Below are 72,089 nucleotides of genomic sequence, written 5' to 3'. Positions count from 1 at the left end.
TTGTGGAAAAATGAGGAATTTGGGGGATCTGAGTGATGGGAAGTGTTTAATAAGGTACATTAAGGATAGGGGAAGGTGTATGAACATCAGGATATAAGTTTTGCCGATGATTTGACCATCTAAGAGAAATTGCCTTCAAAACCCTAGGAGAAGGAAATGAACCTTACCTAGGCGCAACTGAAGCATGAACAAGGTGTAAAATGACCCAGTGGAACTTGACATGATAATGAAAACCATCTGAATGATGGCACACTCATCTGAATGGTGACATGGACTGACATTTGGACAAATTTGGAAGGAGTAAAAGCAAACCCTAGACCTAATACCTAGTGACCAAATTTTACTTGAAGACTCGCTGAAATGACAAAATTTGACCTTGAAACATTAAAATCACTTTGTAAGAGCATGTTTGATCAATGGAGGAACGCTGAAAAGACTGACACTAACACTCATAATGTGCTATCATTTCCTCCGTGAAAATTGACAACGTAACAAGTTGTTTATGAGAACAAAGCCCTTTATACCATAAAAATTGATCTGGTTCTAAATATGAAGATGCAATACATACCTTTTGTAATAGTGGTACACCATGTAGATCAAAATATTGCTCCATCTATAGTATCCAATTTACTGGATCTTTTCCATCAAACTTCCTCATATCTCCTTTTCTTGATTTGAGGAGCTCGATCTCTAAATGACTGTAACTCTGTACTTTTAGATCTCAAAGTTCTGAAATTGTCTCCTACAGTATCTCTTTGAGTCATCTTTCTAACCCCGCAAGTCTGATCAGAATTTGATTCTCCAAGAAACAATTATGGCCAATCTCCTAAGATGACCTGATTATATAATGTTTCAGTAGATCGAACTTGTACGACATGCCACGTGTCACTGTTTTGACCTTCAGATCTAAAAACTATGCACAGAAAACTATAGTCTATCCTATTTCTGTAAATTCTTACAAAATTTCAAGTTGTTGCTCAAAGAGAAAGTTATGACAATTTTCCCAAGGTCACCTGTTTAGGATGTAATTCGGGAGTCTGCAAAAACCCTAACTTCCTCAGAACATATATCCGAAAATATAACAAGACAAGATCTGAAATTTGGATCCGAGATTCAGAAAGATTTATTCTCAAATGAGTTTTTTCTTTAGCTTTTGAAACTTCGTAGAGAAAAGGTTATAGCGAAAATACCATGATGACCTGTTTTAGATGAAATTCTGGAGCTTGCAAAAACCCTAACTTTCACATATCATATCTTCGAACATATAGCGAGACAAGATTTGAAATTTGGACACACAGTTCAGTAAGATTTCATCTCAAATGGGTTTTTTTTAAGCTTCTGAAATGTTGCAGAAAAAATGGTATAGCGAAAATACCACGATGACCTATTTGGAGCAGCAAAACCCTAGAATCCAAAGCTCTAATACCAAATGTTATGAGACCAGCTCACAAAAAGATAGAAAAGAAAGATAAAAACCTTAGAAATAAGCCTCTTCGAGGGGAAAACCTCCTTTACATTACACAAATGAACAATAGATGATACAAATGAAAAGACCTCCTTTCTATATAGGAGTCTAAGGGGTCATAATATAATCAGAGCCGACATAACAATAATAATGTAAGGGCACAACAATAACAATAGTGGGCTTCTATGGGGCACAATGATAACAATATGGGGACTACATGGGCACAACAAAATAATAAGGGGGTTGTACTAATAACAATAAGAGGTTACACTAGTAGTATAGGGACCTAACATTCCAAGACCATATACCCAAAATCTATGGAGGCAAGAGTCTACTATCAAGAAGACACCATCATAGCATAGTACCAAGCTTGGCATCAGATGTGACCAAGAATCATCATGTAGAGGTTGCTGAGTTGGTCTTTCCCCAAACTTTAGAGTCATAGTGTTGTGTCTTGTTAGGCTGTCTCTAACCTATTTTGTCTCTCATGGGTACATGTGGAAAATATATATTATTTGTAAATATGTTGTAAGTGAAATTGCAAGTGTCATTAGTGGAATGTGAGCAGTCACTATGTAAAGTAAAGAGCTATTTGTAAAGAAGTTGAAGAGTCATGAGGGTAGTTGAAGAGTCACAAAGGGGAATGTCAAGGGTCACCCCACCCTTTGTTATAAATAGAACCTCATAACTCATAGAAGGGTCTTTTGGGAGCTAGGATTTTGGCTAGGAACTTCTTAGAGAAGGCTCGGAGAGTATTGTGACGAGCCTTGGCTTCTCGACAGTGTAGATCAAGTACATATATTTGGAGGAGTAGGCGTTATTGACTATAATGTTCCGCTATTGGGGATAGTGGTTGTCAATGGTGTATGTATGGATGGAACTTTTGCTTAATAATATAAACTGAGACGACACATTTTCATGCATATGTCATTATTGTAGTAGGAATATTCTGGTTTCTTTAGCAATGTATGTTATTTAACTTACGCATTTGTGTATGAACTATTTTGTACGCAATTGTATGAATATTTTTGAAGACATGTTGTTGTATTAACCCATCACTTTGGTTTGTGGAGTATTCTACTTTCTAGCTTGTGATGTCATTCCTCTTGTGTCTTCCTTTTAGGTTTTGTACTACTACAACCTTCTAAGGGGCACACTTCCTTTTCCCCTTTATGTGTTAGAACCCCCATGCATCTAACTTGACTCCCTGCAAGGTCACATACTTTCTTCTGACAAAGTTATCATACTTACCTCTGCACACTACCGCAATCAAGGCACTACTTTACCACCCACTACTGGGACAACTACTCCAAACGATCTGGGGTTTAGTTGGGACTTCTTACCGGGGAGATCACTTGACATGTTAGCTGGTCCAACACCATCAACACTAGTTTAACCAGCTGGAACCACTATTTCAACGGAAAAGGAGCTTCTCCAAGTTCCCGATCAGGTGGTGTCCCTTATAAATTTGTAGGCCAATAGTTTCGAGCCTTCAACATAAGGTCTAGAGATTCTCAATAATGGAAAATTTCATCAATAATTCTTAAACATCCATGCACTCAAGCATTGTCACATATTGGATAACAACCAATCCTAACACACAATGAAATAAAAATGGCTCCCTCTCTTATAAAGATCCTCTCTAAATGAAGTAAGAGCAATATGAATGAGAATGAGTGAATGAAGAATTCTCCCTAATGTTAGAAATAATGTTTAATATATGAATCCTCTTAATATTCTTCTGGAATACAAACAAAAATATTATGTAACTCCTTTTCTCCAAAAAATTCAAATATGGGTATAATAAAATATGATAAAACTTTGGTCTAGTCCCTCTAGCTACCCCACTCACTTGTGGAATCATATCCCACTATAACTCTTTCCCTTTTCCCTCTATAGTTGGTAATGAATTTTTATTAATAATATTCACAAATGATTACATTTCTAGTATATATGGCCTTTCATCATGTATAAACATGCATTATTGATTTTTGGATCAAAACTAGGGTATTACATTCCCCTCCCCCTTCATCTAACGTTTCCCTTAGTGCACATCACCATGTAGGTATATAAATATAAATTTTTATCAAAAAGTAAAACTAATCATGTGTACACCTCCCACATTACATCTTCGAACTTTCATCTCACTTCTCTAGGGTTGTAGCTAATCAATTGGATCATTACCCACATGGTGGATTTATTCTAGATAACCACGACCTTCCTATCTAGTATACATGTGAGTTGTACCCAAATGTTTCCTTCTAGCTCCACCAAAATCAAGGTCCATCCAATGACATGGTTAGGATCACACACATACTTTTTTAAAAACAACAAATGAAACACATTGTGCATGTTCATAGAAGCAGGAAATGCAAGCATGTATGCAACTAGTCTTATGTTATCCAATATTTGAAATGGACAAAAAAATTCTAGCTACCATCTTAGTACAACTACCTAGCTTCAAGGAAATTTTCTTTGGCTTTAAAATACATTCTTTTCGTCTTTCAATTCCATATCCATCCTATTGTTATCTATATAACCTTTTCTACCTATCTTGTGTATATTTTAAATTATTCTTAATTAACCATTTGTTCTTTTATCTCCTTGAGAAATTATGGCCCAAGTACTACCATTCCCATTGGATTATACCAAATCACTAGAGTATTTCGTTTTGTTTCTATATAAAGCTTCAAATGGATTCATATTCAATAATGCTGATAACCATTATTGTAGGAAAACTCAACCAGATGGAAATAATCTTCCTCAATCACTTAGTTGAATCTCTTTATTTTCTCATCTGTCTATGGATGATATATTGTGCTAAAATTTAGATTTATACTGATCCTTTAAACAATCCTCTTCAAAATTTTGAAGTGAAAAATTGATCTCTATCTAAAACAATTGCCTTTTGGTAACTCAAATGTAGTATAGCAATTTATTTCATGCACAGTTTTTGCAATATTAGTTGCTTTATGACTTAGTTTCATTGGAGAAAATGGGAAGCTTGGTCTATTTATCCACCACCACAAATTCTAGCTACCATCTTAATAAAACTACCTAGCTTCAACGAAATTTTATTTGGTTTTAAAATACATGTCTTTCCACTTTCAATTCGATAACCATCCTACTTTTATCTACGTAAACTTTTCTACCTGTCTTGTGTATCTTTTAAATTATTCTTAATTAACCATTTTTTCTTTCATCTCCTTGAGCAATTATGGCCCAACTACTACCATTCTCATTGCATTATACCAAATCACTAGATTATTTCATTTTTTTCCATATAAATATTCAATCACTTGGTTGAATCTCTTTATTTTCTCATCTGTCTATGGGTGATATATTGTGCTAAAATTTAGATTTATACTAATCCTTTAAACAATCCTCTTCAAAATGTTAAAGTAAGCAGTTGATCTCTATCTAAAACAATTGCCTTTGGTAACTCAAATGTAGTATAGAAATTTATTTCATGCATAGCTTTTGCAATATTAGTTGGTTTATGACTTAGTTTCATTGGAGAAAAATGGGAAATCTTGGTCTATTTATCCACCACCACAATTATTGAATCATGTTTCCTTATTTTCTAAGGAGACATAATAATAAAATCAAGGGTTACCACTTTCCACTTCCACCCTGGAATTGGCAATGGTCGTAGAAAACTAGTTGGATGTCTATGCTTTTCCTTCACTCTTTGACATCCCATGCACCTAGAAATATATATATATAGATACATCCTTTTTCATCCATGTCCAATAGTATTGTATTCTTATTTACATAATTGTTTCTTGGTAACTAGGATGTCCTACATATGGAACAGTATGCATTTATTTTAGCTTCCTCAATTATTTGGAATTAGGAACAAACACTCTATTTTTATGCATAAGTATTCCATATTCCTTCATTCAACACTCTTTAAATTTTGGTTTTACATCCTCCTAACTTAAGCTTTATTTTACTTGTAGATAATGTTGGTCTCTAACAATAACCTCTAAAATTCCGCCCTTTGAATCCAATGTATGCATGCTAATGATTGTAACATGCATGGCATGTACCCCTCTATTAAGTTCATTAACAAATTTATTCTCTTTCCCTTTGGTACATTTTTTGTGAAAGACGTATTCATTTAAAAATTCTAACCATCTTGTATATTTGGTATATAAATTTGGTTGCTCAAATAAATATGTTAGGCCACTAAGGTATATCCTCAATTAAAAAATCTTCGCCGTCAAGTATTTCATCCATATCTTCAATGCATGTACTATGGAAACAAGCTCCAAATCATAGGTGGAATAATTTATCTCATTTTCTTTAATTTTCAAACTCATATATAATAATACACCCATTCTGAGTGACCACTCCATTGATTCCTTCTTTACATCCATCTATAGATACCACAAAGTATTTATTTGGATCAACAATATTTAAAATAAGTGCATTGGTAACTAACTCTTTCAATAACTAAAAACATTTTTCACACTATCTTGTCCATTCAAACTTTGTTCCCTTCTTTTGTAAATAAGTGATCGAATGACAAAATCCTTGAAAATACTTTAATGAATTTCTTGTAGAATCTATCTAATCCCATAAAATATCTAACTTCTGAAGCATTCTTTGGTGTTTGCCATCCTTTAATGGCTTCGATCTTCTCTAGATCCACTACTATTCCTTCCTATGAAATTATGTGTCCCAAATAATGAATCTACTTTTGATAAAAATAATAGTTTCTTAGCCTTGGGATACAACTAATTCCCTCCTAGCACTTGCAACACCAATCTCAAGTGATGTTCATGTTATTCGTTTGAATTTGTGTGTGTGTGTGTATATATAAACCAAATGGCACCACTACAAATTCATAATTCCCACATTTTATTCTAATAATTTCTTTACTAATGTCTTCTTCCTTGATTCTCACCTATTGGTATTTGGATCTTAGGTTTCCCTTGAAAAATAACTTTGCCTCTTAGTTGATCAAATAGGTCTTCAATTTTCAGTAGAGAGTATTTATTCTTCGTGATGGATTTCTTTAAATATCTAAATTCAATACATAGATTCATTGTTCCATCCTTCTTTTTCATAAAGAGAATTGGTGCTTCACAAGGCGAGACACTTGGGCACATGTACCCTTTCTTCAACAACTCTTCTAGTTGAATTTGTAACTCTTTTAATTCTAGGGTGCTTGTTCTATAAGGCATATTTGATATGGGGGCAATACGAGGCACAAAGCCAACAAAAAAATATATATCCTTCTTTAGTGGAAATATTGGTGTTTCTTCAAATATATCCTCAAATTCCTACAACACTGAAAAATCTTCAAGTCTTGGCCCTTCAGTATTGTTTAATTCTTCCATGTGGGTTACATATAATTGACATCCTGTTTTGAAACATTTGTTCAACTATAATGTTATAATCTTCCTTATAGAAATGGGTCTTGGAATTCCTTACTTATTGTTATATTTCCTTTTTCATCAATATATAAAAAGGTATTTTTATGGAAACATAGCATAACATGATGCTTTCCAACCATTCTATTCAAATTATGATATCGTAGGATCCCAATGGTATGACATGCAAGTTAGAATTTGTATTTACTCCATTTAAATCTATTAGGCAACCTTTCACAATCTCATCAACCCTTCTTTTAGTTCTAGTGGCTAGCTGAACCAACCATGATCTTTCAAGCTTACTTTTCATCAAATGAAATCTATCCACTGATATAAGATCAATATAACAATGGTTTTTTCTTGAATCAATAAAAATATCAATAGGATGATTTGTAATCTTACCTTCTACCTCAATCATATAGGATTGATGTTTTACTTGTCGATATTCTAGGACTATGTATACCCTTGGAATATTTATGTGTATTCCATTCTGGTAATATTTTGAATGTTGTGAAAAGTCTTAATATTTTCATCTTTGTGAGAACAATTTTTGTGCATGTCATTTCCCTTACATCCACAACATTGGAGAGGTAGTCTTCCCCTTTTTCCCAAGGACAATATCATTTTGGAATCATCATGAGCAGACTAATTTTGTTGATGTCTTTCAATAATATTTCTCTTGAAAGGGGTTTTAAATCCCTTCTTTCTCTTATATAATTTCTCCTTCTTCTTATATTTCTAATATATTTGAAAATTCTCTCTAACCTTGCTTTGTTAATATAGGTACTTGACCTTTCTAATCGTTTCTTTTAGAATTTTGGGTTCATCAAACTAATTTTTGAATTTATAAAAAAATGGAAGCCAACTTAATAGCCTACAGATTTCCATCTTCTCCCCCTTGATAAAGTCCACGTAACTCAACATATCCAAAAAATCCCTTTCATAGTATTCTATGGTCATATTTTCTAACTTGAGCATAAACAACTCTTGCATCTTCTTGCCATAGTAGTGCTCTGAATGACATTATTGCTGAAATATTTCTTGATATTCTTCTAAGAAATATTTTTCTCCTCAATGTGCTTGACTTGATTCAGTTGGTCCCAACACATTGATATTTTCTCTTGGATATGGCATATGACAATATGGGCTTCCAGATTAGATGAGTAAACTAAGAATATTTTTTAATTCCAAGCAACCAAGTTTTAAAATCATATTCTCTTTTGTTTTCAATATCAAAGGTTGGTGGTTTAATCTTATTAATCTCTCCTTACAAACTATCTATTTCATGCCATTTTCTTTGATTCCTAACAACAAATACTATTGGGATGTTCCTTGACTCTTAATTTCCATAAAACTTTCTAGATAAGTGCATAGATGAGTAGTGATGTCTTTGAGCTCTAATGAAATTATGGTTATATTCTTTGTAGTTATACCCCTTGTGTGAGGTTTTTTTCTTCCTCATATCTTGAAAATCATCCATTATTCATTTTTATTTGCAATTAATTTAGGCTTTGCAAGCAATAAGTAGTTATTTGATTTTTTCCCCTTATGTGTTCTTATAATTATTTCATTATCATCTTTGCAACTCTGCTCATCCATCTTTACACTCCTCTATTAGGGGAATTTTGAGTTTAAAAATGGCACTCAAACAAAAAATATTTACCAACAAAATCAACTTTAAAAGAACCAATAAGATTCAAGATGATGATGTCATCATTTGGGGTAAATATTTTAGGAAGGAAAAGAAGAAAACTATTTTTTTATTGCATTTCTATCTTATCTTCTTATAGGTTTACTCAAATTTCAAGTGTACACACTCGTTGGATGCATAATTAAATTTCACATCCCATGAGTAATCACTTTGCATACTTTTGAGTATACCCACACACAAAAAAATTAAGCCTATTAAAAATCGTGTTTCTTTTTCATCAATGAGTACCCAATATGTTTTTTTTAGTAGACCTTCACTAATGTGGGTCTCTTCAAAAGTATGCAGAGTGGGTAATTTTTGGATGTGGAATTTAATTTTTCATCCAGTGGGTGTTTACACTTGGCATTTGAGTAAACCTATAAGGAGATAAGCCAAAAATGTAATTAAAAAACAATAGTTTTCTTTATTTTCCTTTAAAAATTCATAACATGACTATCTTTTAATTATTTTTCTTAGGAGGCCCATTTTATAACTCAAAATTCCCTTAATTATAGTCTCCACCAACTATGTTAGTTCCTCGCTACTTCTATGCCCATTAGACTTTGTTTCTTTATTACCTAAATTGATCTATAGGCCTTTAGCTTCTCTTCCATGAATGTAGGAATTTTGTGCATCTTCTACATTTCTAGTCTACAATTCCTAATCTTAGCTCTTTCTATTACACCCATAATTCTACAAATTGTGTAAGCAATCATTATTGTTAGAAGTTTCACATATTATAAAAATTTCATTAATTAGGATATAGGACCTTCTTCATCTCGGATAATGAAGATTATGACTGCAATAAACTATATTATGATATTTTGGATACATTCTCCTTTGAATAAACTTCCCAATGACTATACTCATGCTCAATTATGCTCTCTAAATTGAAATTTACATCCTTCAAAAGTTTTTGTTTCCTCTTAATTTTTCTTGTTTTCTGCAATGTAATTTTTGTTAGAGGATAAATTTTGGCACATGTAGAAAAAATATACTAGGAACAAAAAATATTATATCAGGTGTAGATAGTATTATATTGTCAGTCTACATCAACTTTTTGATTTCAAATCTAATACTCTAGTCAAATTCTATAGCAATTTGGAATTGTAAACTTTGATCATTTTTACATTTTTTCCAAACTTGAAATTTTTTGAAAAAATAGCTATTTCTCAAACTAAGTATTCTGAAAAAATATCAATAAGGAAAAGTTACCTAGATTAATGGGTAGGCAAAATACTAAGTAAACAAAATTTTCCAATTTTATGATTTAGGGTCAATTTTCGTCCTCTGGATATCTCAAAAATCTCTAAAAAAGTGTCCCAGAATAGTAGCTTTGGATAAATTTTGATGTCTCTATTCAAAATTATTTGGATTTTTACCAGCTAAATATCCTCATGTCTACCTTTTTGAATCTACAAAAAAATTCATCAGTAATGGAACGTATCCCAAAAGGTTGGGCCATGCTATTTGAAAACCACTAAATTGCATTTTATAGACAATTTATGAAAAATTTGCTAGTGGCCCTCATTGGCACTTTTGTATCCCTTTCACTATGGACATAACCCTAAAATTTCACCTAATTTGGAGTTAATTTGATCTTATTCTGGCCAAAATATGTTTTTGGATCCAAATTGTTTTCAACATCATCATCTTTCTAATATGGAAACTAGCTAACGTGGAATGGTACATGGTCGTTGATGTGGCATTGGTATCCACCTATTAGTCCCCTAATTCATATATATCACCAAATCCATAAAAATTAATAAGAATACTCTTCTCAGTGATGGTTCAATTCCTTCACCAATGTTTTGTGTAATCCTTCATTAGTTATTAGCCAATTTCTTCCATTGACACACTCAAGATTATTCCTTTTTAACCAATTCCCAAAAATATCTTCAATGATATCTTCGAATAAGGAATCATTTTATTCCCTTTTAGCCCCCTAATTCATCCATGTCATCAAATCCATCAACAAACTAAGAAAACTCTTCTCAGTGATGATTCAATTCCCTCATTGGTGGTTTGCATAATCCTTCATTGATTATTAGCCAATTTCTTCCATTGAAAAACTTAAGATTTATTCCTTTTTATTTGATTCTCAAAAATATCTTCAATGATTTCTTCAAAACACCTTTCATCAAGAGTTGATGAAAGATATCTCCATAAGTGATTGACCAAAAGGTGTCCATCCATTTTTTTGTCGATGGTATTCATTGTTGATTTTGTCGAAGGTCTTCATCAACAATTTCATCGAAGGTATTCCATCAACAATTAATGAAATTATCCATTAGTGATCTAATGAAAGTATCCATTGGTGATTATATTGAAAGCCTTCCATCAACATCCATGAAATTTTCCGTAGAAAATCCATTGAAATTATCCATCAGTGATTATGTCCAAAGTCTTCCATTGACAATCAGAAAAACTCTCCATTTACCATTTTGAGAAAATTCTCGATAATTCTTTGGTTGATTCACCCAAAATTGTACTATCTTCACTTTGATAGTCTACAAAATATTCATATTTTTGGTGGTCTTAGAAAATATTCATAATTTCCATTGGTTTCAATAAACTTATAAATTATCTTAACCATTTCCATAATGAATCTAAACTATTATTTTCAAAATACACTCTGATCCCAACCATTGATGGGCTATACATCAATTTTCTTTGAAAAATTACACAAGGCCACCATGAAATCTCTATATAAGCTCCACATGACTGATTCCAACCTAATACTCATCCATTCAACATTCCATGGTCCATCCACATGGGATTTCATCTAGAAATTGAGGATTTCTCATCAATTTAAATAATCTTGACACACAGAGTCTACTCTGCAACAATGAACTCAAACAAATTCACACTAATCTCTACCCATACTTTTCCAGTGTTGCAATTGTTGGCATTATGGAACAGGTTTGGAGCTATGGCACAGGTGTTGTCCTTAATAGCAACTCACTTTGGTAACAGATCTCAGTTCAGGCTTTCAGAATGAAGGAAAAGATATATACGCAGATTCACCTAGACGAAGACGCGTATACACATGGGTTATACATTACAAAAGCGCATATGCATATACACGCTCTTTCACACAAGGAAAAGCGCGTACATGTTGGAGAACTTACTTTTGGTCCGTGGTACTTAGTCCTTGGTAATTGAACCTATGGTTTTGGGCCATAGTATCTCGTCAGAAGTGTTGATCCCAAGAATTGGGTCCATGGTATTGTTTTGTTATGGTTTTGGACCGTGGTATTGTGAAAGGCCTAAGACTATAAAAGAGGAAGGAGATCATTTGGCAAAGGACCATCTGAATTAATTGAATATCTGATAAAGTGCTAGATCTGGAATATTGGTAATTGGGTTATGGTGCAGATCTAGATCTGAATGAAGAAGGAACCTAAGCGCAAAGAGAAGGATAAGTTCTATTGATGGGTCATAATCTTAAGGCTTGAATAATAGTATCTTTGTATGATTTTGATCAGTTATATGTGGCGCATGTTTGATCTATAAATCTGGTAATCTGGGTTAATTGATGTCTGAATATTTGAAAGAGTGAATTATCCTTTATAGATCTATACGCAGGTTCAATGAAGCGAAGGCGCATATACACGCTGGTTCTGTGAGTAAAAACAACATATACGCAGGTTGGTCCAAACACAGAAGCATATGCACGCATGTTTCTGGTTATTGAAGTAGTGTATATCTCTTGAGTTATGTTCTAGAAGCTTTTGTTTATTGTTTTTGTGTTCTGGGTTTAGAATTTGGTGTGTGGTACTGTTACTGTGTTTTGGGTACAGCTGTCAGAGAAGTGTCTACTTGATTCAGTTCTAATTGGTGAAAAGGAGATTGTTTGATGCAGAAATTCTTGATGATTGATTGATGTTCATGGATCCAGTCTGAAAATTTATGAAATGTGTTCCCTGGAAGAAAGAGAAGGTTGTAGCCTTCTGTAGGTCAGCACCTACATACTAGTATCTTGGCTAGTGCAAGAGCTAAGGGGGTTGTAGCTCCCTTCCAGGAGAAGCTGGAGAACAAGAGAGGGGTGTAGCTCTCAACAGGTTACAACCTGCGTACTGGCAAAGGACTGCACTAGTACATAATCATTGTAAAAAGAAGTTTCTAATTAAAAAGAAGATAGAGACGAATTGCAGCAAGTGGTTTTCACCCACATTGGGTTTCCACCTTATATCTTGTGTTCTTGTGTGTGATTGTCTTCTGCTCTGTTTCACTATTTCTGGTTACTGTTTATTTGATTCTGATACACAGATTAATAATCAACATCTGTAAGATAAATTAAATTATAAGATTTGCATGGTATACGTGGGTTTCCTTATACGTAATTGTGTATATACACGGTTTTCACTAACTGAAGTAGCGTATATGATCTGGATTTGAAAAAGGAAATAATTGACTTGATAATACTGATTCAACCCCCTCTCAGTATTATTTCCAACAATTGGAATCATAGCAGGTCCTTCTGAAGAAGCTTGATCGCTTGAAGGAAGATCCATCATCATGAGCAACTACGAGAGAGAAGCATCTATCAGGCCACCAATTTTTGATGGGACCAACTTCGTCTATTGGAAGGTAAGAGTCACAGCCTATCTTCAATCTCTTGGTACAGAAGTCTGGGATATCATAGATACAGGGTATACTTTTCCATCCACAACTCCTACAGATTCAGCTGGTAAGAAGCAATATGAAACAAATGCAAAGGCTGTCAATACTCTTTTAGGATGTCTATCTCAATCAAAATTTGTCAAGGTTATGCAGTATAAATCCGCAAAAGAAATATGGGACAATATTGTTCTGAGCTATGAAGGAGATGAACAGGTAAAACGAGCACAACTTCAAACCCTCAGAATTCAGTATGAAAATCTCAGAATGCACAATGATGAAAGTGTGGCTAACTATTTCCTTCGTGTAGATGAGATTGTTAATTGAATGAAAAACTTGGGTGAAGAAATAAAAGAGGTTGTTGTGGTCGAAAAATTTCTAAGATCTTTGTCCCCTAAATTTGAATCAAAAGTTTCTGCAATAGAAGAAAAGGAGAATCTACGGAACCTTACCATGTCACAGCTGCACGGAATTCTAACTGCTTATGAAATGAGGAAAGGAGGACCATCAAACAGGAGAGAAGTTGCATTCAAGGCTTCAGGCAAAGGAGATTACTATGAGTCAGGACATATGTCAGAAGAAGAGGAAGAATCAAATTTTTTCAAGAATCTTTAATGGGGTGCTGGAAGACTCAGAGGTGAGTTACCTTTCAAATGCTTTGCTTGTGGAAGATTCGGTCACTATGCTACCAAGTGTCCTCATAAAGATAAGCTTGACAAAGGTAAGGAACCTGTTAGATGGAACAAGAAACAAAATGTAAATAACAAAAGCTATTACACTCATGAAGATAGTGATGGACTTTCAAATAGTGATGAAGATGAACAAGGTTATAATTATAAACTTTTAATGTATTTTGAAGATGATGATTTTATGGATGCTATAGATGAAGAAGGTCTTTATGAATAGATTTCTAGACTCAAAATTTGTTTAGAAGAAAAGAATGTGATCATAGATACTCTACAATTCCAACTTGCTGAAAAGGAAAAACATCATGAAAAGTTAGAATGTGAAATTGTGGGACTTAGAAAAGAGATTGAGAAAACAAAAGCTCTTAATCTAAGATTTGTTAAAGGATCTGACACTTTAGATGAGATTATCAAAGTGCAGCGTTCTCCACTAATCAAGACAGGTCTGGGATATAATGAAGACACAACTCAAGCGCAGGAACCATCTACCTCCAAAAGTTATCTTGATGTTGCAAGGAAAAGTGAAAAAAGGCCAAATGGAAATCACCAGGTAAATCAGGGAAAATTCACCTCAAGAATGAACAAAGACTATCAGGGGCAATCTACTTTTAGAATGAATAGAAGATACAACCATCCACAGGTAAAACCTTCTCAATCTGCCTCAAGAATGGATGTCAATAGGAACTACAATCTTTTGGCTGGTAGATTTGATAATCACAGGAGTTTCTTCAATGGCCAATGTTTTTCTTGTCATAACTTTGGTCACAAAGCAGCTCAATGTGTTGCCTATAAGACAATCATGACTAGAGAAGCTCATAAACATAGGAGTATGACTGGAATCGTGAAAAGGACCTACAATAACTTCTCGGCTCTTGAAAATGAAATAGAATGTTCTATTTGTAACAATTTCGGTCATGAAGATTCTGAATGCAGGAGCAGGTTTCGGCAGACAACTCAGAAGGAGCAAGCCTCAAGTGCCAAATCATGGAGAATACAAGAACCACAACCAGAAAGATGTGGTATAGCCTTATATGCGGAAGGGCAAGAAAATCAATGGTACATCGATAGTGGATGTTCGAAACATATGACAGGTGATAAAGAAAAACTTTAGTCATATAGTGCCTTAGAGAAGGAGAAGAAGGTCTCTTTTGGAAATGACACCCCTGCTCTCATAAAAGGTAAAGGTTCTGTTCAATTGAAAGAAAGGGTCAAATCTAGAAATGTCATGTATGTTGATGGCTTAAATCATAATCTATTAAGTGTCAGTCAGATGTGTGATCAAGGAACTGAGGTAATATTTCAATCAAATGGAAAAACTGTGATCAAAGGCGTAAGAACTCCAAATAATTTATACATATTCAAATAAGGACAACATCAATGCTAACTAAGAAAGAATGATGAACACTGGCTATGGCACAGAAGATTGGGGCATCTTAGCTTCTCACAGATAAGGAAAGCATGCAAATACCAGGCAGTTCGTGGTCTTCCAGACATTAGAATTCCAGACAATACAATATGCAAATCATGTCAGTTTGGTAAGCAAACCAGAACTAACTTCCCTGAGAAGGAAGGATCAGCCAGCAGGCTGCTTGAACTTGTCCATACTGATGTATGTGGTCCATCTAGGAAAAGGTCACCTCGAGGAGAAGAATACTTTATATTATTCATTGATGACTTTTCCAGGATGTGTTGGATAGGACTTATGAAGCACAAAGACGAAGCCTTTGAAAAGTTCAAATCATTCAAAGCCTTGGTGGAGAACGAATCAGATCACAGAATCAAATGCCTCAGGTCTGATCGAGGAGGAGAATTTACCTCAAATGAATTTTTCGATTTTTGTGAAGAACATGGAATAAGAAGGGAATTTTCTACAGCTAGGACTCCTCAGCAAAATGGAGTAGTGGAAAGGATGAACAGAACAGTTCAACAAATGGCTCGTGCTATGCTTGATGAATCTGGAACTCCCGCAACCTTCTGGGGTGAAGCCGCATTTGCTGCAGTTGTTATTCTCAACAAAACAAATGTCCGGGTGAACAGCACTCAAACTCCTCATGAGCTCTGGTATGGTGAGACTCCTTCGGTAAAATATTTCAAAATTTTTGGAAGCAAATACTATATCAAAAACACTAATGAAAATCTTGGCAAGTTTGAACCTAGAGCAGATGAAGGCATTCTCCTTGGTTACTCTTCCCACAGAAAAGCTTACAAGTGTTACAATAAAAGGCTTGGAAAAATTGTTGAAAGTATTGATGTAGTAGTTGATGAAGAAGAAAACACTCCTAGGCAGGTAAGATCTGAAGATTTCAAAGATGATGAGGACTATCCTTCAACACCAAATCAAACTTATGATGAAGAAGAAGCTCAAGAGGCACCAGAAGAACAGATAAGGATAGAAGATAAGACTCCATCCAGATACGTTCAGAAAAATCATCCAGAATCTCAAATTTTGGGGTAGAAAGAGGCAGGTATACAAACAAGAACAATTGCAGAAGCCTCAAGCTATTTGGCATTGCTCTCCTCCACTGAACCACAAAATGTAAAAGAGGCATACCAAGATGAATGTTGGATCAAGGCAACGGATGAAGAACTTGAGCAGATCGAAAAGAATAACACTTGGGAGTTAGTTCCTAGACCAAAAGATAAGAATGTCATAGGGAAAAAATGGATCTTCAAAAACAAAGTGAATGAAAATGGGGAAGTAATTAGAAACAAGGCCAAACTTGTTTGTAAAGGGTATGCTCAACAAGAAGGAATAGACTTTGAAGAAACTTTTGCTCCCGTTGCTAGACTTGAGGCCATCATAATGTTCCTTGCTCTCTCTAGCTTTCAGAAGTTCAAAGTATTTCAAATGGATGTGAAATCAACCTTTCTGAATGGAGACTTAGAAGAAGAAGTGTACATTGAGCAACTAGATGGTTTCATCCTTGGGAATGATCCAAATATTGTATGCAAACTAAAAAAGGCCCTCTATGGTCTTAAACAGGCTCCAAGGGCTTGGTACTATCGCTTGGACAAATACCTTCATCAACAAGTATTTTCAAAAGGATCAGCAGATAGCAATCTTTATATAAAAATTGAAAATGACAAATTACTAATACTTGTTGTGTATGTAGATGATATTATCTTTGGCAGTAATGAAGAAGCTATGAGTCAAAGCTTTTCCTTGGTAATGTAGAAAGAATTCGAAATGTCCTTGCTTGGAGAACTGACATATTTTCTTGGATTACAAATCCAACAAAATGAAGGCGGTATCTTTTTATCTCAAACCAAGTACCTCAAACAGATTTTGAAGAAGTATGGCATGGAAGATTCAAAACTAGTATGTACCCCTATGGTTACAGGATGCAGCCTCAGTGCAAATGATGAATTAGTAGCAGTGCATCAACCAACTTATAGATCCATGATTGGAAGTCTTCTCTATTTAACAGGTACCTGACCAGACATTATGCATGTAGTGGGAATGGTTGGAAGATTTCAGGCAAATCCTAAGGAAACTCATCTTCAGGTAGTAAAGAGAATGTTCAAATATCTTCAAGGAACTCAAAACTATGGCCTGTGGTATCCGAGAGATACAAATCTCACTCTTCATGCTTATACATATGCAGATTGGGCTGGAAGTGTGGATGACAAAAAAAGCACAAGTGGTGGTGCATTCTTTATGTGTTCCAGATTAGTATCTTGGTTCAGCAAGAAACAGAGCTCGATTGCCTTATCTACAGCTAAAGCAGAATATGTGGCTACCGCATCTTGTTGCACACAACTCCTTTGGATGATGCAAACTTTGCAGGATTTTCAAATCACTTGTACTCCTCCTATCTCCATCTTATGTAATAATACAAGTGCTATCAGTATCTCAAAGAATCCTGTCATGAATTCAAAGACTAAGCACATACCGATCAAGTATCATTTTCTCCGAGAATAAGTCTTGGAACAAAAGGTCAAATTGGAGTATGTTCCCTCTAAGGAACAAGTTGCTGATATTCTCACCAAACCACTGCCCAGGGAAAATTTTGAATACCTCAAACAGAATTTGGGAGTAGTTGATTCGTCATCTTGCTGTTGAAACTTGTCTGTTTCAGAGAAAAGTTGGTGTACGCGAGTTACCTGAGGAGGATCCATGTACATACGCTGGTTTATGCAGAGACAGTCGCGTATATGGTAGTTTGAAAGAAATCAGTGGGACAGACTCTGGTTGAAGAAATTATGATATGGGTCTGATAGAGACCATTTGGCACAGGTTCAGGGGGAGCAGATAAATTTCTGATAATGCATTGTTGGCATTACATTAGAAGCTTTTGGTCTGAGTATATAGCTATTGCTGATTTTAGGTGGAACAAATGCAGAGGGAGAACAGAAGGAGAACATGGTTGTTGATCTGAATAGTGATTGACAGATGCTGCTGATATCAGTTATTCGTGACTTTCATAAGTCTTGCTCTAGATATTTCGTCTCTATGTCATGTATCTCTTTTATGGTGTCAAGGTCATGTAACGGCCTATTTTGGTTTCCCCACTATGCCTGGGATGAATGATGTAATGTACTTGGTTGTCATATGTAAATTTCTGATGTATCCCCACTTGGTTGGGTGATGAATGTATGTATAGAGTCTTTTGGTGATAGGAAGGTCTTTTATGATGTATAAGTCATGGTTCTTCTTGAAGAACATCTTTTTGCAGATCTTGCCTACAGTCAGGGGGAGCATGGTTAGCACAGCAGAGCAGAGATTTCAACATGTACTTAGGGGGAGCACAACCCTTTGCCCTTGATGACAAAGGGGGAGAATGACTTTGAGGATCTTGGGGTTGCCATCAAGTCCAAAGGGGGAGATTGTTGGCATTATGGCACAGGTTTGGAGCTATGGCACAGGTGTTGTCCTTGATGGCAACTCACTTTGGTGACAGATCTCAGTTCCAGCTTTCAAAATGAAGGAAAAGATATATACGCAGGTTCACCTAGACGAAGACGCCTATACGCACGGGTTATACGTTACAAAAGCGCGTATGCGTATACATGCACTTTCACGCAAGGAAAAGCGCGTACATGTTGGAGAACTTACTTTTGATCCGTGGTATTTAGTCCTTGGTAATTGAACCTATGGTTTTGGGCCATAGTATCTCGTCAGAAGTGTTGATCCCATGAATTGGGTCCATGGTATTGTTTGTTATGGTTTTGGACCGTGGTATTGTGAAAGGCCTAAGACTATAAAAGAGGAAGGATATCATTTGGCAAAGGATCATCTGAATTAATTTAATATCTGATAAAGTGCTAGATCTGGAATATTGGTAATTGGGTTATGGTGCAGATCTGGATCTGAATGAAGAAGGAACCTAAGCGCAAAGAGAAGGATAATTTCTATTGATGGGTCATAATCTTAAGGCTTGAATAATAGTATCTTTGTATGATTTTGATCAGTTATATGTGGCGCATGTTTGATCTATAAATCTGGTAATCTGGGTTAATTGATGTCTGAATATTTGAAAGAGTGAATTATCCCTTATAGATCTGTACGCAGGTTCAGTGAAGCGAAGGTGCGTATACACACTGGTTCTGTGAGTAAAAACAACGTATACGCAGGTTGGCCCAAACACAGGTATGCACGCATATTTCTGGTTATTGAAGTAGCGTATATCTCTTAAGTTGTGTTCTAGTAGCTTCTGTTTATTGTTGCTGGGTTCAGAATTTGGTGTGTGATATTGTTACTGTGTTTTGGGTACAGCTGTCAGAGAAGTGTCTACTTGATTCAGTTATAATTGGTGAAAAGGAGATTGTTTGATGCAGAAATTCTTGATGATTGATTGATGTTCATGGATCCATTCTGAAAAATTATGAAACATGGTCCCTGGAAGAAAGAGAAGGTTGTAGCCTTCTGTAGGTCAGCACCTACGTACTAGTATCTTGGCTAGTGCAAGAGCTAAGGGGGTTGTAGCTCCATTCCAGGAGAAGCTGGAGAACAAAAGAGGGTTGTAGCTCTCAGCAGGTTGCAACTTGCGTACTGGTAAAGGACTGCACTAGTACAAAATAATTGTAAAAATAAGTTTCTAATTAAAAAGAAGATAGAGACGAATTACAGAAGGTGGTTTTCACCCACATTGGGTTTCCACCTTATATCTTGTGTTCTTGTGTGTGATTGTCTTCTGCTCTGTTTCACTATTTCTGGTTACTGTTTATTTGATTCTGATACACAGATTAATAATCAACATCTGTAAGATAAAGTAAATTATAAGTTTTGCATGGTATACACGGGTTTCCTTATACGTAGTTGCGTATATACGCGGTTTCACTAACTGAAGTAGCGTATATGATCTGGATTTGAAAAAGGAAATAATTGACTTGATAATACTGTTTCACGCCCCCTCAGTATTATTTCCAACAGAAATCAAGGCTTTGATACCACATTGTAATGTACTCAATTCCAAGCTAAGTTATTCATGATGAATCTCGTCTCTGATACCAACTAAATGCACCCAAATTAGAGGATACATCAAGCACTCACATTTTTGATCCAAACTTTTACCTCTAATATGATTCACATGAATTCAAAAAGCATGAAACAAAAAATAACACATGTGAAGTTATCAATAAAAAATTATTCATAAAAAAAATATATCCATCACACATTGCATAACATTAACATAAATATAAAACAATAAATAATTGGTTCAACACAAAATTAATCAAATATACAAAGAACACTTATCTTTCTCAAAGGAATTAACTAATTAACTATAGTTGTCAAACGTTCTACCTAACCTTAGACTTTATTGTTCCAAATCTATTAGTAGTAAGTCACGCCCAATCCTAGGCTATGAATCCACAAGGATGGTTACCTAGGCCAACTCTAATCACTCATAGGAATTCAAGCTCTCACGATATCATAATTTACTTATTCACACTGCAACCTAATTTTTCACGACTTACTCAACCAATAACAAATCCATATGAACTTACCAATTTCCCCTTAAACATGCGCAACCCAAAGAATGGAATCCCCTTTCTTTGTAATGCAGTCCTTCATGCCATTCTATTTCCCTTTAGGGCTCTGATGCTATTGGTCAAGAAATACCAATGCTAAAAGCTTAAGAGATTCTTAGTCATTGAAAATTTCCTCAACAATGCTAATGCATCCATACACTCAACCATCCTCACATGCTAGACAATAATTAGTCCTACACATGGCCAACTAGGAAAGACTCCCTCTCATATAGATGTTTTCTCTACAAGAAACTATAAAAGAAAGAATGAATGATGAATTCCCCATAAACATAAAAAACATGATTAATATATGAACGCTCACAATGTTCCTTGTGGTCTCCCAAATAAGAAGTTCATGTAGCTCGTTTTCTCTAAAAAATTCAAATATGGGTTTAATAAAATATGAGAAAACTTTGGTTTAGCCTCTAGTTACCCCCCTCTCTTGTGAAATCATAACCCTCTATAACTCTTTTTCTTGTTCTGTTGTAGACGGTCGTGTTTTTTTATTGCGTCAAGAGCCATAATCTATTGCCCAATATGAGGGAAATGTGTAATTTCATCCATGCTCAATGTGGATTTGACATGTGTCCTTTTAAAATTAAAAATAAATAAATATTTAGTTAATAAGAAAGCAACGTCAGTAAAAAAAACAAAAGAAATGAATGTATACATATACAAAATACAATTAATTTTAATGCAATCACTCGTCGTCCTCACTCACTCGATTGGCACTGGGTTCATTGGATTCGCTCAAGCAATCAATTGTGAAGTGGAAGTTCACTAGATTCACTTACCATCCATAAGGTGGAAGTTCACTTTAACAAACTAAAATTAAATACTATTTTCATTTGATGAATCGAAGTAATAACTTTAATCAAAATTAGTTTAGTGGTATTGACATGAATGAGTTTGTAACCAACAACTTACAATTATTATAAAACAACTTTTTTTATTTTTCGATACGAATCCTACCAAACTCTATTATTCAATTTATAAAATGAAGTATAACACAAATTATAACATAATTAAGATTTTGTGAGATCTATATCTTTTATATATTTGCAGAATTATTTACTTAAGATTGAAACTAGTTTTTCATATGGATCATTTATAGAGATTAAGTTTATGAGCTAATTTTAAGACAAAACACTATGATATGGGGCTTGAATTTTAACCAAAATAAGTTTAAGTTTACATTATTTATTTTCATAGATTTGACATTCTTCTTTATTTTTCCTTCATGTCATTAGCTACAACCCAAACATATAACCTTGTTGGGAAATTAAGTGGTCATAGTAAGAGAAATCATTAGTATATTATCGACATAATACATTTTTTTTAATTACAAGAATTTGTAATTAGAAAGTACAATTATTTGCAAGTTTAGACTTTCAGAGTTTGAATTCATATGAAATGTTGGAAGAAGAATTATGGAATGAGTGTGAAATGTCTAATATTGAAGAAGAACATTTCACACTCATTCCACAGTTCTTCCAGAAACAACAACATTCAATAATAAGTACAATTATTTTTTCTATCAAATATTTAATATTTAATGTTATTATTAAATTAAAAATTTCCTTTAAATTTCAATTTGGTAATCCCCAAGTCATATGGAACATAATTGATGGGCCTTTACTTACCTTTCTAATCGGTCAGAAAGACAACCAGGGGTTCATATGGAACTTGTGAGTTACCGTGCATTGTAGATGCAAATCACACTTTCTTCGGTTTATATTTGTAGTATCAATGATTACTTTTATGTAGGGAATAGAGATAACTCACAATATTTTGAAAGGTTCTAAGACTCTGAAGTCTAAACAAAACTTGCAATCAAATCCACACTTTGTAGGAAAGTGAAGAGAACACTTGCAAAAAATTAAATCCATGCTTGTATGGAAATGAATTCACACCTAGAGAAAGTAATTCACATGCGTGTAAGGAAATAAATAAACTTTGCCAAGATGATCTCTATATTTTCTCTAACCAGCACAACCAAAAATTAATAACAAAGTAAATAAAATAAATTCTAGGTAAATAAATAATTGAGTTAGAGAACTACCTAAATTATACAACACTGCTCTATTAGAGTGGGCCCTACCTCCATAGAACAGAGAGTTGAGTTGCATTGACAACATTAATTAATTTAATTAACTAAGCTAGTTAAAATAAATTAATATTTCATAAATATGCAAAGAAAATAAGCATGTAAAAAGAAATAAATCAAATTAATTAATCAAATAAATATGAAAAAAGAAATTAATTAAATTAATTAATCAAATCATAAACTATAAAAATTATAAACTACAATTAAAATAAAATCTTAATAATTAAATTATTTCATTATGATTTGGACAATGCTCTAAGAGTCTTCCTTGTGAAATGAAAGAGAAACTCCTTTTATACATAACATTTGTTTAAAAATAAAATAACAACCAATAAATGAGATCCATAAGTTTCTCATATGGTTTGCTAATAATTAGCAAACAATAAACGACTCATACATAATTCCAAAATAATTTTTAACAACTTAATTAATCATGTCTAATATTGATCCCAATTGAAATAATAGAGTAACAACTATGTAACAAAATCAACTCAAGGTTTCAATGGCTTACGGTTCCACAGTTGCAACAACGGAGTGGCAGTTACAACATGAACAGGTGTTGCAGCAAGAACATGAACTAGAGTTGCAACAACACTATAAACTAGAGTTGCATCAACGAGAGATGCAGAATCAAAGTTGTAGTAGTGAGTTCCAACGTAATTCATCAGTTGTAACAATGACGTGAATAGGAGTACTTGTATACTTAATGGTGTGAACTAGAGTTGTAGAAACAAATTTTGGAGTTGTAGCAATGAGAGTTGCAACAACAAAGTTTGGAATTGAAACAACTGTAACCAATTTAACATCCCCTATGAAAACATCACAACCTAAACAACAATGAGACTGTCACATTTTCCTAGCAAATTAACACAATACTAATACAGAGTTATAGGCTAGTGAAAAGGTATTAAAATTTGGGAAAAGGGGATGTAAAAAGATGCCAATTCAGAGAAACATCATCTCTGATCCAGATTTAAATAGGAATGCAACAAATTATAGATATAACCATAAATACAGAGATGCAGCAAAACTAACACTTCATTTCATTAATATCAAATACTAAAGTATGCTTACAAACACAATGGAAATAAGACTAGCTTGAGCGATGGTAGCTTATCTCTGAGAAGAGATGTGGTGGCTACATGCCTCTGAACTGAGTTACAATGAGGCTCAAGGGCTTTTTTCTTATTGAAAAAAAATAGAAAACCCTAAACAACCAAAACCCTAACCCGAGGAGATGTAACACCAAGAGTTGATGGGCCTCGATGGGGTTAGTTGGGCAACCAACTTCCAGGGGTCGTAACTTGGTCATATTATCTTTGTTTGATGCTTATGATACCTCATTGGAAATATCTCTCTGAGGACTACAACTGATCATGCAATTTCCTTTGAAATTGCTGCTACAATTTTTCCCAAAAAAAAAATAAAAATCCGTCGTTTAGGGCCTCAAAACAACTTCGGAAGTTCAAGACTCGAAAAAACTGCCAAAAATACTAAATTGTGCTACAATTAAGGAAAGATATGAAACTGAATGGGGGGTCTAGGTGGAATAGGCAGGTGGCCACCAATATCCACCTGGATCATTCCTCCCCCCTTAGGAAGTAATGGTCCCCATTGCATGCAGAGCCTCCATGAGGTGAGGAAATTTCCCTTGAACCTGGTCCCTGCTGAGATGTTTTGCAATCTCTAATGTGTCCAGTATTGGTGGGAAGCATGGTCGAGGGCAGTCCACATTGAACACTCGGTGCAACACAAGGAATGGGGGAATGTTGTGGTACAAATCATTGTTTCCCACAACCTTGGTAATGGTGTAAGGGCCATGTCGGAATGGTCTGAGCTTCCGATGGGTTCTTGTAAGGCATGCTTTCTACAAATGCAACCAAACTTTGTCACCCACCTGAAACTTGTGTGGCACTTTATTTTGATCATGTAGTTGCCTGTACTTGGCATTTTCCATAATGGAGGGACGATATATTAGCTCGTTGGGTAGAGGTGCTACAAGAGTTAGATCGAACGAATGCTTGACCTGATAGTGCAACAGTACCCTTGTGGATGAGGAGAAGATGTCCCTATATTCTTTCATGACTGTATCCACCTGCTTCTGCTGCATGGAGGAACCCTTCTCGGGGGCCATGGATGTGGCTACGATCTTCCCCTTACTTTGAGAGCGAACCAGAAAGAAAATAAATTTCCTAGTCTAGGAGATGATCTTGCTGCATTTCTTAGCAGAGATCAAAGAGGTGGTGGTAGGTGGGGCTACCTCCGGTATCCTATATAATGTATTACCCAAATAAATAATCACATAGAGAGGTCTAAACTCATATATAACATGTCGTTTCCACAAGTATGGTTGTCCTAATAATACATCACAAACATCGAGAGGAGCAACATCACACAATACCTCATCCGTCAAGGGATTGATGCTGTATGGAAGGCGACACTGCTAGCTGAATCAGAGATCTCGTCCTTGATGAAGCCACCTATTGTTGTATGACTGCAGGTGTGGTATGGTTAGTAGTCCCAACTGCTTCGCGACCTCTACTGAAATGAGGTTCTTTTGGCTACCATTGTTGACAATGAATTGCAGCGACAAACCCTTCACCCACATTTATGAGTGGAAAAGACACTCCCCCTCCTCTGGATCTTTGGGCTCATTCTTTTGGATCTTGGTAGTGGCAATAGTGGCGTTGGGCTCTGCATCATTAATCTTGTTGGGTTCTGACTCAGGGTCAGAACATGCATATGATTCTGAAGCCTTCAACTCAACCACCAGCGACTGCTTGTCTCGACACTCACTTGTGTTGTGAGTGGGACTCTTATGGAACTCACACCACTTTCTTGTGTCCTCCTTTGACTCCATGGTGGTGTTATTTTCTTGTAGCTTTGATGGGTTGTCTTGGGTCACCTTGCCTTCGGCTTGTCCTTTATTCTTTGGATTCGCAGATCCAAAGTCTCACTTCTTTTGTTTAAACTTTTTCTCAATCTTGACAATGTATCAGTACACTATGTCAAGTGAGGTGATGTCCAAGAACTCCATCTCATCCTGGATGTACGTGTGTATGCATCCGCAATATTTGACTACCAAATTCCACTCAGAATCCTTGATACCCAATTTTGTGCGAAGGGTATCAAAAATATTGGTAAACTCTGGCACGTCTTCGTCCCTTCCCTATCGCAACGTGGTCCACTTTATGTATTTTGTTAGGTCCATATAACACTAGTGATTACCCCATTACTATTGTAGTTGTATCCCTTATTAATATTGTTGTGCCCCTATTGTCCCCATATTGTTATTATTGTGCCCCTTAGAATCCCTCTATTGTTATTTTTGTTCCTTTATATTATTATTGTTAGGTCGATTGGGTTATATTGTGACTCCTTAGACTCCTATATATAGAAAGGAGGTTTTTTCATTTGAATCATCAAAGAATCATTCATTTGTGTAATGTAAAGAAGGCTTCCCCATCAAATAGGCTGAATTCTAAAGCGTTGATCTATCTTTTCTATCTTTTTGTGAGTTGGTTTCATAACATTTGGTATCAGAGCTTTGGATTCTAGGGTTTAGCTGCTCTAAATAAGTCATCGTGGAATTTTCACTATAACTTTGTTTTTGCGACTTTTCAGAAGCGAAAAAAAAAACCCATTTGAGAAGAAATCACACTAAAGCTTGGGTCTTAATTTTAGATATTTTCACGTTACATTTGTAGAGATATGATCTGAGGAAGTTGGTCTTTTTTCAGACTCCTGAATTACATTCCAAACATGTGACCTAGGGAAAATCATCAGAACTTTCTCTCTAAGCATCGGATTGAAATTTCATAAGAAGGTACAGAAAGAGAATGGATTGTAGTTTCTTGTATATATTTTTCAAAGCCAAAGGTCGAAACAGGGACATGTGGCACGTCGTACAAGTTCGCTCTACTGAACTAGGCTATAATCAGGTCACTGGGGGAGATTTGGCATAACTCTTCCTTGGAGAATCCAATTGGGATCAGACTGGTGGCATTGGAAAGAGGACATAGAGGGCTACTGCAGGTCACAATTTTAGAGCTGGATGATGTAAAATTACAGAGACACGTCAGACACAATATTGAGCTCCTACAAAGTGAAAAAAGGTGTGTAGATTTGTTTAAATTTTTGCTTAAGCTTGGTTTGAAAAATTATTTTGAAGGAATTCAAAGGGCATAGTAGAGAATTATTATCGGTAACTGATGCCCCAAGGAAAGAAAATGCAAACACCTAGTAAGCAACTTGAAAGCTCTAGCATGACTAATGAAGAAGAGGAAGAAATGCTACATGATATATCAAAATTACAAGACCAAGTGCAACAATTTCACTGTCACAAAAGCTAACAGAAGCTAAGATACATGGTGTGGAATCTTAGATAAAGGGCATGGAATCTAAGATAAAGGGCGTGGAAGCTAAGATGAATGGTGTGGAATCTAAGATTGATGATTTGAAGATAGATTTGAAGACAGATTTGACAAATTTTCTACAAGAAATACTTACTAATGGTGAATGGGTAGTAAAGGAAACTCATGATGCGAAAAAAAGAAATGTTAATCATGATTTCATAGACTCTAGTGTTGGATCGAAGACCCACCATATTCCAAAAATCGATATGAGGAAGTTTGATGGCAAGGATCCCACAACATGGATATTACAAATGGAGCAATTTTTCGATCTCAATAATGTGCAAAACACACAAAAGGTACGTATTGCAACTTTATATTTGGAACCATAGTTTGTATGGTATCAATGGTTTTACTCTCATAAACAAATTATCACTTGGGCAATTTTTACGGAAGAATTGACAACACATTATGAGGATACAAAAAGCAACACTTTTTTTTAGCCAATTGATAAGTCTCAAACAAAAGGGTTCAATAATGGAGCACATTGAGGAGTTCCAAAAATTGAACATAAGGGTAAAAAATATTCTAGAGGAGCATAGGATTGATGTGTTCATAGGAACTTTAAAGGATAATATCCAACATGATGTTCGCCTTCGGGAAACTGATTCATTTGAGAAGGCATTCAGGTTAGCAAGAAAAATGGAAAGCAAAATTATGGCAACCAGGAAGCATACCACTCACAACTATAAATATGGAAGTATTGTTGCCCCTAGTCTTCCACAACCTATAAGGTTGACACCACAACAATTGGAAGAAAAAAGAGCAAAAGGGCTTTGTTACAGTTGTGATAGCAAATACACTAAAGGTCATAAGTGTACTGAGAAGAAATTATTCTACATAGATTGCGAAGAGGAAGAAAAAAAGGAGCAAGAAAGGTCAAAAGAAGAGGATATACTCTAGGAACAAAGCCTAGATAAAGAAGAAATGAATCTGACCATATCTTGTAATGCATTGGCTGGAATTACCACTCCTTAAACCATCAAGATAGAAGGACAAATTAAGAAGAAAAAGGTAATAATGTTGATTGATTCAGGAAGTACCCACAATTTTATTCATTGTAAGGTAGCAAAAGAATTGAATTGCTTCCTATATCCAGCACCAGAGTGTCAAGTGATGGTTGCAAATGGAGAAACAATAAATTGCTCTGGAAAGTGCCATAATATCAAGCTATCCATGGGAGAATATGTATTGACTAGCCCAATGCTTTCCATTCCAATGGGAGGTGCTGATGTTGTACTAGGAGTCTAATGGCTACAATCCTTGGGTACAATAGCTTTTAATTTTCAAGAACTTTTCATGAAATTTTATGCGGAAGGAAAGGAAGTTGAATTAAGGGGTATTGCAGGGAAACCGGGAAAGATAATCAACTCTAACGGTATGACAAAGCTTCTAAAAAAGGAACAAATAAGTGTAATTGCACAATTATGTTCGCTAGATGTTTCCACATCGAAATCATCTATTTCTCCAGATGTCCAAAAAGTCTTGGACAATCATTCCAAGGTATTTGAGACTCCCAAAGGTCTCCCACCTATTCGTGATCATGATCATGCTATTCATCTGATTCCAGGAAGTGTTCCTCCAAACATCAGGTCGTATAGATATCCCTATGCCCAAAAGAGTGAAATTGAATGTATGGTTGCAGAAATGCTAGAGGTTGGTATAATTCAACCTAGTCAAAGTTCGTTCTCTACTCCAGTAGTGTTGGTGCACAAGAAGGATGGATCATGGCGCATGTGTTTGGATTATAGGGAGCTCAACAAGATCACTATAAAAGATAAGTTTCCCATTCCTGTCATTGATGAATTACTGGATGAATTGCATGGATAAATTTACTTCACCAAGTTGGATCTTCGTTCAGGATATCATCAAATCGGAATGAAGACTAAAGACATTCCAAAAACAACATTTAGAACTCATGAGGTTCATTATGAATTTTTCGTCATGCCTTTTGGCCTTACCAATGCACCTTCTACATTTCAAGGTTTGATGAATTCCATTTTCAAACCCTTCCTTAGAAAATTTTGTTAGTATTTTTTGATGATATACTAATCTACAGCAAGTCTTGGAAGGATCATGTTGAACATGTTGAGAGGGTGCTACAACTATTGGAGGAGAAACAACTATATGAAAAAAGATCCAAATGTTTCTCTGGAGTACAAGAGGTGGAATATCTAGGTCTATTGTATCTCATGAAGGAGTTAAGGTAGACCCTAGCAAAATTAAAGCCATTAGGGAATGGAAAATCCCCACATCCATAAAGCATCTGCGAGGATTTCTTGGGTTGATAGAGTATTATCGCAAGTTTGTTAAGAATTATGGGAGAATAGTAGCACCTCTAACAACATTATTGAAGAAAGATTCATTTTCATGGACTCCAGAAGCAACAAGGGCCTTTGAACATCTTAAAGAGGCAAAGCACCAGTCTTAGCTACACCGGACTTCATAAAAACCTTTATTGTGGAATGTGATGCTTCAGGAAATGGAATTGGTGTTGTTTTAATGCAAGATGAAAGACCCATTGCTTTTGAAAATCATCCAATCAAGGTAAAGTTTTTACGCAAAGCTATTTATGAGAAGGAAATGTTGGCAATACTACATGCACTTAAGAAATGGCGACCCTACCTAATGGGAAGACACTTCAAGGTAAAAACGGATCATGATAGCCTTAAATACTTTTTAGAACAAAGATTATCCTCTAAAGAGCAAAAAAAGTGGGTCACAAAGATGTTGGGTTATGACTTTGAAATCATCTACAAAAAAGGGAAGCAAAATGTGGTGATAGATGCACTCTCAAGAAAGGATGAGGATGTGGAAGCATTGTTGTGCGCCATTGCTATCATCCAACCCGATTGGATAAATGAATCAAGGGAGGAATGGAAGAATGATGAAGAAGTGTGGGCACTTATTCGAAAATTACAACAAGATTCCAGTACATCTGATACATTTAGTTGGAAAAATGATTCGTTATGGTACAAAGATTGCTTATACCTCTGTAAGAATTCCCAATTCAAAAAAAATATTCTTATGGAATTGCACACTTCTCCCTTAGGAGGGCACTCAGGATTTTTAAAAACTTACCACAGGGTTAAGAAGGAATTTTTTTGGGATGGCCTTAAATTGGATATTCAAAAGTTTGTGGCGGAATGTTTGGTTTGCCAACAAAATAAAGTTGAAGCAATTAAGACCTCGGGTCTATTACAACGTTTATCCATTCCAAACCAACGTTGGGAGGAGGTTTCAATGGATTTTATCACAGGTTTACCCAAGTCTGAGCGAAAGAGTGTCATCATGGTGGTAGTTGATAGACTTACCAAGTATGCACACTTTTGTGCATTATCACATCCATTTAAAGCTAGTACAATTTCTACTACATTTATGGAAACAATTCAAAAGCTACATGGAAACCCAAAGATTATTGTAAGTGATAGGGATCCCATTTTCACTAGAAATTTTTGGATAGAATTATTTTCTTGTCTCGGTACTCAGTTAGCTCATAGCTCATCTTATCATCCTCAATCTGATGGGAAAACTGAGATAGTAAACAGATGTTTGGAAGGATATCTTCGTTGCTTTGTATTTGATAAATAAACACAATGGGTCAAATGGTTGCCTCTGGCTGAATGGTGGTATAAAACTTCCTTCCGACAGCAACAAAAATGACCCCATTTATTGCACTTTATGGATATCAGCCACCATCCATCACATCCTATTTAAGAGAAAATTCTAAGGTTCAAGCAGTGGAACATCACATCGAGCATCAACAAGTCCTCCAACTCTTAAAGGATAACCTCGTGTTGGCACAGAATAGAATGAAACAACAGGCAGATCAACATCGCAATGAAAGAAGTTTTGATGTAGGTGATTGTGTATTCCTACAGCTACAACCATATAAACAAATGTCCCTCATGCAAGCTAAGAAGGATAATAAATTATCACCAAAGTATTATGGTCCGTACAAGGTGTTGCAAAAGATTGGTACTATGGCATACAAATTGGAGCTTCCTGCAGCTTCTCGAGTGCACCCAGTTTTCCATGTTTCATGTTTAAAGAAGGTTATAGGCGACAAGCTCCTAGTTCAAACAATATTTCCAGAACTTGATGAGGAAGGAAAAATTATATTGGAACCGGAAGCAGTCACAGAAACAAGAACTCGACAGCTAGGAAATCGATCAATTTCGAAGTATCCGCTGAAGATTCCACACGAGAGGATGAGAATTTTATGCAAAAGCATCCAGAACTACTCAAGCGTTGAGGAAAACACTTTTTTGAAGGAGAGGGGCATGTTAGGTCCCTATAATACTAGTGATTACCCCATTACTATTGTAATTGTATCCCTTATTAATATTGTTGTGCCCCTAGTGTCCCCATATTGTTATTATTGTGCCCCTTAGAATCCCTCTATTGTTATTTTTGTGCCTTTATATTATTATTGTTAGGTCGGTTGGGTTATATTGTGACTCCTTAGACTCCTATATATAGAAAGGAGGTTTTGTCATTTGAATCATCAAAGAATCATTCATTTGTGTAATGTAAAGGAGGTTGCCCCCTCGAAGAGGCTGAATTCTAAGGCATTTATCTATCTTTTCTATCTTTTTGTGAGCTGGTTTCATAACACATTTATCCTCATAGCTTCTAACAGGGTAGTATTACTGCTTGATGCCATCTTTGAATGAATTCCAAGTGGGTGTGGCTAAAAACAGTGAGGTTGTACTTTCATCCTTCTGCTCGCAATAGGTTTCCCACCAGTTCTTTATGTGGGGGGCGGCTTTGAGAAGTGCAAAAGTGATATTTCTCTGACTTGAAAAATCATGAACATAAAAATATCCTTCTAGAATATTTAACCATTTATCTATGTCTTCCACATTTATCTGACCCTCAATTATGGGAATGTAAAATTTAACTTGTACCTTAAAGGGTGTGGTTCTTCCAGAGTAGCTACTGGAAGTAGATGCGTCGACCCTGTGGAGCAGTTGAAGGATCTGGGAAACGTTGTCCATCATCATGTTCCTTTGTCGCTCGAAGGCTTCTTTGAGAAAGATTTTAATAGGATCTCTTCCCCCCTCGTCTTTCTTTTCATCTGCCATGGGAGGTCGTCAGGATTTGCGAGGCTATCCTTCTAAAGGTTTGACCAGTTCAAGCCCTAACTCCTTATATCCCGACCTCGTTGGGGACATGAAAAGAAAAATAGAGAAAGTGTGGACCGCTATGATACCACTGATCCGGATTTGAACAAGAATGCAACAAATTATATATATATAACCATAAATACAGAGATACAACATAAATAACACTTCATTTCATTAATATCAAATACTAAAGTATGCTTACAAACATAATGGAAATAAGACTAGCTCGAGTGATGGTAGCTTATCTCTTAAAAGATATGTGGTGGCTACATGCCTCTGAACTAAGTTACAATGAGGCTCAAGGGCCTTTTTATTATTTAACAATAAGAGAAAACCATAAAAAACCAAAACCCTAACCAGAGGAGATGTAACACCAAGAGTTTATGGGCTGTGTTGGGGTTAGTTGGATAACCAACTTTCCGAGGTCATAACTTGGTCATATTATCTTGGTTTGATGCATATAATACCTTGTGGAAATATATCTCCGAGGACTACAGTTGCTCACTTGATTGCCCTAGCAATCACTAAATCAATTTTGCCCAAAAAACGTTGTTTAGGGCCTCAAAACAGCTCCAAACGTTCAGGACTAGAAACGCTACCAAAAATAGTAAATTGTGCTACAATTAAGGAAATAGATGAAACTGACTGGGGGTTCTAGGTGTAATAGGCGGGTGGCCACCTATATCCACCTGGATCATTCCTCCCCCCTTAGGAAGAAATGAACCCATTCCGTGCAAGCCTCCATGAGGTGAGGAAATTTCTGTTGAACCTGGTCCCTAGTGAGATGTTCTGCAATCTTTGATGTGTCCAGTAATGGTGGGAAGCATGGTCGAGGGCAGTCCACATTGAACACTCAGTGCAAGCCAAGGAATGGGGGAATGTTGTGCTCCAAAGCATTGTTTCCCACAACCTTTGTAATGGCATAAGGACCATATCGGAGTGGTGTGAGATTCCAATGGGCTCTTGTAAGGCATTCTTTCTGCAAATGAAACCAGAATTTATCGCTCACCTGAAACTTGTGTGGAACCTGATGTTGATCATGTCACTACTTGTACTTTGTATTTTCCACAATGGAGCAACGATATATCGGCCCATTGGGTAGAGGTGCTCCAAGAGTCAGATCGAACGAATGCTTGACCTGATAGTGCAATGGTACCCCTGTGGGTGAGGAGGAGATGTCCTTGTATTCTTTCATGACCGTATTCACCTACTTCTGCTGCGTGGATGAACCCTTCTAGGGGGCCATCGATGTGGTTACAATCTTCCCCTTACTTTGAGAGAGAACCAAAAAGAAAATAAATTTCCTAGTCTGGTAGATAATCTATTGCATTTCTTAGGAGAGATCAAAGAGGTGGTGGTAGGTGGAACTACCTCTAGTATCCTATATAATGTATTACCCAAAGAAATAATCATAGAGCGAGGTCTAGACTCATATACAACATGTCGCTTCCACAAGTATGGTTCTCCTAATAATACATCACAAACATCGAGAGGTGCAAGATCACACAATACCTCATATGTGAAGGGCTTTATGTTGTAGGGAAGGCAGACCTATCAGATGACTTAGAGATATTGTCCTCGGTGAAGCCACCATTTTTGTACGACTGCAGGTGTGGTATGGTTAGTAGGCCCAGCCGGTTCATGACCTCTGCTGAAATGAGGTTCTTTTGGCTGCCACTCTCGAAAATGAATTGCAGTGGTGAGCCCTTCACCTAGATTTGTGATCCAGGTGGATGTTGGTGGCCACCCACCTATCCCACTTGGATCACCACAACTATCTCTTTCAGTTTCCTTAATTGTAGCATAATTTACTATGTTTGGCAGTTGTTTCGGGTCTTGAACTTCCGGAGCCATTTTGAGGCCCTAAAAGACATTTTTTGGGAAAACGGGGGCTAACATGGGTTATAGACTAATGTTAGCCACTCGAAGGTTGTAGTCCTCGGATATATCTTTCTAACGAGGTATTGAGCGTGTCAAAGGGAGATCGTATGCCAAAGTTACGACTGCAGGAAGTCGATGTACCACTTTACCCAAACGGGGCTCATAGTTTGGCGCTTCATCTCCTAGGGTTAGATTTTTGGATGTTTAGGGTTTTCCATTGTTTCTCAAAAATAAATTAGGCCTTCGAGCCTCATTAAAACACAGTTCATAGGCATGTAGTGTCCACATCGCTTCTCAAAGATAAGCTACCATCACCCGAGCTAGTTTTATTTCCATTTCTGTTTGTAAGCATATTTCAGTATTTTACATTAATGAAATGAAGTATTATTTCCATGGCATCTCTATATTTATGTTTATATATGTAATCTATTGTGTTCCTGTTAAATTCAGATCAGTGGTATCAGAGCGGTCTGCTCTTTCTCTATTTTTCTTTGCATGTCCCCAATGAGGTCAGGATATAAGGAGCTAGGGCTTGATCTGGTCGAACCTTTGTAAGACTAGCCTCGCAAATCTCGACGACCTCCCGTGGCAGATGAAAAGAAATACAAGGGGTAAGAGATCCTATCAAACTTTGCTCGAAGAGGCCCTCGAGTGACAAAGGAACACGATGATGGACAACTTTGTCCAGATCCTTCAGCGGCTACCAAAGGGTGATGCATCTACTTCTGACGGCTACTCTGGAAGCGCCACACCCTTTAAGGTACAAGTTTCCCATATTTGAGGTTCAAATAGATGCAGACGTTGTAGATAAATGGTTAAATCTGCTAGAAGGATATTTCTTCATTCATGATTTTTCCAGCCAGGAAAAGATCACTGTCGCACTTCTCAAAGCAGCCCCCCACGTTAAGGACTGGTGGGAAACCTATTGTGAGCAGAAGGATGAAAGTATGAACTCATTGTTTTCAGTAGCACCCACTTGGAACTCGTTTCAGGATGCCATAAAGGAGCAGTACTACCCTGTCGAGAGCTATGAAGATAAATACATCAAGTGGACAACACTACGACACGGAAGGGACCAAGATGTACTAGAGTTTACTAATGTTTTTCATACCCTTCGCACAAAGTTGGGTATCAAGGATTCTAAGCGGCATTTGGTACTCAAATATTGTGGATGCATAAACAGGTACATCCAGGATGAGATGGATTTCTTGGACATCACCTCACTTGACATAGTGTACCGCTACACTATCAAGATCGAGCAGAATTTTAAACAAAAGAAGTGAGACTTTGGATCTGTGAATCCGAAGAACAAAGGACAAAGCCAAGGCAAGGCAACCCAAGACAACCTGTTGAAGCCGCAAGAAAATAAAAACACCACGAAGTCAAAGGACACAAGAAAGTGGTGTGAGTTCCATAAGAGCTCCACTCATACCACAAGTGAGTGTTAGGTCAAACACATGCTGGTGGCTGAGTTGAAGGCTTCATAATCAGATGCATGTTCCAAACCTGAGTCAAAACCTGACAAAAGGAATGAGAAAGGGAAGAAAATCATTGATGTGGAGCACAATGCCATTGTTGCCACCACCAAGATACAAAAGAATGAGCCCAAAGATCCATAGGAGGGGGAGCGTCTTTTCCACTCACAAATGTGGGTGAAGGGTTCGCCATTGCAATTCATTATCGACAGTGATAGCCAAAAGAACCTCATTTTAGCAAAGGTTGTGAAGCCATTGGGCCTGCTGACTACACCACACCTGCAACCATACAGTATCGAGTGGCTTCACCAAGGACGAGATCTCCAACTCTGCCAGCAGTGTCGCCTTCCCTACAACATCAAGCCCTTCACAAATGAGGTATTGTGTGATGTTTCTCCTCTTGATGTTTGCAATGTATTATTAGGCCAACCATACTTGTGCAAGCGACATGCTATGTATGATTCAAGGCCTCGCGGTGTTATTATTTCTTTGGGTAATTCATTATACAGGATACCGGAGGTAGCCCCACCTACCAACATCTCTTTCATCTCTGTTAAGAAATGCAGTAAGATCATCTCCCAGACTAGGAAATTCATTTTCTTTCTGGTTCGCTCTCAAAGTAAGGGGAAGATCGTAGCCACATCCATGGCCCCTGGGAAAGGTTCCTCCACACAGCAGAAGCAGGTGGATACAGTCATGAAAGAAGGCAGTAACATATTCCCCTCACCCATAGGGGTACCATTACACTGTCAGGTCAAACATTCATTCGATCTTACTCCGGGAGAACCTCTACCCAACAGGCCGATATATCGTCGCTCCATTGTGGAAAATGCCAAGTACAAGCAACAACATGATCAACATCGGGTGCCACACAAGTTTCAAGTGGGTGACAAAGTCTAGTTGCATCTACAGAAATAACGCCTTACAAGAGCCCATAACAAGCTCAGACCACTTCGATATGGTCCTTACACCATTACCAAGGCTATGGGAAACAATTCTTTGGAGTACAACATTCCCCCATTCCTTCGCTTGCACCGAGTGTTCAATGTGGACCACCCTCGATCATGCTTCCCAACATTAGTAGACACATCAGAGATTGCAGAACAACTCACCAGGGACCAGCAGAAGTTTCCCCATCTGATGGAGGCACTCAACATAATGGTGGCCACCCACCTATCCCACTTGGACCCCCACAACTGCCTCTTTCATTTTCCTTAATTATAGCACAATTTACTATTTTTGGCAATTTTTTCGGGTCCTGAACTTCCGAAGCCGTTTTGAGGCCCTAAAAGACATTTTTTGGGAAAATGAGGGCCGTCATAAAACATAAATTGATGTTGGCCACTCGAAAGTTGTAGTCCTCGGATGGATCTTTCTAATGAGGTATTGAGCGTGTCAAACAAAGATCGTATGCCAAAGTTACGACCCGGGAAGTTGATGTACCAGTTTACCCAAACAGGGCCCATGGTTTGGTGCTTCATCTCCTAGGGTTAGGTTTTTGGATGTTTAGGGTTTTCCATTGTTTCTCAACAATAAATAGGCCTTCGAGCCTCATTATAACACAGTTCAAAGACATGTAGCTGCCACATCTCTTCTCAGAGATAAGCTACAATCGCTCGAGCTATTTTATTTCCATTTTTGTTTGTAATCATATCTCAGTATTTTACATTAATGAAATGAATTATTATTTCCAATACAACTCTGTATTTATGGTTATATTTGTAATATGTTGTGTTCCTGTTTAAATCCAGATCAATTTGTGAATGGAAAAGACGCTCCCCCTCCTCTGGATCTTTAGGCTCATTCTTCTGGATCTTGGCGGTGGCAACAATGGCATTGGGCGCTACATCAATAATCTTCTTCCCTTTGTCATTCCTCCTATCAGGTTTTGAGTCAGGGTCAGAACATGCATCTGATTCTAAAGCCTTCAACTCAGCCACTAGCGACTGCTTGGCCTGACGCTCACTTGTGTTGTGAGTGGGGCTCTTATGGAACTCACACCACTTTCATGTGTCCATCTTTGACTTCGTGGTGGTGTTCTTTTCTTGCAGCTTTGACGGGTTGTCTTGGGTCACCTTGCCTTGGCTTTGTCCTTTGTTCTTCAAATTCACAGATCCAAAGTCTTGCTTATTTATTTAAACTTATGCTCGATCTTGACAGTGTATCAGTACGCCGTGTCAAGCGAGGAGATTTCTAAGAACTCCATCTCATCCTGGATGTACCTGTGTAGGCAGTCGCGGTATTTGAGTACCAAAATCTACTCAGAATCCTTGATACCAAAATTTGTGCGAAGGGTATGAAAAATATTGGTAAACTCTGGCACGTCTTGGTCCCTTCCCTGCCGCAACGTGATCCACTTTATGTATTTATCCTCATAGCTTTTGACAGGGTAGTACTGCTCCTTGATGACATGCTGGAATGAATTCCATGTGGGTGCAGTTGAAAATAGTGAGGTCGTACTTTCATCCTTTTGCTCATAGTAGGTTTCCCACCAGTCCTTGACATGGGGGGTGGCTTTGAGAAGCGCAAAAGTGATATTTTCCTAGCTCAAAAAATCATGAACATAAAAATATACTTCTAGCGTATTTAACCATTTATCTACGACATCCACATCTATCGAACCCTAAAATATGGGAATGCAAAGTTAACTTGTACCTTAAAGGTTCTGGCGCTTCCAGAGTAACTGTTGGAAGTAGATGTGTCGCCCCTGGGTAACCATTGAAGGATCTAGGAAAAGTTGTCCATCATTGCATTCCATTATCACTCGAGGGATTCTTCGAGCAAGATTTTGTTAGGACCTCCTGCCCCCTCATCTTTATTTTCATCCACCATGGGAGGTTGTTGGGATTTGTGAGGCTAGCTGGCAAAGGTTCGACCATTTCAAGCTGTAACTCCTTATATCCCAACCTCGTTGGGGACATGAAAAGAAAAACAGAGAAAGGGCAGACCACTTTGATACCATTGATCTGAATTTAAACAAGAATGCAACAAATTACAGATATAACCATAAATACAGAGATGCAGTAGAAATAACACTTCATTTCATTAATATCAAATACTAAAGTATGCTTACAAACGGAATGGAAATAAGACTAGCTCGGGAGATGGTAGCTTATCTTTGAGAAGAGATGTGGTGGCTACATGCCTCTGAACTGAGTTACAATGAGGCTCAAGGGCATTTTTATTATTGAAAAATAAGAGAAAATCCTAAACAACCAAAACCCTAACCTGAGGATATGTAACACCAAGCATTTATGGGCCCCGTTGGGATTAGTTGGGAAACCAACTTCCCGGGGTCGTAACTTGGTTATATTATCTCTGTTTTACACGCATGATACCTTGTTGGAAAGATCTCTCTGAGTATTACAGTTTTTCATGCAATTTATTTAGCAATCACTAAGGCATTTGTTTTCAAAAAAATGTCTTTTAGGTCCTCAAAACGGCTCTAAAGTTTCAAGACCTAAAAAACTGCCAAAAATAGTAAATTGTGCTACAATTAAGGAAACAGATGAAACTGACTTGGAGGTATAGGTGGAATAGGCAGGTGTCCACCAATATCCACCTTGATCAATCTCCCTCCAACTGAAAATGTTGCAAGTCCTCATGCAACTTAGTGCCTTTGCATCAATGCCTAAATTGTAGGGACACTCTTTTTTTTTCTCTCATCGTATTGCAACAAATTTGACGAAGTTGTGGAAAAATAGTTTGCTATAGGTGAATTGCAGCAAGAATATTGTAGGAATAGAAATAATATTCTAATTTGATGGAGTTGTGGCAAAATAGTTTGCTACAAGTGAATTGCAGCAAGAATATCGTAGGAATAGAAATAATATTCTTTTAACCATTTGCTGAAAACTAATTTTAATTGAGATTCTATAAGCATACTTGTTTATTTCATCCCTCTTTCTTAGGAGCATCATGAGAATCTGATGCACAGATCTCAAGATATCATTTTTTGCATCTAAAATCACAGTAGCAACAATAATCATTACTGGAGTAACAACAGCAAATCATAACTCTTAAATGGTTATAATTTATTTCATACTTCTAGTTCTTATGTAACAACAAAATATTTTTTATTTACTGGTTCTTATGTAATCGTAATAGGGCTTTTGTATGCCATTAATGCTAAGAAATTATTGTTGTCCATTGAAAATGAAAAATGTTGTTGTACATACCGAAACCCAAGGATGAAGACATAAGTTTATGTAGGAATGGCTTCTATAGCAGCTTCTTCTATTGTAGGTTCTTGTGGAGCAAACTATTCCTTTCTAAATAACAATTTTCCTTCCTCCCCCAAATTGTATCCCTCTATTAAAGACTATTATTCTCATTAAATGGGCCATAATTTATTGGAAGATATGTTGCATAAAAATGTGGACCTGAGGAGGCTCATGGACCAAGTAAGAGAAATATATAATTAGAAAATGTTTGATGTCCCTTTTATAACCTATTTTTGTATTGTTGGTTCTTGTGGAGAAACAACACGACAATTTTATTGTTGTTAGTTCTTGTGTGGCAACAACAATGTAATTTTTATTATTGTTGGTTCTTGTGTGGCAACAACATGCCTCTATAAGGCAACTTGTATTCCTTCTCATGCATGGATATTAGAGTGGTACTCAATAAGGATGATGATAAATTTTATGGGATGTAAAGGTGATGGTATGCGGGTGATGGTATTCCCCCCAATCCCCCCCATCGCCCCCCCGAAAAAAAAGAAAAACTAAATATATTTCCTACTCCCAAGAAATATAAAAGGATGAGGAAGCATGATAGAGACCTAAGTGTATTTCCAAATACAAATCCAAAGCATCCAATGAACTTAGATTAAATAAAATAAAAAGAAGCATACATGCACCTACCTAAGAGGTGTTGTAACAACTTATTGATAGGTTTTGTAGCAACAATTGGTTGATGGGAGTTTCAAAAACTTATTGATAAGAGTTGCAACAACTGGCTATTAGGAGTTGCAATAATTGAAACATCACCTATGATTGTACCTGTAAGAGTACGTGTAGAAACACCAACTCTTGTAATGGCATTCTTGTTTAATAGTCTATGATGTCCATGATGATGTAAAACTATGGGAGAAATAACAATGTGAAACTTGAGATCTTGGATCACCATGTGGATTGTAGACTGAGAAATGGAACAACCCTCTGTCTGAAACTTGTGAATTCTTAATCAAAGTGTAACTAAAATTTTAAGAGGAACTTTAGTTATATTTGTAAGAGCTTGTCTGCTAGCATGATGATTTTCAAACAAGATTTGTTTAACTACACCTAAAGCGTTTTCACGGTTTAGAATTATTATTATATTTTTTCATTATTTTAATTTTTCATGGAATTATGGTTTTCAAACATTACAAGGTCTTTTGATGCTTAAGATAGGTTTTACCATCAAATTTATTACGGAAGAGAATTGGATAACAAGGTGACTCAACATTGAAAGTGAGTTGAATGATAGTTGGAGTAGGAAGTAGGAAGTGATGGGGTTGAAGTTGTAATTCAGTGATAGTAGAAAATATTAAGCTTTAAAGGAAATCATAAAATAAAATATATACACTTCAGCATGTAATTATTTTGATCTTAGAAGAAAGAAATGCATGGGCATATCATGGTACTAATGAATGAGTGTGATGAATGGTAGGTCACATTGAAAGGATTCTTTTACAATAAGGGAATTGGAAATGTAGTGATGGGTTTTGATTTCTGAAGCACTTGTATTCACTTTCATGTTTACATCATTTTTTCGCTTCATCGGTTCTTTGATCCATCTATAACCTTGATAAAAAGGTCTTCTTGTCTTTGGTTTTAGCTGAGATACTATTGGACCGAGCTTCTAGGATTTTGAGCTTGAAATCACAACGCTCGCAAGGATTCACAAACATTCCTTTTTTATGTTCTTTCTATATGAATTTTTTGTTTGAGGATCATTTTCTCTTGAATTGACCTCATTTATATTAGAATTTTTGAGGTGTTGGAGTAGCGAGTTGCGGTAGATGGAACATTGAGAGGTGTAGCAATTATATTTTTGAAGTTGCAACAAGTTTGATAGGAGTCACAAAAAAATGGTTCATAGTTGTGAAATTATTAACAATAAACCAGTTTCGTAGTAATGGACCTGAGTAGAAATTTTAGTAATGGTGACATAAAGCCAATGTTGTAGCAACTGTGACAATAACAATTTTAAGGTAGAGTTGCGGCAATGGTGTTGCAACAATAAGTGGTCTCCCAGGGAGTTGCAACAAATATTGAGAAAGAGTTGTAGTACCCATTTACCTTAACTATCACCTCCAAATATACCTTTTCAAGCTAATCTAGGGTATTTCTCAATATTTCTCATTAATTAGTATAAAAAAATTTAGATAGAAAATTGTTTTACATGTTGAGGAGCGTTGGCCAACTAGAATACTCGACAATGTTTTCCTAATAACTTATTTTTCTAATGTCCAATTAAAGTGATTAAAAGAAAATAGATTCATATGGTCATATCTAATAGAAAAGGGATTTGAAAATTCCATGCTATGTTATGTTAAATCTTCTTAGGAGCAACCTGCATGACATAATTGTTTTTGTTCTCTACCCTAAACCAATAGTCTCTAATTTAAGTGTAAAATTTTCATTTAATGAAAGATTGATATGATTCCAAATGGAAATGAAAGTAGATCATTTAAGTATCTCCAGTAGAAATAGGTTTAAGGAAAAGAATAATTGATGATTCAAATATTCCAGTGAATAGACTAAGAAAATGAGTTTAAGTAGTGCATATTTAGGACAAACAATTAGTATTTTTGGCATAACTTTCTCATATGACATCAAAATTGAGAAATTCAAATTGTTTTGTAAACTAGGTTCATAATAAAATATACTATGGAAACATGTTTGAAATATCTATCCATTTAGGCATCCAAAAATTGACTATCCCAACCCTATCCCAATTGTGATCCTAATTCCCTATTTTGACAATGAGTGATTGTTTTGACCATGACTTTTTCATTTGATATCCAAATTAAGGAATTCAAATTGGATTAGGAACTTGGTTTCAAGGATATTTTATATTGAAATAAGTTTTAGAATATCTCCCTTTTGGTCTCTCAAAATAGGACTGACCCAACCCTTTCTTAGTAAATTTGCCAAGCCAAAATGCTAGAAAAATATGATATGAATCAATTTTTTAAAATATGGTATGGTAGAAATGAGATGGTTAGAATGGGATGATAGAAATCATATCCTGACATAACCATCATGTAAATCCATGAAGTGTCTGGCCCATTAGTTGGAATATGATGTTGTTGAAATCTATTTTTAGAAAACAAATGGCTTAACTTTTCATGTGTGTATAGAATGTGTTTTGGAATGATGATTATCATATTTTGTACTTGTAAGAATATGATTTAAAGAAATATACTAGTTGGGAACCAACTACACCTTTAGGCTAAAGACTAGTACAAGTTGATAGGGAAATAGTTGTCTTGAGGGCCAAACATCAACCTAGATGTAAGGAATGAACTATTGGTTATCCTATGGACGTATTCCCATCTATCGAGACACCTAGTTACCCAACTATGGTGCTCTCTACTTTTATAAGAGAATGGTTTGGATACAAGATATATCAATGTCATTCCTATTAATAGTCATTAACCAAGAAACAATAAGAGAATATGAAACATGAAATTCTATGGAGAGAGATTTGATTATATCTATCATACGATGATACTCCTATGTTCATGTTGATGCTATGATTAAAGGAAATACACCATATGGGAACCAACCATACCTTTGGGATAAACACTAATATATTGATATAAGTTTACTAGGAACCTATTGTACTCTAGGGACAAACATCAAATTTGATGTGAGGATTGAACTATTGGTCATCCTATAGACACATTCCCATCTACTGAGACACCTAGATACCCAACCATGGTGCTCATAAGAGAATGGTATGATTATGAGATGTACCAATGTCAATCTTGCAATAGTATTTTACCAAGAAAGTGGAAGAGACATGTAATCAAAATTCACCAGGCAGACCTAAGTACTATTTCCAACCACTAATTTCTTGAACATTTTTTTTTGTATCCCAAAGGAGCCCAGTAGCCCACCTAACATGTAATTACTAATAACCCTATGGGGTTCTATGTTCTATCCTCCACTTAATAAATTGGGTCACAACTGGGGGATTTGAACCTTGGATCTCTTAGTTTTCACATATTTCACATTACTTTGATCACCAATTGAGATGCCCCCCTAGGACCTAATTTCTTGAACATTGATTTACTTATTTTAACACACATTTTCCAAAAAACAAAGAGACTAAGTGTATGGGAGAAAAATATGGGAAAAGGAATGAGGGAGAGAGGAATAAGAAGAAGAATGTCAAGAGAGAAGAGAATTTCCAATAAAAAAAATTGTGATATGAAAAGCTACCAAATTCATGAAATCAATAATACATTTCATACTTTGATAATGAATCCATGTTAAAGTTTGAAATCTTTGACATTCCCTTGGCTCTTATGCATTCATCAATGCTTTTATTTTTCTTCTTCCAACCTTCCTTCAAAACAAAGGTTAGTAAAATGAGTGGCTCTTACCACACCACAAAAATATTTAGGAATTCAAACAATGTATCTAAATGACCTACATCATGTACTCTAATAAAAAAACAAAATAAAACAATATCTTATGCATGTAAAAATGTGAAATTCAAACCAATGCAAGAAAAAATGTCCCTTTCGTAACTCCACAACAGCAACACGAAAAATGACGGGTATTTTAATTATCTTTCTGATTGCTCAGAAAGAAAACTAAAATACTTTGCATTTTATTTTCAACCCAAGGTTCGTATGCACTTGTGAGTTACCGTGCACTATAAATGCAGATCAAAGTTTCTATTTTCATTGGTTTGGCTTATAGTTCCAGTCTCAATGATTACTTTTGTGGTGGAAATACATACAACTCACAAGATTTTGCAAGGTTATATAAACCCTGGAGTCCAATCCATGTTTGCAATCAAATCCACACTTTGCAGGAAAGTAAGGAACACACTTGTAGGAAATTAAATTCACATTTGCAGGAAAGAAAATTCACACTTGTAGAAAGTAAATCTCGTGGTGGGAAGAAATGACTAGTACTTGACAAGGTGATCCCTGACTCTACTATGACCAACAAATGTAAGCATTACATTGAGCGTGTCTATTAAAAAAAATAAATGAATGCAAACCAATCTAAAAAGAGAACATTGCAATAATCAATTGTGTAAATAAATTGATGCATGATTAATTAATTGCATAAGTGGATAAAATCACATAACCAAGAATTAATTACAAAAGTAAATAAAATAAATTCTACATAAATAAATGAGGAGTTAAAGAACTACCTGAATTATACAACACTATATTCTATTAGAGTGGTTCGTGCCTCCATAGAACAAAGTATTGATGTTTACCAACACTTGTTACATTGACAACATGGATGAATTTAATTAACTAAGCTAGTTAAAAAAAAAAAAAAATCATAAATGTGCCAAAAAAAAAAAAATATAAATCAAATAAATATAAAAAAGTAAAATTAAGTAATTAATTAATTAAATCATGAACTATAGAAATTATAAACTAGAATTAAAATAAAATCTTAATACTTAAATTATTTCATTATGGGTTGGACATTGCGCTAATAGTCCCACCATGAAATGAAAGGTGAACTCCTTTTATACATAAAATTTGTTTAAAAATAAAATAATAACCAATAAATAAGATTCACAAGTTTCTCATATGGTTTTCTAATAATTAGGAAATAATAAATACGCCTCCACAAGTCTCTCACTTGGTTTGCTAATAATTAGCAAATAATAACAACTTATACATTTCCAAAATAATTACTAACATCTTAGTTAATCATGTCTAATATTGATCCCAATTGAAATAATAGAATAACCACTATGTAACGACATCAACTCAAGGTTCCATAGTTGAAGCAATAGCATGAACAAGAGTTGCAACAAAAAAGTAAGCTAGAGTTGTAGGAAAAAGAGTTGTAGCACAAGAGTTGCAACAGTGAGTTGAAACGTAATTCCCAAGTTGCAACAATGATGTGAATTGGAGTTCTAGCAATAGAGTTTTGTAACCAAAACATCCCCGTTGAAACATCACAACTTGCACAACAACCTGGCACATAATATTTACAAATTAACTCAAAGATAAATGCAAATATGATACTTTTATAATGTTTAGTGATAAATTCATATAAAATTTTAAACCTCTCATATAAGTATAAGATGAATTAAAAATAGAGAAAAGAGGGTGTAAAATATGTCATTTCTGAGGACCTTGAAAGATTAACAAAATTTAAATTTAAATTTAAATGGATGATAACATTAAGTAAATTCTAACCATTATTATTACTCCTCCAAGAAATAGAATCAAGACACTTTTGCATTTAAAAACTAGATTAGGGTGTTATTTTTTTAGATTCGTCAAGACTAATAATAATCCCACTCTGAAATGGGCTCTCAACTTGCCTTTCATCAAATCACTTCAGTTATTGCACCAGAGACTTGATATTCTTATACATGTATTTGTATTTACTACTCATCTCTTCAACATATAATTTAATTTTTTATTCTCATCATTTACCCAATTTATCTCTACCACAACTATTGTCGTTTGTTATAAGCACAAGCTAGATTACCCTAATTTCTAATCAATACAAATAAATGATTCCATTGTTATAATTTAAGATCAACAATATGAACCAGATTGACCTAATTTCTAATCAACACAAACAAATGATATCATTTTTATAACCAACCACCACACTGTAGAGGGAAAACTCAACTACCTAGGATATTAAATCAAATCTCAATTCAAGGCCAATAATGTGACAACTAAATTTTTTCAAATGAAGGGTAATTATATGCAAAAGGATGATAACAATTAAAGTTAAAAAGACTAAATAATTTAACTAAAATAATAAATTACTTTTTTCATAACACTTATGATTTCATCTAAACAATCAATGTAAATATATCATTACATATATTTATTAGATTACACTATTTAAAAATACAATTTAAAGAATTAAAAATCACAATATAATTATATAATAAAGGAGTTGTCTTTAGTGCGACTTTTTAGACTTTCAAGTGTTGAAATCTAGTGGAAAATTTTGAGGTGGAATCTTTATTTGTATTATTTAAATTGGTCTTTTGACTATATGATGGATTCAACACTTTGAAAACCCCCTAAGGTACTTCGATTGTGTAGGGGTTATGCATCAAGCTTGTGATTTCAATAAATTTCTACCGATTTTAGAGAAATTAGATTGGAAAAGTCCACCGGAAAAGCTTCCAAAATATCTCACTAAAGACAACTCGTATAATAAACAATTAAGATAAATCTTAACTATTTAAATTTATTGATCTTAATACTTATATTTATTAGGTTGACAATATCAAAGTGTGTGTTATTATCTGTTTGATTTTGATTATATGTGATCAACAATATGGGATATTCACTCTTTCATAAGATTAAATTTTAGTTCCTTGTTAATAAATGCTAAATATTATTATTTTAATTTGCATATTATTTTAAATTTTTAAATATTATTACAATGAATTCTAACCATTCTTATTATTTCACCAAGAAATAAAGTCAATATACGTTTGCATTTAAAATCTAAATTAAATATTTATCAAAATTAAAAAAAATTGTGAGAATTTTATTGAGATTCATATATTAATAAAAATGTTAATATGAAATTGGCTCCCAAGACAATAATCTAATAAATTTGGCTTTCAACAATGTTATTCCACTAGAGACTTGATATGCTTAAACAATTATTTATAAGAATTCATAATAAATATTTTTATTTAAAAATAATAATAAAATATCATACATTAGGTTGAGAATCTTAGAGCATGTGTTATTATTTGTCTGGCTATGAATATATGTGGTAAATAATGTGATTGATTTTCTCTTTCACAAGATTAAATTTCAATTCCTTAGTTAATGAATTTTGAAGTACTAATATTTTAATGTTCATATTATTTTAATTTTTTAGTTGCCATGGTTCTTATTACTATTCTAAGAAATAGACTCAATATGCTTTTGCATTTAAAATCTAGATGAAATATCTACGAAGGATAAATAATGTGAGAATTTTTTTGAGATTCATGAAGATTAATAACAATCTCAATATGAAATTGGCTCTTAAAATAACAATCTAAAAAGCCTTGTTTTCACCAATACACTTCAGTTATTGCACTAGAGACTTAATATGCTTATACAAGTATTTATATTTACTACTTAGCTCAACAACATAGAATTCAAAAGTATTTATCATCATTTACCCAATTTATGTTTGGCATAACTGTTGTTATCTATAATAAGCATAAGTTAGATTTTCCTCATTTCAAATCAACACAAATAAATGATATCAGGGATATAATTTAAGATCAACAATAGAAACGAGATTTCCCCTATTTCTAATCAACATAAACAAATGATGACATTGCTATAACCAAACACCACACCTTAGAGGGAATACTCTATATCTTAAAGCATTAAACCAATTCCCAAGTTAAGGCCAATAATGGTGACTCATTTTTTTCAAATGAAGTGTAATTATATGCAAAAGGATGATTCCACTTGAGGTTTAAAAAACAAATAATTTTAACTAATAGAAGAAATTATTATTCTATAACACTTATCATTTCATCTATTAATTATTTTATGCTATTTAATAATACAATTGAAACAATTAAAAATGACGATGTAACCATATCATAAACAATTAACATAGTTAAAATAGATCTTAACTATTTAAATTTATTGGTCATAACATTCATAATAGAAGTTATATATTTAAAAACAATAAAAAATATCATAGATTAGGTTGACAATACCATAGTATTGTCTATTTGTGAATATATGTCGTAAACAATGTAGTTGATTAAATTTCAATTCCTCATTAATGAATTTTAAAGTATTAGTATTTTAATTTGCATATTATTTAAATTTCAAAGTATGAAGTTCATCTCAAACATATACGTAATAATAATAATATGAAAATGTGGCATTATTGCACGCAACTGGAACCGACTTAGTTTCATCTAAGACCAGTCAAGAGAGATCAAATCCCTTGAGGTGCAAACCTTTCCCTAAAGAAAGGTTCAGACTTTAAGAGATTTGATCCCTCTTGGAGCATAATAGATCCAGATTTAAATAGATCTAAAATGGATATTAATATTCACAAACTATTAAAATATTAAACTCTATAACTTTTATAATATACAAACATACACTATTATTTAGAGATTAAAATCAAAACATTACAATAATCATAAGATAAATATATATATTTACTTGACCTCCTCTTTTTATTATTAAAATCATATATATATTTAAACAGAAATAAAGAAAATTGAATAATAAATAAAATAAGAAATAATTAATAATTGTATTTAATATGTTGAATAATTTTTATAAATTCAAAATCTCTTATATTTTCTATTAATAAAAATAAAAACTAACACTAAAAACACAACTCTTCCTTACAATAAAAATATCGTGCCATCATTGGACTTAAACTCAAAACCCAAATCCAAAACTTATTTAAAAACAATTTTGAATAACTAGATGTATTTTACTCTCATTTGTCCACTCTTACATTCCATTGATATTGATAGATATATTCCATTTTGATCTCATTATTAATGAGTTAGTTTTTAGTAGTGTCATTGTTGTAATGAAATTTGGGTTTAGATTACTATGTACGGAATAAGAGGTAGATAACTATGGTGTCATTATTTTTTGCTTTGTACTTGTGTTTCACTTATGCTGTAAAAGCATGATAGTTGCTTTAAGGACATTAAAGCAAATGTGAAATCATGGTATTTGCTTTAAGGACATTAAAGCAAGTATTATTTTGGGCATGGATAGAACCAAGGCATTAAACATTAAAGGAAGTGCATGATACCATGTGAATGACGTTATTAGTCCATTCCCGGGGTGTTTTCACGACATTAGAGGTCCGGTACGAGGCATGAGGTTCTCTCACGACGATGGTTTTTAGGCAGGAGTAATTATTTGCATGCGGGTATATTTTATGGTGATAGAGGTGGCAGCCATTGGTGATAGAATCTGCTGGCTCCACATGGGTAGCCTGTGGCATTTTCTCAGTTCACATAACGGAAGCCATCTAGTTAAGCCTATTCGCATTAATTTCAAGGAGATGGGAGATTAGGGTTTTGTTTACGTCAATGGTTTCAAAAACTTAATTCTTTGTGTCTTCTCTGAATCGTTCTTCCCATAGCGGATTGTATGCATAAGGCAATTGTTCTGGCCGTAGGAGAAAGCTCAATTATGAGTTTATTTTCAGGGAGTGTTTTGGGATGGCTGAGATATGGTTTTGAGAATACACTTGGGATTTTATGAAGCGTTTTTCACTCTTTGTACTAGATTCATCATGTTTTTGAGACATGTTTTTGGCAATAATCATATCAAAATGTATTTGTCGACGCGCTTCGAACGAGCAAATGTGGTTCATTATCAGGACAAGTTAAAGAATCAGATCATGGCAACAAGTTAGATAGAGAGACCGATCATTCCAACGGCTAGAGAGAATGGCTACTTTTGACTAGAAGAAACCGTTATATTTAACTGGACTAACAATTAAGAAAATTTTTATTAATTAATTAATTAATTTAATCTATTTATTTATTTAAATATAAATATATTTATATTTATGTCGCGAGAATCATAAGGAAGTATAATGTTCCCTCAACCTTTAGACCCCTTAACACCATTCATAGCTCCTTAAAATATGTAAAAGGTGCAGTTGACCCCAAGGATATGAAAGGTGTTTATGTTATACCATGTTCTTATGGGATCCCCTACGTTGGTGAAACTTGGCCCTCTATTAATTAGAGGATTCATGAGCACACAACAAGCATCAAGTATGGGAGGCCCTCGTCTTCAGCTTTAGCAGAACATGCGGAGAAGACTAAGCACCATATATGCATTGAGGAGGCTTAGGTTATTGCAAGGATTGCTCCTTTTCATCACCGTAAGTTTAGGGAGGTCATTGAAATTGAAAGGAGGCTGAGTAATCTTAACAGTGATGACGACTAGAAAATTAGCAGTTGTTGGATCCCTACCCTTTCTTCTTAGCGGCCTCCGCCTCCTCCCCATCCCTTTGTGTTATTTAATTTAATATGTAATTATCGCCTTTATTTATTTATTTATTTTTAATCCTAATATGTGTCAGCATAATTCCAATAATAGTATTAATATAATTACATATATACTTTATTTAGTTTTATAATTAAAAAGAAGATAATGATCTATCCCTTAATAATTATATATTGGGTATACTACTTATAATAATAATAATTATATATTGAGTATTTATTTGTTTACGTATATAATAAAAAATAAAATAAAATAAAAAATAGTTTTCATTTAATTGTAAAAAAAAAACTGGTTTTTATTTTTTGTAAAAATATCATATATATATATATATATATATATATGAATTTTTTAGTTAACAAAATTCTTTCAGTAGAAATCACATAAGAGAAATTTTTGGTCGACGCATTTTGAACGAACAAGTGTGATTCACCATCAGAACCAGATGAAGAGGCTGACCATGGAAAAGGCTTAAATAAAGAGCAATGTAGAGACTTACTTGAAATTATGGTCACTACATTGCTCTCTATTTAGCCTTTGCCATGGTCTGCCTCTTCATCTAGTCCTGATGATGAACCACACTTGTTGGCTTGAAACACGTTGGCCAAAAATTTCTCTTATGTGATTTCTACCTAAAGACTTTTCTTGATTCATTATAGATCACGAAATCCTGAATACAATTTTTTTTTAGTTATATGAAATCATATATATTTATTTATATTTATATTTAAATTAATTAATTAAATTAACTAATTAATTAATAAAATCTTCCCTAATTGTTGATCCAGATAAGTATAGTCGTTTCTTCTGGTCAAAAGTAGTAATTTCTTTCTAGTCGTTGGAATGACCAGTCTCTTTAGTTTAACTTGTTGCCATGATCTGATTCTTCATCTTGTCCTGACAATGAACCATACTTGTTGGTTCGAAATGCGTCGACAAATGAATCTTGATGTGATTATCGCCGAAAACATGTCTCAAAAATTTGATATGGATTACATAAGCCTTAATTCAATAGATTCATCATGTTTGTCACTATTTATATATGATTCACTAGGGCCTCAGGGTGGCAAAAACGCGGTGGCTTTGTGGCTGACGACCTTCATGTGAAATTGTTATGTTCTCTTTGGTGGAAAGTAATTGATTTTGTTGTAGTCACGGAAGATCTGTTTACATTATTATTTCCACGTTGGTCACATAGTAGGGTTGCTTCATTATTTGTTAAAGATATGGGTAATACCATGTCCCGTAGTCTTTTGTTGTCTGGTTACCATCTCTCCACCGGGGTGTCTTTCTTTTCACATTGGGTGTCAATGTTCTTTGTGTTATTCTTACATAACTCAGGGACTAGTCCATCCTTCGAATTGGTGGAATTCTTACCCTTGGTGACACCACAAAATCTTGACCCCACCGAGATTTTATTTAGTTTTCTAGTGCTAGTCTGTGGAGTGTGGCACCCAGGTACCTTCTCCATTTGGTTCTGAAAAAACTTATGGTTCCACTAGTTCCTCGCTAATCCAAACGTCTCAAACTTTGGCACATTCTCATCCTCAAAAAAATTGTGGTTTTGGGCAATCGAGGCTAATTGTGGTTTTGGATTGTAATGGGCCTCAAGTAATATGCTTCCACCCACACTTAATCCTGTATATAGTTGTTGTTGAGCCTACAGTTCATGTTATAGTGGGGTTTCACCATCTAGTTGTCACTTATAACTTGTTCATTCATGTTATTGTGGGTTTGTATCATCCCATTGTCAGTCATCACTTGATCGTCCAATTTTCTAGTGTAGTCGTCTTATGGTTTGTTTGAAGGTCTTATATTCAGATGGCTCCTCGCCAACAACTCCCCAGCCACAGGGGTGGTGCACCTACGACATCCTCTTCTAGACATCATCATCTATTGATCCAGGTGGATATTGGTGGCCACCCACCAATTGCACTTGGACCCCACCATTTTTTCTTTTAGTTTTTCAGTTTTCTTAATTGTAGCACAGTTTACATTTTTAGCATTTTTTTGGGTCCTAAACTTCTAGAGTCATTTTGAGGCCCTAAACAACGTTTTTTGGTAATATACCACCAATTAATTTTAACAAAACATTTTTTTTTCGCAGTCCTCGAATAGATCTTTCCAACGAGATATCATGCGTGTCAAACGGAGATAATATGACCAAGTCACAACCTCGGGAAGTTGGTTGCCCAAATAACTCCAATGAAGCCCATAAACTCTTGGTGTTACATCTCCTCAGGTTAGGGTTTTGGTTGTTTAGGGTTTTCTCTTATTGTTCAATAATAAAAAGGCCCTTGAGCCTCATTGTAACGCAATTCAAGGGCATGTAGCTGTCACATCTCTCCTCAGAGATAAGCTACCATCGCCCGAGCTAGTTTATTTCAATTTCTATTTGTAAGCATATTTCAATATTTTACATTAATGAAATGAAGTATTATTTCTGCTGCATCTCTGTATTTAGGGTTATCTCTATAATTTGTGGCAATCAGTGGCAAGCTTCTTTTAATTGGCTCCCCTTGAGGTTAGAAAGGAGATTCTTCATTTGGAAGCCAAGAAGTTCGGGGATCATAGATATCATTATGGTTTAGAAATTGGTGCTAGTAGCCTTAAATGGGTTCCCGATTGAGGGAAGTTTAGGAAGAGAAGATTTAATTTCCTTCACTCAATAACGTTACACTGTCTGTTGGAAATTCTACTCAACATGGTAATTTGTGACAAATGGGATGACAATTATAATCTTGTTGTAGGTTAGGAGAAGATTAAGAGAATATTGAGAGCCATCAGGTACAATTTGGATGATATCATGGTCAGATTAAATCGAGTGGAATGCTTCATGGTCTCAAACTGAGAGACTAACTCCAATGACCATCAGGACGAGGTTGCAGTCATCAATGTTCCACCTCTGAACACTTTCAAACTCTTCTTCTCACTTGCGAGTTATCATTTTGGACGAACAAGTCCACCATCAATCGGTTCTAGCTTTTTCTATTGGAAGATACTTGTTGTTTTTGTAATCAATATAATATTGTTTTGTCTATAATGCCAGTGGCTTCTAGTTATTTACTTTGTTATTTCAGTTCTAGCATTGTGTTTGCCTCGATCAGAGACTAAACGGTTCCTTTATGTAATCCAAGGTAGTCTCATCCTGTAGTGTTTTGGCTATGTTTAGTCTCAATTGTGTTTTGTTTATCCAGGAAGATAGTCATGGTCCCCATGTTAGTTATGGATATGAAGGTTTATCTTAAATATCTTTTATTATCAATAGAAATCAGTTGAAGAAAAAAAAGAAAAAGAAGAAGAAGAGGAGGAGAAGAAAAAAAAGACACTATTAGTCCATTCAAACTTATAAATAAAGTGTACAAAATATGAATCTCATGTGGTATTTTTATTAATATGTTATCTAATAAGGGAAAAAATAAAATTATTAATATGGTGTTCATATTTTTATAAAAAATATATAATTGGGAAAAAATAATTTAAATACTTAAGAAAAATTTAAGTATTTGAATTAACTTTAATAAGGTAGTTGTATTTAGAAAATGTATATTATATTATATTATTAATTTAAAGTTAGAATTTATATTTTTTATTAGACCCTTATAGACCCACCAATGGGTAGTGTCAGGTGACCTGGTTTTTCTTGAATAAGAGTGATGAGACAACCTGCATTTGTCGATATTAACTAGTGATGATTGTCCCCACTGTTAGTTTGAAAACTAAATTATGATCAATTTTCCCCATATATATAAATAGTGGGGACAATCATCACTAGTGTTTATCAACAAATGTATATATATGGGGAAAATTTGTCATAATTTAGTTGTCAAACTAGCAATAGGGACAATCATCACTAGTTGCTATCAACAAATGTACACTGTCTCATCACTCTTATTCAAGGAAAACCAAGCCATCTCGCACTACCCATTGGTGGGTCTGTAAGGATCTAGGATTACCTCATCATGGTCTGTAAAGGGGTAGGCTTTAGCTCTTGCTAGATGTCTCTAGGTGTTATGTCAATAACCCATTTCATTACGTTTGAGGAAGACAAAACCTTAATTAAGCAAAATTAGTTTTAAGACATACTCCAAACCTAATATATATAAATTTAATACAATATATATTAAATTTATTTAAAAGCATTAAAATTAAAAAGTATATATATATATATATATATATATATATATATATATATATATATATATATATATATATATATATTATAAAATGACTTAATCTAACTTATAGATGGAATAACCTTTCTCACTAGAATCTGGCTAGATAATTTCAAGCAAGATTGTAATTCTTTGTTATTTAAAATACATTTTTGAATATATAAATATATTCAACGCCTTGAAAAACATCTCTCAAATTCTATAGATTAAACAACTTAAACTCAAGCTTTCACAAATCTCACTTAGATTTTGGTTTAAGTTAACCAAAAAAATACCCGAAAAGAAAGTCATTTGTTTATAAATTAGGCTATGCCTTATAAAATTATAACAATTGGTAATAAATTTAATTGAAAATAAAAATTTCTAAAAACCAAACCACCTTACTTTATTTACTTATACAGCTATAGTGTAATTATTTTACTCTGCAAAAGAATTATATTTAGGGAAAAGAAAATCTAATCTATATGTTTTTATTTTAGGCTAATAAAATTTTAAATATAATTACATTGTTCACCCAAAAATGACTTGAACCTAGAATATATGCTTTACTAATAAATTCAATAACAAGAATATATATATATATATAAAAGGTTGGATGGAATAAGAAGATAAGAAGGGGAGTAGCACCATTATTATTTTTGAATTCAGGCTTCTGTGTTCCATATTTTGTAAATTGAATTTTTTTTGGTAAAAATGACAATGGAATTTCTGTGTGGAACCATCATATGCGGAATCTCATTTAGACGAGAGATTAAATAGTGAAGGGAATGTAAATAGAATTGAGTCAAACAACTTAAATAAAATGGTCATAAAGAAAATACTAGAAAGTAAATAACATTCAAGAAAATAATAATAACAAATATTGAGTTAAAATAATTAATATAAAGAATGGAAATAAAAATAGAACTAATAAAGATATAATGGCTATATCAAGTCAAACCTAACACTACATGTTACAAGGTCAAATATATATATATATATATATGAAGTCAAGCATCCTAAGAATAATAAAATAATAATAAAAACTATACAAATTTAATTAAGGATGAAGAGAAGGTACAAAAATATTAAAAACAATTTTCAATAAACTTTCAAAAATAAAGATCCAAAAAATAAATCAAAACATACAAGTATTCGTGAAAATAAATAAATAAATAATAAATAATAAATATGAAAAATATGAAAATAAATAAATTAAATTGAAAGAGAAAAAGACCATTAAAATAGAAGTCAAACATATATATATGACAAGTAGAAGTAAAGAATTTAAGTTAAGAATAAAATATATGACAAAGTAAACTTTTAATAATTAATTTATTCTAAAATATAACTTATTTAAAAGTAAATACATGCGATTAATACAACGGAAAGACCAAATAGACCAAAGAAATAATATAATTAAAATATCAATATAATATGGTAAAATTAAATTAATAATAGAAGTTACGATGAAATATTAAAATGAGGAGCCCACATGGCTTTGGATTGATGGTGAATGGGTGCACTGTTAAGGCACTCCTTGCGATAGGTCACTGGTTTAAATCCCCCGTGGATGCTTACCTACCCCATCTATATATATATATATATATATATATATATATATATATATATTAAAATGAGGAAAAATAGAAATGAATACAAGACTTTAAAAAATGAGCAATTAAGAAGAAAAACTCTAAACCCAACAACTACTAATTTTCGGCATAGCCTAACAACTACTAATCTTTGTCTTACTCTAACTTATAAACGAAATAACTTTTATCCAACAATCCAATTTCAAGATTTTGTTTTGTTTAAAATACATTTTTGAATGCATAAATGGATCCAACACCCTAAAAAATCCGTGGAACACTCGAATTATGAAAATTAAACAATTTAAAATCAAGTTTTTAAAAATCTCTATTGGATTTTGATTAAAATTAACTAGAAAAATGGTCGTGAAAAATACCATTTCATCTATAAGTTACACTACGCACTAATCTTCCAGTCATCGTCTTTATTAAGATTACCTAGCCTCCTTTCAATCTCTATGGCCTCCCTAAACTTTCAGTGATGAAAATGATCAATCTTTGCAATCAACTTAGCTTCTTCTATACAAATGTGGTGTTTTGTCTTTTCTGCATGTTCCACCAATGGAGCAGGTCCTCCCATGATTGATGTCGAAAGAATGCTCTAGCCTTCACTATTTAATCTCTCACCCAAATAAGACTTTCCATCTTAGTCCTGACAATGAACCACACTGGATGGTTCGAAATACGTAGACACAAAAATTCCATTGTGATTTTTATCGGAAGAATTTCAATTTACCATTATTATTATTAGATGTTTTTTTTAATAAAATCTTTGGTAAGTTTAAGCATTTTAATGGTTTAAAAACTCTACTTGGAGTAATGAGGATAAGTAATGTTATTTGTGTGATTCATGACATGGCATCTTATATTGTAAAAACACCATCAAATCTTAACTCTCGTGTAAGGTGATTCATCACTTAATTTAATATTACAATTAGTATAGTAATATTAGATAGGCATCGAAAAATTTATGGTGAAGCGAGAAGCTAGGGTTTTATCAAAATAATCTTGACAAACCTGCAGGAATCCTTGATCGTGAATGGACTGTAGCAACATCATATGGCGGATGGCTGACCGGGGCCATGAGCGGACTAGCAGGGGGAGAGATCCCCTCCAATCTGAATATAGCAACAGGGGAATCCAACCAACATGGAGTAGGAGAAGGAAACAACGGAGGTCGCGACAAAGGACCTCTGGTCCTGGGAGCGAAATGGAAAGCAGGCCTGGGAGGTCAATTCTTATCGTGGGCTACCAAGAAACCAATATTTGTTATACCCAGCAACAAGTTAGAGGAATACAGAAAGTACATGAAGGACCACGCCCTTATCTGAAAATTTATTGGAGCCTGGCCAACAAAGAAGGAGTTGATCAAAAGGATTCAACAAAGATGACAACCGAAGGGCCACATTGATATTAAACTGGGGGAAAATGGTTTTCACAGTGATTTTCTCTAACCTGGAAGACAAAGAGAGTATTTTTGAAGATGGGCCCTATTTCTTCAATAATGCAGGCCTCTTTATAAGACATTGGGAGGAATGTTACAACCCAGATCAGGAAAAGCTCCTTGCTGCCCTAGTCTGGGTTCGGTTGTTTGCCCTACCAATGGATTTCTAGGATCCAGAAATCTTAGAAGGGATTGGTAACTCTATTGGAACCTTTGTTAAGGTGGCAGACTCTACGCAATGGGGAAGGTACACCTCCTACGCCAGAATCTACGTCTACATGAACATCACTGAACCTCTACCAAATTTCATAGAACTGGAATACCATGATGAGATTTGGCAACAACCCCTAGACTACGAGCACATTCCTTTTAGATGTCGGTGCTGCCATGAATATGGTCATTTGTATCGAGCTTTCCCACTAAACCAGAGTGAAATCCTACAACGAAGAAAGAAGAAGGGGAAACGACGACAAGAGAATATGGGGAAGGGTTCTAGGAGGTTCAGCAATGGAAAAGGAACCAAAGGCCTACTAGAAACCAGAGAGCGAGCCAAAACGAAAAAGAGAATTGAAACCATAATTGGTTTGTAGTACTACAGGAGGAGGAAGCGGGAGAGGTAATCCCTGACATTACAATGGAAGCTGAAAACCCAACAAAAAATTCCCCAGAAGGAAATAAGCCTAAGAGAAAATAGGTAATAGAAACTCAAGGAAAGTAGAATCCTATGCAAATGATAGAGCAGAATCATATGGAGATTGATAACCCGAGGGAAGACCTCAGTGTCGAGGAACAAGTGATGAAGTGCTTACTGCAAGAATGGAGGCACTTAGATGAATGCTTCATCCCAGAAGACCAGAAGCAATTATATAAGGAAACCTTCCAACAATACAAAGCCAAATAGGGTACAACTATCATAGTTCAACCAGAACACCTAGGTTCCCAAGCCAGCCAAGGGAAAGAACTAGGAACCCAAGGAAAAGGAGGGAAGAAGCGTGGAAGAAGAACCTTGAATGAGTCCATACAGATGGTTGGTGAGATACTAGTAAATTCGGGAAGGGTAGTACCACTGTCAGAGGTATTTCAACAACCCCCAAATTATTGAAATGATCATTACATCCTAGAATATAAGAGGCCTCAACAACAGAGGAAAACAAAGGTACCTTAAAGAGAGATTGAAGAAAGACAAGCCAAACATCATGATAATACAGGAAACTAAGATCAGTGAAAGAAAGTTGAAGGAAATTTTGGAAAATTTCAAACCCCAGTACCAAGTCATGGCTCAGGATGCCAATGGTAGCGCAGGAGGGCTAGCGATCATATGGAACCCTAAAGAGATAATGTTTGATGAATGGATCAGCCTTCCAAGAATACTATCAGGAAAGTTTTGGCATATCGGATCCACCAAATGGTTGCTTCTTACGGGGGTCTATGGACCACATATCCCGAGGTAAAGAGGAGCATTCCTCCATAATCTGGCAAAAATTAGGAACCTATACCCAGAAGACCTATGGGTTATCGGTAGAGATTTCAACGTGATTACTTCTCTAGAGGAGAAGAAGGGAGGAATGAGAAGAAGGGATGTTGATATGGAAGCCTTTGGAGACCTCATTGCAGAACTCCACCTAGTGGATCTACCAACGATTAATGGAGTCCACACATGGAATAATAGGAGGGGAGGAAGCCATCAAATTGCCTCCTGCCTGGATAGATACCTAATTTCAGAACAAGCCATAAGCAGAGACATATTCATGGAAGCCTCGATCCTCCCATGCATGGGCTTTGACCACTGGCCGATAAGACTGGAGATAGACTTAAAAGTGCGACCCAAGAACCACCCTTTCCGCTTTGAGGCATTCTGGCTAAGAGACCCTGGTCTCCTAAAAAAATAGAGGAATGGTGGGGAAAGAGTGAAGAGTAAGGGTGGAACTGGATGCATACCTTCCAACTTAAATTGAAGGAACTAAAGAAAAAATAAGGAAATGGAACAAGGAAGAATTTGGACATATTATGAATGCCCAACACCAGATAAACAAGAGAATCAGAGAGTTGCAACAACAAATTATTCAAGAAGGGTGAACTGAGGATCTTTTGAAGGAAGAAGGACTGTTAATAAACTAGCTAGAAGAAATAAGAAATCAAGAGGAAAATTCTCTGGAAACAGAAATCAAGGGTGAATTGGTTGCGGGAAGGCGAACGTAATACCCATTTCTTCCATAAAGCTATGGTTCAACATAGACAACACAGCATAATATACTCTTTGAAAGATGAGGAGGGGAATCGCAGGGTTCAACATGAGGAAATGGAGGAGCTCCTTGTGAACCATTTCAAAGACCTCCTCACCGAACCACGGGAGAACAGATCAGAAGCCATACAAAGAATTACAAACAATATCCCCCATTTGGTATCTCGATACCAAAATTTAACCCTGATGCGAGCAGCCACGTTAGAAGAGGTGGAAGAGGTTTTCAAAGGAATTCAAAAAAACAAGGCACATGACCCTGATGGGTTCACGACATAATTTTTTCAAGCAACTTGGAATTTCATGGGACAGAACATTCTTGAGGTGGTGGAGGAATCTCGTCGAAATCAAAAGGTATGCCCCAGTTTGAATGCTACTTATATTGCTCTTATTCCCAAAACTCTGAAATATGAAGATCCGCAAGGGTTTCGCCCTATTTCTTTGTGTAATGTTATTTATAAAATTATTGCTACGCTCATTGTAAAATGCCTTAAACCTCTTCTGCCCAACCTCATATCCCCAAAGAAAATTGGATTTGTAGAAGGAAGACAAATCTTGGATGGGTTTGTAGCCTCACAGGAAATAGTGCACTCACTAAAGACGAGAAAGCTTCCAGGGATGATGATTAAGTTAGACCTCTCTAAGGCCTATGACCGACTAAGATGGGCCTATCTAAATGGCATCCTCAAAGCCTATGGTTTCAATCAAAGATGGATAAACTGGATACATGCCATGATTTCCTCCCCTGTTATCTCTATCCTACTGAATGGGTCTCACACCCCCACCTTTAACCCAACACATGGCTTAAGCAGGGAGAGGCAATATCTCCTTTTCTCTTTATTCTCGTAGAGGAAGGGTTGGGTCATTTGATAAAAAATGAAGTCATGGAAACAAGGCTTCGGGGCTTGAGCATCTGTGGAAATGACCTGGCCATTACTCACCAGAAATTCGTGGACAACATCATGCTCTTTCGTAAGGTATCCCTAAGAGAAGCGCATCGAATAAAAGAATTCTTGCGCACCTTCATGGAGGCATCGGGGCAAGGATAAATAATAATAAATCATGTATTTTCTTTCTTAACACTCAGGGGAATGTTCGGACCTACCTAGCGAGGATCTTGGGGTTTGGCATTGGGACCCTCCCGTCTAAATATCTAGGAATGCCCCTATTCGAAAACTCCTTGAAGACCCCTTGCTGGCAATCGATTCTTCAAAAGCTTCAGGGAAAGCTAAGCAGTTGGGCCTTCAGATTCCTTAACTTAGCAGGAAGGACAACCCTTCTCAAATTCGTGCTTCAATCTATCCCCATTTATAAACTATCTAGTATGGCCGCCCCAAGAGGGGCTTGCTCCAAAATGGTCGACATTTTTAAAAAATTCCTTTGGGGTGGTGCACAACAAGTTAGAAAATGGGCCTTGGTATCTTGGACGGGCCTGGTGAAAAAGAAAATGGAAGGAGGGCTAGGACTCAGAGACCCCTACACTCTGAACCAAGTTATGGGAGAAAAATTATGGTGGAGGTGGATAAGTGAAGGGAGGGATCTTTGGAAACAAATATGGACAAGAAAATATAACATGTCAAAATGAACTTAAGATATTATATGATATAGAGAGCCTATTAAAGGATCGGCAGTGTGGAACCTGACAACTCAAAACAGGAACCTCATTAACCAACATGCTTTTTGGGAAATCCGCAATGGTAAAACAACAAGATTCTGGAAAGACTCATGGAAACAAAGAGAACGACTGATTGAAAGGCAAGATCTAAGGGACATATTTATATACACCAGAGACAGGAACATACACCTGGTAGAGCAGTTCTGGAAAGAAGAACAAGGGGTGGGGGGCTGGAGACGATGGAAAAAGAAGGAAGATTGGCATCAGGCCTCAGAGACCGAGTAGTGGACTAAGCTAGATAAAGAACTAAAATCAATAAAATTAACTGTCTGAAATGATCCTGATATTCTGAGATGGGGGCATACCACAAAAGGGACCTTCACCATAAGAGAAGCATATGACCTCCAAATAGGAAAAATCTAGGAAGGACAGAATATAATGTCGAAAAAAATATGGAAGGGAGGATGGTGGCCAAAGGTATCAAACTTCTTATGGCTACTTAGTAAAGGATGTATACTAGCTTGGGATCAACTACAAAAAAGTGGATTTCATGGACCTTCCTACTGTTGGTTGTGTCATCAGCATAGTGAATATCTGGATCATATGATTAACAAGTGCCCGTTTGTAGAACAAAAATGGAGGCAAATGCAAGGAGTCTTTGGAAGAATGGATCGAGATCACCATAGTATCAGAGAAACAATTATCCTTTGGAGAAGCGACATTTTTTCCATCCTAGTGATAAATAGAGCTTGGGGACTAGCCTTAGGGCTAAACCTATGGGCCATCTGGAAGGAACGGAATTGTTGAATCTTCAAGAACCAATCCTCAACTCAAGAACAAGTCTGGGAAGGAATAATTCAGAACATCAGGGAAATGATCTTAGCAGAGCAATGACACCAAGAGGATTGGTAGGTACCCCCCCAGGAAGCTCAAATTTTGCAAAAGATCAACTTATCTCTGGAAATGATAGCTCCCACTGCTTGGAAAAAATGCAGGGTAGGAATGACATCTCAAGCTCACTTCACTACCCCGGGGGAAGGATTTATAAAACTCAGTTTTGATGGGGCCTCAAAAGGTAACCCTGGATCGGCAGGCCTAGGTGGCCTCTTCCGGGATTCCTAGGCCAACACTCGGTTAATATATACTAATTCTTGTGGGTTCGCCAGTAATAATGAAGCAGAATTTTTTGCGGCCAAGCAAGGTCTGCAAATAGTTGTCCGCATGGGATACCGAAACTTAATGGTCGAGGGTGACCCAAGCTTGGTCATCAACACGCTGACAAAGTTGAACCATGGATCCAAATGGGATAAGCTCAGCCATAGTTGAAGAACAACTAGACTAATCCAAGAAATCAGTGAAATGATACACAAGTTTGACTACATCATGGTCAATCGAGTTAGGAGAGAAGGGAATAAAGGGGAAGATGTTTTAGCCAACTGGGGTAGTAACCATCAAAATTTCCTAATGGAAAAACTTTGGCTAGTATAGCCCTGGGATGATAGGTATCAAACTCTTGCTAAAATCTTAGTACACGATCATAGGCAAAGCCTCCACTATGGCCCTCTAAGAGGTGAGAACCCCAATCAAAGTGTGAGACGGTGGTTGGAAAATCAAATAGAGGTTTAATGGAGGGTACCTCTAAGTATTGTACCACCTCCCCCCACACACTCAAGGTGATGGGTGCGGTGGTCCTTTGCATGATTGCATACAAGGAAGGTGAGAAAGGTGGTAGCGGGGGTTATGGTTGTGAAGACATAAATAGGAGAAAAGGGAGACAATTGGGTGTTGTAGTTTGGTTTGATCGTGGATGAAGAGGTTGGTGCACGTGATGGGTTTTCCATGCCATCCATAACACCAAGCAATTAATTTGACTGTAGGACCTCACGGGTATGTACTCCGGTATCTCTCATCCATCGCAATGTTGAACTGTTTTGGTTTTCGCTAGAGGGAGAAGGGGAGAATTATGGGTGAAAACTGAGAAATTGAGGAACGATGGAGGAATTGCGGGTGGAGACTATTGGATTTTGCATGGTCTTGCGTCTGTATCCTGCATCCACTTGGTATTGTTTCCATTTCCCATTGTTTCGAAATTTTGTTGTCACTCATGGGAACCCGGGGAATTCTGAGCAGAGGGTCGAGCGGAGTTGCTTGTAGAGGTTTTGTGGGTAAAGGTAGAGAGACAGGCTTGGGGGGACAGTGTGTCTATCCACCTACAATGTAGGAGAAGGCTCTTGTTGTAGATTGAAGCATAGTTGCTGGTGGTATATAGAAACCGAAATAGAGAGGGAAAGGCTGAGAACTATGGGTGGGAAGTCTAGCAAGGGAACGGTAATGGCTATAACAGGCAGATAGGCGATGGCAGTGTCATGGGGCTCAGGGATGAGGGGATGACTGAGTTGGGCTCTTTGACTATGTCTTGGGCAGAGGGTAAAGGGTATGCATACCATGGTTGGATGAATGAAGGCATGTGACAATGCTCACCAAATGTTAATTGAGGAGTGGCAGTTAACCTACCTGAGGCTAAGAGGAGGTGGTTAGGGCGATGGGGTATCACTGAGGATGGTAGTGGGTTGGCCCCCTTTAGGGAATTGACCTATGACCATGAAGGCCCTGGAAATGTAATCAATGGGGAAGGGGAGGAACAAGGCGGAGTGGGAACTTATAATAATACCACCCAAGGGTGAGACTAATGTTATATCATTTTTAATTGTTTCTGGTTAATGAATTGTTGCAATGAATAGGATTGGGGCAACGCAACAATGGCATTTTTAAAAAATTCCTTTGGGGTGGTGCACAACAAGTTAGAAAATGGGCCTTGGTATCTTGGATGGGCCCGGTGAAAAAGAAAATGGAAGGAGGGCTAGGACTCAGAGACCCCTACACTCCGAACCAAATTATGGGAGAAAAATTATGGTGGAGGTGGATAAGTGAAGGGAGGGAACTTTGGAAACAAATATGGACAAGAAAATATAACATGCCAAAAAGAACTTAAGATATTATATGATATAGAGACCCTCCTAAAGGATCGGCAATGTGGAACCTGGCAACTCAAAACAGGAACCTCATTAACCAACATGCTTTTTGGGAAATCCGCAATGGTAAAACAACAAGATTCTGGAAAGACTCATGGAAACAAAGAGAACGAATGATTGAAATGCAAGATCTAAGAAAAATATTTATATACACCAGAGACAGGAACATACACCTGGTAAAGCAGTTTTGAAAAGAAGAACAAGGGGTGGGGGGCAGGAGACGATGGAAAAAGAAGGAATATTGGCATCAGGCCTCAGAGACCGAGTAGTGGACTAAGCTAGATAAAGAACTAAAATCAATAAAATTAACTGTCTGAAATGATCCTGATATTCTGAGATGGGGGCATACCACAAAAGGGACCTTCACCATAAGAGAAGCATATGACCTCCAAATAGGAAAAATCTAGGAAGGACAGAATATAATATCGAAAAAAATATGGAAGGGAGGATGGTGGCCAAAGGTATCAAACTTCTTATGGCTACTTAGTAAAGGATGTATACTAGCTTGGGATCAACTACAAAAAAGGGGATTTAATGGACCTTCCTATTGTTGGTTGTGTCATCAGCATAGTGAATATCTGGAGCATATGATTAACAAGTGCCCGTTTGTAGAACAAAAATGGAGGCAAATGCAAGGAGTCTTTGGAAGAATGGATCGAGATCACCATAGTATCAGAGAAACAATTATCCTTTGGAGAAGCCACATTTTTTCCATCCTAGTGATAAATAGAGCTTGGGGACTAGCCTTAGGGCTAAACCTATGGGCCATCTGGAAGGAATGGAATCGTTGGATCTTCAAGAACCAATCCTCAACTCAAGAACAAGTCTGGGAAGGAATAATTCAGAACATCAGGGAAATGATCTTTCATCTTAGTAGAGCAACGACACCAAGGGGATTGGTAGGTACCCCCCTAGGAAGCTCAAATTTTGCAAAATCTCAAATTATCTCTGGAAATGATAGCTCCCACTGCTTGGAAAAAATGCAAGGTAGGAATGACATCTCAAGCTCACTTCACTACCCCCCTGGAAGGATTTATAAAACTCAGTTTTGATGGGGCCTAAAAAGGTAACCCTGGATCGGCAGGCCTAGGTGGCCTCTTCCGGGATTCACGGGCCAACACTCGGTTAGTATATACTAATTCTTATGGGTTCGCCAGTAATAATGAATCATAGTTTTTTGTGGCCAAGCAAGGTCTGCAAATAGTTGTCCGCATGGGATACCGAAACTTAGTGGTCGAGGGTGACTCAAGCTTGGTCATCAACACGCTGACAAAGTTGAACCATGGATCCAAATGGGATAAGCTCAGCCACAGTTGGAGAACAACCAGACTAATCCAAGAAATCAGTGAGCTGATACACAAGTTTGACTACATCATGGTCAATCACGTCAGGAGAGAAGGGAATAAAGGGGCAGACTTTTTAGCCAACTGGGGTAGTAACCATCAAAATGTCCTGATGGAAAAACTTTGGCCAGTCTAGCCCTGGGATGATAGGTATCAAACTCTAGCTAAAATCCTAGTACAAGATCATAGGCAAAGCCTCCACTATGGCCCTCTAAGAGGCGAGAACCCCAATCAGGGTGTGAGGCGGTGGTTGGAAAATCAAACAGAGGTTTAATGGAGGATACCTCTAAGTATTGTACCACCTCCCCCCACACACTCAAGGTGATGGGTGCGGTGGTCCTTTGCATGATTGCATACAAGGAAGGTGAGAAATGTGGTAGCGGGGGTTATGGTTGTGAAGACATAAATAGGAGAAAAGGGAGACAATTGGGTGTTGTAGTTTGGTTCGATCGTGGACGAAGAGGCTGGTGCACTGGATGGGTTTTCCATGCCATCCATAACACCAAGCAATTAATTTGACTGTAGCACCTCACGGGTATGTACTCCGGTATCTCTCATCCATCGCAATGTTGAACTTTTTTGGTTTTCGCTAGAGGGAGAAGGGGAGAATTATGGGTGAAAACTGAGAAATTGAGGAACGATGGAGGAATTGGGGGTGGAGACTATTGGTTTTTGCATGGCCTTGCATCTGTATCCTGCATCCACTTGGTATTGTTTCCATTTCCCATTGTTTCGAAATTTTGTTTTCACTCATGGGAACCCTAGGAATTCTGAGGAGAGGGTCGAGCGGAGTTGCTTGTAGAGGTTTTGTGGGTAAAGGTAGAGAGACAGGCTTGGGGGGACAGTGTGTCTATCCACCTACAACGTAGGAGAAGGTTCCTGTTGTAGATTGAAGCGTAGTTGCTAGGTGGTATATAGAAACCGAAACAGAGAGGGAAAGGTTGAGAACTATGGGTGGTAAGTCTAGAAAGGGAACGGTAATGGCTATAACAGGCGGATAGGCGATGGTAGTGTCATGTGGCTCAGGGATGAGGGGATGAATGAGCTGGGCTCTTTGACTATGTCTTGGGCAGATGGTAAAGGGTATGCATACCATGGATGGATGAATGAAGGCATGTGACAACGCTCACCAAATGGTAATTGAGGAGTGGCAGTTAACCTGCCTGAGGCTGAGAGGAGATGGTTAGGGCGACGGGGTATCACTGAGGATGGTAGTGCATTGGCCCCCTTTGGGGAATTGACCTATGACCATGAAGGCCCTGGAAATGTAATCAATGGGAAGAGGAGGAACAAGCCGGAGTGGGAACTTATAATAATACCACCCAAGTGTGAGACTAATGTTATATCATTTTTAATTGTTTCTAGTTAATGAATTGTTGCAATGAATAGGATTGGGGCAATGCAACCATGGCATTTTTAAAAAATTCCTTTGGGGTGGTGCACAACAAGTTAGAAAATGGGCCTTGGTATCTTGGATGGGCCTGGTGAAAAAGAAAATGGAAGGAGGGCTAGGACTCAGAGACCCCTACACTCTGAACCAAATTATGGGAGAAACATTATGGTGGAGGTGGATAAGTGAAGGGAGGGAACTTTGGAAACAAATATGGACAAGAAAATATAACATGCCAAAAAGAACTTAAGACATTATATGATATAGAGACCCTCTTAAAGGATCGGCAGTGTGGAACCTGACAACTCAAAACAGGAACTTCATTAACCAACATGCTTTTTGGGAAATTAGCAATGGTAAAACAACAAGATTCTGGAAAGACTGATGGAAACAAAGAGAAAGAATGATTGAAATGCAAGATCTAAGAAAAATATTTATATACACCAGAGACATGATCATACACCTGGTAAAGCAGTTTTGGAAAGAAGAACAAGGGGTGGGGGGCTGGAGACGATGGAAAAAGAAGGAATATTGGCATCAGGCCTCAGAGACCGAGTAGTGGACTGAGCTAGATAAAGAACTAAGATCAATACAATTAACGGTCTGAAATGATCCTGATATTCTGAGATGGGGGCATACCACAAAAGGGACCTTTACCATAAGAGAAGCATATGACCTCCAAATAGGACAAATCCAGGAAGGACAGAATATAATATGGAAAAAAATATGGAAGGGAGGATGGTGGCCAAAGGTATCACACTTCTTATGGCTGGTTAGTAAAGGATGTATACTAACTTGGGATCAACTACAAAAAAGGGGATTTCATGGACCTTCCTATTGTTGGTTGTGTCATCAGCATAGTGAAGATCTGGAGCATATGCTTAACACGTGCCCATTTGTAGAACAAAAATGGAGGCAAATGCAAGGAGTCTTTGGAAGAATGGATCGAGATCACCATAGTATCAGGGAAACAATTATCCTTTGGAGAAGCCACATTTTTTCCAGCCTAGTGATAAATAGAGCTTGGGGACTAGCCTTAGGGCTAAACCTATGGGCCATCTGGAAGGAACATAATCATTGAATCTTCAAGAACCAATCCTCAAATCAAGAACAAGTCTGGGAAGGAAAAATTTAGAACATCAGGGAAATGATCTTTCAACTTAGCAGAGCAACGGCACCAAGAGGATTGGTAGGTACCCCCCTAGGAAGCTCAAATTTTGCAAAAGCTCAAATTATCTCTGGAAATGATAGCTCCCACTGCTTGGAAAAATGCAGGGTAGGAATGACATCTCAAGCTCACTTCACTACCCTCCTGGAAGGATTTATAAAACTCAGTTTTGAAGGGCCTGAAAAAGGTAACCCTGGATCGGCAGGCCTAGGTGGCCTCTTCCGGGATTCACGAGCCAACACTCGGTTAGTATATACTAATTCTTGTGGGTTCCCGAGTAATAATGAATCATAATTTTTTGCGGCCAAGCAAGGTCTGAAAATAGTTGTCCGCATGGGATACCGAAACTTAATGGTCGAGGGTGACCCAAGCTTGGTCATCAACACGCTGACAAAGTTGAACCATGGATCCAAATGGGATAAGCTCAGCCACAGTTGAAGAACAACCAGACTAATCCAAGAAATCAGTGAAATGATACACAAGTTTGACTACATCATGGTTAATCAAGTTAGGAGAGAAGGGAATAAAGGGGAAGATGTTTTAGCCAACTGGGATAGTAACCATCAAAATTTCCTGATGGAAAAACTTTGGCTAGTATAGCCCTGGGATGATAGGTATCAAACTCTAGCTAAAATCCTAGTACACGATCATAGGCAAAGCCTCCACTATGGCCCTCTAAGAGGCGAGAACCCCAATCAGGGTGTGAGACGGTGGTTGGAAAATCAAATAGAGGTTTAATGGAGGGTACCTCTAAGTATTGTGCCACCTCCCCCCACACACTCAAGGTGATGGGTACGGTGGTCCTTTGCATGATTGCATACAAGGAAGGTGAGAAAGGTGGTAGCGGGGGTTATGGTTGTGAAGACATAAATAGGAGAAAAGGGAGACAATTGGGTGTTATAGTTTGGTTCGATCATGGACGAATAGGCTGGTGCACTGGATGGGTTTTCCATGCCATCATAACACCAAGCAATTAATTTGACTGTAGGACCTCACGGGTATGTACTCTGGTATCTCTCATCCATCGCAATGTTGCACTGTTTTGGTTTTCGCTAGAGGGAGAAGGGGAGAATTATGGGTGAAAACTGGGAAATTGAGGAACGATGGAGGAATTGGGGGTGGAGACTATTGGTTTTTGCATGGTCTTGCGTCTATATCCTGCATCCACTTGGTATTGTTTCCATTTCCCTTTGTTTCGAAATTTTGTTGTCTCGCATGGGAACCCTGGGAATTCTGAGCAGAGGGTCGAGCGGGGTTGCTTGTAGAGGTCTTGTGGGTAAAGGTAGAGAGATAGGCTTGGGGGGACAGTGTGTCTATCCACCTACAATGTAGGAGAAGGTTCCTGTTGTAGATTGAAGCGTAGTTGCAAGGTGGTATATAGAAACCGAAACAGAGAGGGAAAGGTTGAGAACTATGGGTGGAAAGTCTAGCAAGGGAACGGTAATGGCTATAACAGGCGAATAGGCGATGGCAGTGTCATGGGGCTCAGGGATGAGGGGATGACTGAGCTGGGCTCTTTGACTATGTCCTGGGTAGAGGGGAAAGGGTATGCATACCATGGTTGGCTGAATGAAGGCATGTGACAACGCTCACCAAATGGTAATTGGGGAGTGGCAGCTAACCTGCTTAAGGCTGAGAGGAGGTGGTTAGGGCGACGGGGTACCACTGAGGATGGTAGTGGGTTGGCCCCCTTTGGGGAATTGACCTATGACCATGAAGGCCCTGGAAATGTAATCAATGGGGAAGGGGAGGAACAAGGCGGGGTGGGAACTTGTAATAATACCACCCAAGGGTGAGACTACTGTTATATCATGTTTAATTGTTTCTGGTTAATGAATTGTTGCAATGAATAGGATTGGGGCAACGCAACCATGGCTCATCCTGCGAAAAGTTGTGGTCATGGCCATGGAAGATATGCCCAAGCAACCAGAAAGGATACAGACTCGGGCACGTCTGAGGCACGCAGAGGTAGGAAACATGTGGAAAGACTTATCAGTGAGGCGACAGTGGCATACCGTGAGGGCACAGATGAAGGCATTCGTAAAATTCTAGAGGAATGGGAAGAGGAAGTCAAACAGGAAAGCGAGACGGACACAGAAATGGAGGATTGGAGGACCCTTGTCCCGAACCTTGGCAACACTAGAGGTAGGATCACCCAATTTAAATAGACCTTATACCTGTACTGGTTGATGAAAGCCTGCTAGGCAAGGCTATGGAGCAGATTTTGGTGGGCATGGTTGTCACTGTCCAAGGCATGTCGAATTATAAACAGGAATTCCAGAAAGTGTAGTTTCAACTACACAAGCAAGATATCGGACTTGACAAAATTGAGAGGCACATCCCATGTATCTTGGAGCTGACAAAGATGCGAGGTTCGAACGCCAAAGACCCAATGCCAGTGGAATCAACTTCGGCTGATCAGAATGATTAGACAATCTCCCCTGTTAAGTTTTGTTTATATATGCGGGTAGCTTTTACATTTCCTTATGCAAGAATATGTATAGGTAGATATCTAGAGTATGGACATGAATCAGAGACTTATATAGCTTGGATAGAAAGACTGAAACTCTTTTGTTATTGGATGGCATACAATGCGGATAGGTGGCCAACAGACTTGGTTTCCCACTGGGCAAGTTGAGGCCACCTAGCCAATCTATGTGGTGTAAATTTGCTTTATAAATGAATGGAAAAAGAGGACCTACCAAGCTTAACAAAAAAAATATTGGATAGGCATCAAAGATACTTTCATAATACATCTCACATTGTCAAATATATATATATATATATATAGTAATTAAATATAATTTTATTTTCAATTATTTGTAACTTGCTCTCTAGCTCAGTATGGCAAAGATTTTGTAAGGTTATGTTATGTAAATATTTTGACTCGGTCAAAATAAAATAAAAATAACCCTATGTTAAAATAAAAATTCTAGTGCCCTCGAGGTAGCACAATTCGGTTAAAATAAAAATTCTAGTCCCCTCGGGGTAGCACGATTCACAATGGCTGGAAAATGAAGTCTCACTTCAAATCTTGTGAAATCCTGTGAAATCCCCCAGGAGAAATCTCGCTGCGGAGCTAGACAGATCGTAGGCCC

This window comes from Pinus tabuliformis, chromosome 2_2, assembly GCF_031772625.1.
Source record: "Pinus tabuliformis cultivar Carrire ecotype Pingquan chromosome 2_2, CPIR1, whole genome shotgun sequence".
In the NCBI taxonomy this organism is placed as follows: Eukaryota; Viridiplantae; Streptophyta; class Pinopsida; order Pinales; family Pinaceae; genus Pinus; species Pinus tabuliformis.
This window is presented reverse-complemented; position numbering follows the sequence as displayed.